This window comes from Protopterus annectens, chromosome 17.part0 (genome assembly GCF_019279795.1).
Source record: "Protopterus annectens isolate FY-2018-M chromosome 17.part0, PAN1.0, whole genome shotgun sequence".
Classification (NCBI taxonomy): domain Eukaryota; kingdom Metazoa; phylum Chordata; order Ceratodontiformes; family Protopteridae; genus Protopterus; species Protopterus annectens.
This window is the reverse complement of record NC_056751.1, coordinates 287,235,603-287,307,691: the sequence shown is the minus strand read 5'-3', so window position 1 is coordinate 287,307,691 and position 72,089 is coordinate 287,235,603.

Here is a 72,089-nt window from a genome sequence, read left to right as displayed (position 1 = left end):
CGCTACACTAGCATTGAGTTGTGTACTACACTGGATTCAGAACCACCTTATCAGCTTTACAGAATAACAGTAAAATAACTAAGAAATAATTTTCTATTAGAACATTAACATTTATTACAAATGTTATGATGTCATCTTTCTCCATGTTATAATGCATATGTTTTATGTGGACATTTTAAAATTTTTATGTTACCTTTCACATATTTATTCGTATGGACAGAAAATTCTTCATGCTACATTAACTTCTTATTTAGTTAATTTATTTATTTATTCATTCGGTCTTATAGTCTGATAAAGTGCTGGACAATTGGATGTCTTTAGAGAGTAAATTTACATCATTTAACACTGCAGCTGTTTTCGCTTTCACCTTTGCTGAATTTCTTTAGCTGTATGTCTTGCATTATCAATGTCTATGACCTAGCTCCCTTCCTTTTAAGGGCATTCTTCTGAGCTTTAAGGGTTCAAAGACGATTACTGTCTGTCTACCCCCTACTCCTCGTCAAATACTTCGTATCTATCAGCAAATATCTTCAGCAGACTTAGTCTAAAATATCTGTCATAGCTTGTGCCTGAAGTATTTTATCAACGGAATGGGATATCTTTGAAATATCTTGGTACAGTGAGCAAGCATCAGAAATACAACTGTAATGTTACCTGAAAATAAATGAACATGAAAATAACTTAAATCAGTTCAACAACTGCAACAGATAGGTTTATAAAAGGAGCATAACCTTATTTTTAAAACAGAAACAAGTATCCTCAAGAAAGGAGTTTGCATGGTGAGTGTGTGTGTGTGTGTGTGTGTGATGAAGATGGCAAAAAAAGAGAGGTGCAGTGGTGGAGAAAATAATCTGGAGAGCTGCGAATTCTGAAGTTGGAGAAGAAATTAACATGACAGAATTTTTAAAAGATAAATGGCTGATTCTTTAAATTGTTCCATGTCTTAGACTAGTCTAAATACATTTCTAAAGACTTTGACATAATTTCCCCATCACCTATTTCTCACAGGAAAATCCAACCTTGATCTAAGTTTAAATTCTCCAGTTATCGTCATAATAGATCTCACTATGTCTAATAGCAGGTCACTTATTACTAACGTATTTCTACTGACATCTTACAAAGGTCTATTCTTGGTCCTCTACTGTTCCACATATTCATTAACAAAATTCACAAAGTAGTAGTCAGAAGCATCAATAGTGCATTATGCAGATGTCTCAGTACCAGTATGATCAGCCAAAAATCTAATCCAGATCCAGTCACTCAACGGTACCTTCATAATATTGAAAATAGAATGCTCACTCAAAACTATAAAACTAAATGAAGCCACAAGCTAAAAATATTACTCAATTTCACATCAAATCTGTATTCAATATAAAAACAGACAAATCACTCATGCTAAACAGTTATGCATAATTATTGATCACCAAATAGAATTTGACCACCATATCAATTAAATCATGCCCAAAATTAAATTAAGAAAATCTGTTTGCTTTACAAATCCAAACCATTTTAACTGAAGAGTTTATACTAATGACAAGTAAAACACTCTTACTTCACACATAACTCTGTTACACCAACAAGCATCCAAAAATAATTCCATAAACATGAACAAATCTGCAGTCAAATAGTGCGTAATAGTTTACATAAACTTAAAAAATGTTTTGCATTCAGCAGCTTGCCTGATAGAAAAATATAATCCATTTAGGCCTTTATGATCGCTCAGTAAAAATTTAGTGACTTCCACTAATGCAAATAATTACTTTGGTTACTCTCAATACTCAGTGGCAGCGACTAAATTATGGAAAGTAACACACACACACACACACACACACACACACACACACACACACACACACACACACACACACACACACACACACACCTGTTTTTCATACTAACCAGTTTCACAAGCACCATATATTCAACACTTACCTGTCCTCCACCGTTAGATCCAAACCTCTTCCCGCGCAATACTCCAACGACTCGCGAGAGTAGATCGCATCCAAAACCCTTTCGACTGCAGCTCCCATTCCTGCTGCTCGTGTTGCAGTCGACGCTCTATAATCCCAGCGTGTCTGTGCACTTTAAAGTGCACACGCCTTTCCCTATCAGTCCTGCGGACTGCGTGAGCATCGCATACAGTAGACCAGTATTCTGGTCTAATGCGCTATCGGCGTAGTCAGAAATTTAAAACTTTTTTATTTTTTTATTTTTTTGAGTTCTTTTTGGTTTGAGGGGGCTGCAGTCCGGCAGTCCGATAGCACGGGCCGCCCCTGTAGAATAATAAATACACTACATTAACTGTTAACATTCCCCCTCAAAAGGTGGACTTGTACCACATACACATTGACTTGTAAGAACTAACAGGAAAAATTACCCAAACAGTATATCCTAACTTCCTGAAAAACAGCATTAAATTGCACACATTTCCACACAACAAAGTGCAAACTATGCTCGAACATTTTCTATCTGCAAACAGAAAATACCCAGAAAAAGCTACGACAATAGAAATACATCACACTAAATTTATATTTCACTGCCTCCCCACCAGAAATAAACAACTTCTGTACACACAGTTCAGCCTTTTAAAAGTAATGCTTCCAAATCATACCCCCAAGAACAATAGCACTTACATATACATACAGGTTTTATACCTTTAAAAACTACTACTCAAAATCTCAAAATAACCACTGCACAGATTTAAATAATGCGTACTGCACCCCCATCTACCTCTAAACATTAAAAAATGAAACCACAATATATTCCCATTTTAAACTACTACTCAAAAATCTCAGAATAACCACTGCATAGATTTAAATACTGCATACTACACCCCCATCTACCACTAAACATTAAAAACTTAAAGCACAATATTCCCATTTTAAATAACTAAAGCCACAAAATACTATGTTATGTACTTACCACTATCACAGTTTTTGCTGGGCTAGATTGCTTCCTTCCTGCTGGAATGGCTAGTTGGATGATTGGCTCTGTCTGCTCAAGTGGCTGGGCAGGCTGGCAGGCTCCCTTGCAGGCTGGCTTCTTTGCTGGCTGGCTGGCTTCATTGCTGGTGGGCTGGCTGGCTTCTTTGCTGGTGGGCTGGCTGGCTTCTTTGCTGGTGGGCTGGCTGGCTTCTTTGCTGGCTGGCTTCTTTGCTGGCTGGCTGGCTGGCTTATTTTGCTGGCTGGCTGGCTTCTGTGCTGGTTGGCTGGCTGGCTTCTTTGCTGGCTGGCTGGCTTCTTTTGCTGGCTGGCTGGCTGGCTGGCTTCTTTGCTGGCTGAATTTTCAGATCTTTTTCCCTTCGTAGCTGTAGAGCACGAAAACAAACTGTTCTACAGCTGCAACCTTTATTGAGCTCTTCTAAGAAAATCCCCGCACCCTCAAATCCCTGCAGCCAATTACTGTTTAAATTACACCACCCGAACCTAGCAGGGAATCCCTCTAACTGCAGGTCCAGGTTGGTGACGTAGCCGCATTGCCGTGGAAAAAACTGAAGTATTTTCAGCTTTTCCATGGCAACGGCAATTTGCGAGCACGAAAAGGGGAAAACGGGACTTTTAAAGTCCCACTGTTGGTGAATGCGGGAAGCGGGATGAGAAAGCTCAACCCGTGAGTGTCCCAGGTGGCAACCATAAGGTTAATCCTATGACCCACTGGTGGACACAGGTTGTGAGTGAAGCTAGTTAAAGAAGGAGGTCTTATGTGAGTGTTAGTAGAACGTTTCCATATTTGGTAATAGATATTAACAGTTCAGGAAAGCAGCAGCTACAGCAGTCACAAAACAGAGGCTGTATATATATTTATGTATGTGTGTGTGTGTGTGTGTGTGTGTGTGTGTGTGTGTGTGTGTGTGTGTGTGTGTGTGTGTGTGTTTGTGAGTTGGGGACAACTTTGGTGAAGATGTGAAGAATGACTTTCATTTTTTTTATTTATTTATTTGTTCACCATTTGTTAACTGGCTTGTTCAAGGACCCTTTTCCCTATTCAGGCATGACCCAGGCTATGAGGCACAAAATATGATAAACAAAGAAATAAAAGTTTATATGAATTACTTACACTGAAATACAATATAAATGTAATATTGGAATGTATAATACATTTCAATAAGGTGAAATCTAAAACAGTAATGCACTCAAGTTATAATATAATTATTTACAAGAGACAACCAGTTAAATGTTTGGTAAAGTAAGCTATTTAAAAACAAATATATATTTTATGAAATAAGAGCATTCAGGTTTGTACATGAGTAACCATTCATTATTTAGCTTTCAATATTTATTTATTTATTTATTTTACTTTTGGATGACAGCATCAGACAAGTACTGGAAAACCATCAAATAACTTGAGGAGATGGTGATGCCCATGCTGTTTTCAGCAAAGCTGGAGAAGTGCAGATATCAAATGCAGTCATTCTTGGATGGCTGAATGAATACACTGGGAATTATTGATTCTGGTGAATGTGTACACCTCTGAGGAGGTAGTGTCAAAAGGAGCAGATGGGATTTGGTCCATTTCTTCAGATGAGGTCAAGTAAAGATTAAATGATTAAATAAGGGTAAGGGTGCAGGAATGGATGACATCCAACTGGAAATGGTCCATTAAGGTAATGAACTTTGTTGTGGTTTCATGAACAGCATTCGTTTTCAGTGCTTTGTAGAAAGCGGGAACATTACCGTGAGTTGAAAAACTGGGGTGCCGGCATCAATACTCAAAAAAGAGGTCAGGAAACTATGCTTCATTTATAGAGTTATCATGTTTCTTATCTTTCCTGAGAATGTCTATACCAGGGTTCTGAAAAGCAGACTTCATGTAAAACTCAATTTAGGGAAAGTAGTGTGAATTCTGTTTTCACTAATGGATTAACTCGTTGTCCTTGAAGGACTATTGAAGAAGTTGTGAGAGTTAACCATTAATGTCTGTATATGTTTTATGGACTTGGAGGTAAGCCTCTATGAATGATGCTCTTTCCACATCTGGGGTGGGTTTTCATTCATTTAGCTTCTATCCCAGAGATGAATACTTCAATGAATTTTGTCCCTTTCCCCTTTCAGGTAGTGCCCAGAGACTCACCTCTCCAAGTGTGAGAGGTGATTGAAGTCTATCCTTTTAACCCACAACCCACATCTGATTACTGTCTTTTTACCTGGGGTCTCCATTATCCACTGCTCTTAATGGGATAGGAATGAAGGTGGGGTTGCAATCTGCTACAGCGTTATACATCATTGAATTCAGGTTTATCGCTAGGATGACCAAATCCTTCAAACATGTACTTTGTTACCACAGCAAACTGTATATTTCCCATCTCCTCATCTACCTATGAGCTAGTTGTCTAAAGATGTTCCTACTAGAGGTCCTGGACTTTCAGACTTACAGTGCGCTTTACAACTGAAATTCTGTAATTCTCAGTGACTTTAATATCTGTTTTGATCATGCATCAGTGGTTGCCACAAAGGACTCTTTCCCACATATATCCTCCAAAGCCTTAATAATTCAGGTCTTCTTCTACAAATCACTCAAACTAAACTGCATACTTCTGGCCATGCATTCTCTATACTTGGCCCCAATCTGTGTTAACCCATCCCTCCAGAAATTAAAAACATGTAATTTTCTCCCAAATTCTGTGCATTGCTAAAATTTCAGATAAAAAAAAACAAGTAAAATATACTTGTAACCTGCCAGGCCATATAACTTAATTCAGTCCTCTACTCTCCTGACATTCCATTTATTAGACTCTAATCTAACCTCTCAGTTTGTAATAACCCTTTACTGGCTATCCTTATATAAACCTGCCATACACTGAATTTTACTATAACCTTGTAGGATTATGAATCTTTGTATATAATATAATATGATTGTGGTGGGTTGCTTCCACTTCACTTTTATTGTATTTGTACTTTTTAATTGTTGTCGCTGCTATTATGGTTGTTCTACTTCACTTCTATTGTGACCAAACTTTTTGTTTGTAATCATTGTCACTGTTATTGTACATTGATTCTGGGATGAGACTGATATTGATTAGAATTGAATAGTACTGTACCCATGTAAACAAATTCTAAATCAAATTAAGGACCTGAGTCTCTGTCATGCAATGATTTAACTTTTATTTTATTATTGTTTTTCTACATTTGTTTACCACGGTGGAGCAATTTCAGTCTCAGCCCATAAATGCAAAGAAAGTCAGAATTACATTTATTGAAAGGCAGCAAGAATATGATGAAATTACACACAGGCAAAGTACCATTATCATCTAATAAAAGTGTAAAGAATATCTACACTAATAATATACATTATTTTCAGAAACTAAGACAAATTTTATGTAGAAAATGAGATATATGTGTGATAATTATAACTGTGTGCTGTCTAAGTGGGAATGATAGGATAGCTGAGTGGAGTGAAGGATGTTAGACAGAGGTTACAAGCAGCTGGAAGGAGCAGTTATATTAAACAAAAGATTATGCGAGTGATAAGTCAAGATTGGTGCAAGAAAACCTGCCATATGAAGGACAGTAAGAGTGTTACTAGTAAGAGAGAGAGAGTGATGTTGCTCAGGTTAGGAGATACGTACGGCTGGATGAGAGGCAATGATATTTGACTGATGAAAGGTGGTGAGCCTTTAATTGAACCCTCAATTTGGAATAATATGAGGTATCTTTAATTTGTGGGGGAGTACTGTCCTAGAGTTTTGGACCTAGTATAGAGAATCTTTGATTTCTACAGTGGATTTCAGTTGGTAGGGGTGGGTGTGCTACAGTACAGGAGCAGAGTGGTTGTGGTTCATGAGACTGTAAGAGGAAGGGTTTAGTTAGTTTAGCTGCTAGGGGAGAAGAGGTCTGGTTGACTAAGGAGTTTGAATAATTGGAATCTTAGGAGACATTCAAACTTTTCTGAACGGGTAGCCATTTTGCTTTTAAAATGCTTTACAATGGTGTTCATTTCAGCTGGACTGGTTGTTTAATTTACACATTTTATTGGTTATTGTTTGAATGCATGTGTAGTTTTTTTTTTTTTTTTAGAGAATGCCTTTGGCTAGGACTGTTTTGGAGGTTTCCTAAGAAAGGGAGATCGTATTAGCATAAAATATTACTTTTTCCTTTTGTAATCAAGATGGAGGGAAAGTTAAGGGAAGGGTCAAGTCAAATGCAAAGGTATTTAAAAGAGATAATGTTTCTATGGATGTGTTATTGTGGTCATAGATATATAGAGTTTTGTGTTTTTTTTTAAGTTTGTGTTTGATACCAACAATCATAGTTTTATTTTTTATTGGAGATCCAGTGGATTATTAGGAAGAAAATCTGCTTGCAGTTGTGTCTGGAGGCTGGGTATTGAGTTGTTTGTGCAAAATAGTACCATATCATCTAGACAGAAAAGGAGGCGAGATGAGGTAATTCAAGGGAAAGTTTATTTGCAAAGATGAAAAATAGTAGAGTAGCAAGGACAGAATCTTGTGGTGCTCCTTTTTTGAAGACTGATTGGGAAATCAAGGTATAAATATTGACAGAGAAATGGTGACTTGTGAGATCATTTTGAAACCACATTAGATAACTGGGACTTATGCTTATTTGTAGTAAGTGATGGGGAGGATACTGAGGTAACCACGACTGAAGGCTTTTGTAAGATCAATAAAGATGGTACCAGTCAGGTTATTACCTCTGAAATGCACAGATATGGTCATAATGTCATCTTGATTTTCCTAATGGATGTGATCTCATAATCTGATCACTTCCTTGACTGCTTTAGCCTACAGACATAGCATTATAGTCCCCCAATTTTACACTGAGGGGAATGTTTTGTTACTAATCACATTACTCCTGACCACTTTTCATCCACACTTCTTCATTTCCTTCCTGAGAATGGTGTTGATATGTTTAATGCACTGGTAGGAGACTATAACAAGTCCTTATCTTTGTCTCTCACTGAGATAGTCTTGGATCATGTGTGCTGTATCCTACTAGAAGAATAGGAGCCTTGGTTTCACCTACAGCACTACTCATGGAGACCAGAATGATAGAGGCTGAAGCATCATGGGAAATTAGCTGGTCTTTGGTATATATTGGTCATATTAAGAGAACCAGCACCATCTTGAGCTGGATGAGTTGCGAACAATAATTGTACCAGACTGAGATCTGTCATAAGAAGAAAGCTCATCTGTCCAGAGAAATCTCCACAGTGGTTAATTGACTGGCTATGATGTTTTGGGTTGTAGACAGGACACACAGCCTAACCTGCTTTACTACTCACTGAGCCATATAATCTTATCCATGTGAATTTGGTGTTCATGTATTTCTGTATTCATTTTGCCTCATGCTTGCTTACCAGAAAGCCTCCCTAATCAGGCTTAAGCTTATTTGTACTTCTGTATTGGGTGTCACCAACATGGGGACAAGTGTTGGCCAGACCAACCATTATCCAATCAGCCTTGGAGGTGGTTTGTACCCTCACTGATATCCCAACAACCAAGTGTATATTATAAACCCTAACTACTCCCTAAAGTTAGAGACATATGCCCTGAATCATTAAGGAGCCACTTTGTGTTTCTGTATGTGAGACCATGCCCCCACACACTCACGATAAAGGCTACCACATAGGCAACTTGGTCACCAAATTCCAGCCCAAGAATAGGCACACCCATTCTCTTCCTGATGGCTCAAACAGGTGCTTGACTTATTAACTGAACCCGAATCACCTGAGTTTTAACTGTGGCTTTATCCCTCCATATCACTGCAGTTGTAGGGCCTCTCATTTTTTTTATTTAAAAGAATGTTGCTGCTTTCACATCTGCCTTTCTTCTTCTAGACCTCAAGCACATTACTTCAGTCACTGACAGAGTCTGTTTTTCCTCTTGGACAGAATTTGCTGTTTCTGGTTATGATGAGTTCTTAATTATGTTCACAGGTTGGCACTTCATGATGAGTGATACTCCTGCGGGCAGTTGCAGGCCTGCCTGGATGTGCTGGGCCAAATCATCCATCAGAATGATTAGGTGTTGGCCTAACAGTTAAGGTGTTTACCTCAAAGACATAAGCTACAGGGTTTAATTGTCACCTTTGATGGACATTGGCTAGGCTTAAAATGGCCTACAAGGGCAGCTAGCCTAGTAGTTACTGTGAACTAATTTAGGGGTTGGGAGTTGGCATAATGGTTAAGGTGTTTATCTGACAGTCACAGGGCACAGGGTTTGATTCTCACTTTGTGGAAAGTGGCTAGGCTTAAAATAGCCTAAAAGAGCAGCTAGCCTAGTACTTATAAACCAAAGATATTAGTATCCTCACTGAGGACTATGGTCTGTTCAAATACTTTAAAGTATATTTTTGTTACCCCACTCCTTAGGAAACTTTCCTTAAACCCTAATTTTATTTTATTTTATTTTAAATTTGTTGACCGGGATAGTCCGACTGGATACATGTCCATTTTCAGTGGAGGCCCGGGGAGAAAAGCTCCAGCATAAACAGATACAGTAAAAAACATTACAAATTCATTACAAAATAAAGTCTCCAGGTAAATAGAATAGTGTAGAAACAATATAGAGATATATACAAAGTATACATAGACAATCACGAATAGACAAGTTTACAGGTTAAAGGTTACCCCTGTTTACAACATGGGGAACAAATAGGTTACTAGTTTATTCAACATTTCTTAATTAGTGCTAGCCAGGCTTATTACAGTGGCATAGCCAGTTTAGTGCCAGGTGTTGTTTAAGTTTGGTTTTAAACTGGTCTGTGGAGGAGAGCATTGTGATGTCAGCTGGAAGTAGGTTCCAGACTCTACTTGTAGAGTTTGCGAATAGGGCATCACCAGCTGCATTGTTAGTTTTGATGGTTTGAATTAATAGTTTATTTGAGGATTGAAGCAATCTTGGATTGTTATAGGGGGTGATTATGTTCCTAAGAGCTAGTGTATGATTTGGGTTATAGAGAAGTTTATTGGCCATAATCAGAAGGTTGTATTGGATTAGATTGGGTAGTTCAAGCCATCCAAGCTGCTTGAGGTCGATACAGTGGTGTGTCCTAAAAGGCAGGCCAGTGGCAAATCTGGCAATGTGATTATAACAGGTTGACAGTCTGTTGAGTACAGTGTTGTTTAGACTGGAGAGAAGGGGGGAAGCATATAGCAGGGTAGCAAGTAGATGAGAGCGAGCTATAGCAATCTTGGCTGGAGAGGTTAGGAAGGCTTTTATTCTATATGTTTTTTATTGATGGTCTTGATAGTTTGAGTTACTTGTAGGTCAAATTTTAGGTTGTTGTCAATGATGACACCTAGTAGTTTTGTAGAGGGGTCAGGGGAGATTATTGTGCCATCTTTTGCATTTATAGTGAAGTTAAAAGCAGTAGCCCTATGTGTTGGGGAGAATAGTAACATTTTCGTTTTTTTGGGGTTTGATAACAGTCTCCGATTGGAGAGCCAGTTTTCCACAGTACTGAATGTGGACTGGGTAGCAGACCTCAAGTCTGAGGGAGATGTAGCTGAGCAAACCAGGGTGGAGTCATCAGTGTATTGAATGCAGGTGATATTAGGGATGACAGTATGTAGGTCATTAATAAAGATGGAAAACAGTAGGGGCCCTAGTATGGAGCCTTGTGGTACTCTGAGGGTATTTGGTAACAGGTTGGAGAGCTTGTTCTACCAGAGAACAGCTTGCTGCCTCCCACTGAGGTAGGATGAAAACCACTGAAGGGCCTTATAGTCTAGGCCGAAAGTTTGCAGGGTGTCAATCAAAAGTTGGTGATCGACCATGTTGAATGCCTTGGATAGATCCAAGAAGAGAGTTGAGGATATGTAATTATTGTTCTGGTTATTATTTATGGTATTGGTGAAGGCCAGTAGGGCTGAGGTTGTACTGTGGTGAAGTCAGAAGCCATGTTGATTATCAGCCATAAGGTGATTTTGGATTAGATGATGCATGAATTGTTTATGTATACATTTTTCCATTATCTTTGCAAGTGGAAAAAGTATGTATTGTAATGTGTTCATCAAGTTCTGCTCACTTTCTAGCCATACTTATCTAGGCAAAGTTATTGAGAAAATCATATATGTGCACAACTTGAATTCTGTTTGACAGTTAGTGGGTTCAAAGATCCTCATCATTCCAGGTTTCTCTTTTTGCCATAGTACTGAGACTGATCTAATCTGAGTATAAAACTATTTTCTTATGACAAAACACCATTTTTGTAAACCAGCCTTTTTATTCTTTTTGGTCCTGCTGTATTTCTATGCAGTATTTGACATTACTGATAGCTGGGTTACAGTATTACTGTGGTGTCTCTTTTACAGTTCTGAAGTGGCCCAAATCTTACATTTCTGGCTGTACCTTGAAGGTATCTTTGGGCGTAAATACTCTGTCCCAGTTCTCCTGAGTTATGGAATACTACAGGGCTCAAGTCTTAGGTCCTTTATATTCTACGGTGATTATGCTTCCACTAGGGTTTCAGATTAGAAGGACAGGTGTAGCATACTAATGTTATGTTGATAGCATCACCTTTACCTTATCTTCCTTCAGGACATTATGATGAATGTGTACTCACTCGCTGATGATTTAGAGGACATTCTTCAATAGCAAATTCTTAATCATTTGAAGCTAAACGTGTCCAAATCTGAGGCCATAGCAGCTCATGGCGCTTTGACAACCTCTTCCACTTCCATCAGGTATCTTTACATTGGCAATAAGTTTGAATTTGCTAATAAGCTGTGTGACTTAGGTGTGGTCATTGATAAATGGCTGATATTCATGGACCAGGTGTCAGTTATCATGATGTCAATGTATTTCTATCTATGGAGCACCTTAGATCTAGGTTAGATTAAGCACCTTATATCTCAAGATACCTTCTCAGTAATTATTCTTGCAATGGTCTTGTCCCACCTTGACTGCTGTAATGTACTTTCCTTTTGACTTCCAATACTTACAAAACCCTGCTACCAATCAGTTTACTGGTACACTGCATTGTCATCAATTGCACCTGTTTTATGTAGTTTTTCTGGCTTCTAGTCAATTTTTGCATTTTCTTCACAAACCTATCTACCTGTTACTTGGTCCCACTTACCTGATGGAGTGTGCCATATTGCCTTCTGTGGGCTTTGTGTTCTGCCTCCCATGAGCTGTTGGTCATTCTTCAGGTGTGGTTTGAAATTTCTGTGTACCACTCTTATGAATATTATGTCCTGTACCTGTGCAATCTATTTAATGATGGGTGAAGGAGGGTTCTATTGTGAGTTACTTCTGCAAATCTTTGAAGGTATACTTATTTGAGCTGGCTTTTGATGACAGCAGGGGGAAATTAAAGGTGCTAAGTTCTTAAATTATACTGAATGATTACCACAACTCTCTTTATACTTAGCAGCCTGCTGGCTGCTCCAAGGTGACCTATGTCTTACATTTTGAGCTATGAAAGACCCAGTCTTGCTTATCCTCTTATTTTCTTCACATACCAAGTGGATCTACAAACACCTACCATAGGAACCTAAATCTACACCAACAAACAAGACTTACTGCAGCAATAGGTTCCTTACTGAATGTATTCTCAGCTTACGGAAAAAAAGTTAGCACTGCAGATCAAACAAAGTACTAATTTGGCTACCATTAAGGCTAGTCTTGATGACTGGATGGGTATACTTAAACTTACACCAGGGTTATCATGTATGACCCTGCTTGATTTGGGAGATGAGCACTATTACGTGTTTGTAAACTGAGGCAAGAACGTTCAAGTGGGTCTATTTAAAGATGTATTTAGTTAGGCATCTTATGGTCCACTTGACCATTTGCCTGATTTTGTTCCAATGTCCCTATTAGCCATATAATCCTAATTTGCAAAACATGATTCTTATTTCATAAGATTCAATATAAAAATATCTTACTGCTCTAAACCACCAACAGTGTGATTTTTTTCAAAGAGTGATCTTGTCTACTGAAGCTATAAACACAGCCATTGCAGTTCATACAGCCTGCATGCATCTGGTCAAAGCTTTTGATAAGCTTCCCTTTGCAGGAATTGTAAATAAGCTTAAAGGCTTAAATGTAGACCAATCCTTATGTTGTAAGATGGCTATCAAACTGGCTGACAGAGAAATTAAAAAAAATCTGCAGCCAGAATAATTCCACAGGAATTATCCAGATAAATATAAAAGACGTTATTGGAATGATAAACATTTAGACTACACTTGTTTAAAAAGCAATCACCTTATAAGTATGCCACAAGTAATGAAACAGTACAAATAAAAACAGTCAAGCATCTCAAACATATAAAAAAAAACATATATTTTCCATTTTAAACTGTCTTAAACTATAACCTACACAATAAGCAAATGGTAAATTGTTAATCATTTGGCCATTTATAATCTGTTTTCTCTCATCTTCAGTACATTAATGACAGAAATATATTCATTGAGTCCAGGAAAACAAATTGTCCTTTAACCTTAACTGTCAAATAGGCTCCTTAGACTGAGTCAGTTCCCTCCAATGACCATCTCTTAAGTACCTTTTAATATTCTCAAGCACAAGAACCTAAACATATTAAAATTATAATATTTTTGAGCAGATATTTTTCTTTGTTTTCTGTGCACATTTTTAAGTCAAAACGTAACTTTTATTCCAGTTTTTCTTACTGAAAAATTGTTTATATCTCGAAAATATATAGTGTCATTTTTCTTTAAATCATATTGATTTCCATAAATACGCTTACATAAACTCCTTTCAGTTATTCCGATATAGTATGCCTATGCTCATTGTGCCACAGTTAAATTATAATACCTCCTAATAATTCCAAATGTGGTCACCTTTGGTAAAAACATTTCATCAGCAGCTTACAGTATAGACAGTACCCCAATTCATAATTACACGGTTGTCAGAAATCTTGGCACCTTTGTAAACAATTCCCTGTCCTTTGACCACCATGTAGCAACAGTAGTAAGGAAATCCTTCTATAAAACCCAATTAATTACTGGGTTATTATCCAGGTCAAAAGAAGTTATCATTCCTCTGGTCTCTTTCCTGAACAGATCAATTGTAGTTTACAGTGCCCCCCTTTCAGTATGCATTTATCCAAATGCATCACACAGCCAGTATAAATACCAGAGGTTCCTAACTAAAAAGATCACTTGACTAAAGACTCTCAACTACCAAGACAGGCTTGAAGTTTTATCCCTATACTCTGTTTCTTATAGGCCCCTGTGTGGTGATTTATGCCTAGTATTCCATGTTGGTAAGGATCCAACCCTCTTTGATGTCTTACACCTCCACAAATTCTTAAACTGAAAATCTGAACATTTATCAGCAAGCAAATAAATAAGTCATGCTAGAGGGATATATTTATTAGTTACATTTTCTTCCATCTCTGAAATAATCTCCTGATACAAAAAAAAGTGATACCTTTATTTTTTTTTAAGGCAAACATTGATGATTGTATGGGAGCTCACAAACTCATCCAAGGCCTGACTTGTTTTGCCTTCCTTGAGGCAGTATGTGACGTATGAGAGTGGATACTGGCAAGGTGATTAAGGTCTATACACTAACTCTGCCTTGCAAATTTTGAATCTATATGTTTAACCAATTCTGGACTTTTCTTTTACTGCCTTGACCATGACCATATTTCATCCTAATCCAGTCTTCCTTATAATACACAGTTTTGCTAGAACTACTCTTTACACCTAGCAATGCTTCATCTTGGTTTTACAGCTACTTTTTTATTGGTTTGTTTTATTTGTCCTTTTTATTATGTGTATTTTACAATATTTTTATTATTGTTACACATGATTTATCAAAAACACCATAATAAATATGATGTTGAACTGATAGGATTGTGTACGCAGCTGTCTTGTTAGAGGTGCTTCAACACTGAAAACCCTAGCCCTACAGCTGCATGCCACTTGGACTCGCAGAGCTTTAGTTGTATTTTTATTCCCAGTGTTAACTATGCTCAAAGTGCGCATCATATAATTATTCTTCATGGACAAGATATCAATTTGCATTTGTGGACTGGCTAGCCAGTTTTAGGGGTATGAGCCTAGCATATTTGTTGATTCCAGGTGAAGTTATCTTCTTAGTATGAAATGACTGTATGTGATGTGAATGGAATGAAAATCAACAAATCTAAATCGGAGTTGATGAATGGCTGTCAGAAAAGAGTGGTGTGTGTGTGTGTGTGTGTGTGTGTGTGTGTGTGTGTGTGTGTGTGTGTGTGTGTGTGTGTGTGTGTGTGTGTGTGTCTATACTAGCTGCCGAAAGCAGACTGGAGTAGCAGTATGGCAGGTAGTTGCGTCAGTGATGGTGGAACTGCAAGCATTGTTGTGTCAGTGATGGTGGAACTGCAAGCATTAAATATATAATCTGATTTTGTAAATCTTTATTCATTCCTTACTGTTAGGACTTCATTTCCATCCTCGGAACTAACATGGCCATTACCAAGCCCGCACCAGCCAAAAACTCTCAGCTAAGACCTACCCACAATGTCCCTCTCATAATCTCTTCAGATCTCGTTTGCCGCATTCCTTGTCAGATATGCCAAGCCTTCTCTGAAGCTAAGTGTAGTGTTTTTGTGATATAGCTATATAATTACCTTCCTCTAGTCAGTTTTCCCTAAAGACTATCTTTTTGTCTTTAAATTTATATACTTTCATTCTAAAACCTACCCTCTACCTTCGGTAGCTCTTTTCATGCCATCGTTGGTACTGTCCCTCTCTCCTACCTTTGGTAGGCCATTTCCTACCACTTTGTGGTATTTCTTAGTACCATTGTTGGTACTCCTCTTTTTTCTATCAGTTTAAAAAAAAAAAAAAGCCCTTCTCTTCTATAACCTTGCTGCTGTTGTTTTTGGTGGTTAAATTGTAGTTTAGGACTATAGTGTAGTTTTCCATGATGTCTGATAAAGTAAAACTAGGATTTAAATGGGTCTATATTATAAGAATGAAAGTGCATAACAGTTGACAAATAATGCACGAAAATTAACAATAGCGAACGGCCATGTAAGCAAATTTTTCCCTAGGGAAAAAACTTACGCTTCCACTAAAAAAAATAATTTGACATCATAAACAGGTGGGGGGGTTTCTCCCCCCACACCCCACAATGTGGAGGGCTCCACCCCCCACCCGCTAACTAAATATACCAACTCCGAGATCACACTATAGGGAAAGAAAGGGCAACTCCGTGAAGTTGGCCAACCATCTCCTTGCCCTATGACTTATTCATCGAATCGCTTAAATGCGATTCAGTGAATATGTGTCACTCTTTCCATATTCACTTAGAAGCATTTTCATGCTTCTAATATAGACCCGATTTAAACAGTGTGATAAGTGCGGATGTAAGATGCCCAACTCAGACGGTCATGCCTGGTGTGTTTATTGTTTGGGCATTAACCACATCAGTGTATCTTGTGATATTTGTTCTAGCTTCAGCAACCGTACATTGGCTGAGCGTAAGAACAAGCTAATTCTGAAGGGTATGATGGAAACATCCTTCTCGGAGGCTCTTTCTGGGATGAGGTCTCACCACCTCCTAAGCATATGGATGTGAAGAAACATAAAGAGAAATGGAGTTACTCAGTTCCGACATCTCCGTCCTCCTCGGAACCGAGTTGACGCCAGGCTTCCCCTGCACCTTTGGTGCAGACTACTTTGGCACCAGGCTCCATGTCTTCTCCCTCAGTGCTGCCCTTAATTCTGACTCCAACCACTGTACCAGCTTCGGCACCATCCCCCTCAGTGCCAACCTTGGTTTTGACACAGGCTCAGACTACTGTGTACCTTCATCGCCACCATCCCGGGCCACGGTGCCAATGTCTTATACGGCTCCACTGACACTGTCAGTTCCAAAGGTCATACACCTTCCCAGAACCAGATATTCTCGCTCTTATGACCCCTTTTGGGACACCAGTTTATTCCATTTCTTGAGAGACCTGAATCTCCTTCGGCAGCTTCCTTCAGATCAATGGAGTCCTTCAGAACATGTAGTGAGGGTTGTGGACCAGCTTTTGGCAGCTACAGGATTACCCACCCCTGCTAGGTATTCCTTCCTTCTTGGAATGGAAGCTGTCACTGCATATTCACATGTATATTCTCCTCCAGCCTCCTCTTAGGTCCCGGAGACTATGGTACCGCTGGCCATTCTGGTGCATTCTGTCTTGGCTCTGGCTTATTTACAATTCCTGCAAAGGGAATATTATCTGAGGATTCCCTGTTGGCATTGATTACTCTTAGTGCAATGGCTCCATTGGAACTGGGGCACTCTCAGAGCAGTGATTGGGCCATTGGCACTGTGGCTCCTTGTTTGGTGCCTATTTTTTCGGTGGTGCCATCTACGGCCATGGCTCCCCCGGCAGCTACTGGTCCTCTCGGAGCTCCTCACCTGGAGGCAGGCTCTTCAGGGTGGGGTGTGACCCCAGTTCTGAGGTTGTCCTTCTCGGTTCCAGGCTCCCATCCCTCTTTGGGCGGGCCTGCTTTCCAGGTGATGGAGAGGGTCCTTGCCTCAACAGGCTTGCAGTTGGCACCATTGGCATTGACACCAGAACCCCCTCTAGCATGCAGCTGTCTCAACCCCCTACTCTGGGATCCCAAGCATGGGAGCCGCAAGACCTTCCCTTGAAGGGAACCCTTTCTCCGGAGTCCTCCTCAGAAGATCCCACTGGGGAGCCACCCAAGAAGAAACTTTGCAAGAGGAAGCATCTTGATTCCTTTGAGGAATCCATTACCAAAGACCGATTGCGATGAGGAAGAAGGGTCCCCACAGTCTCCCCTGGAAGACATCTCATTTGGAGACATTCTTGAGATCCTCAAGCAGAGGGGACACTGGAAGTCCTCCAACCCTTCTTCGGAGGAATCAGTCTTCTTGCAGGCCTTCCATGCTCAGCCATCTACTTCCTGGGTGACCCCACCTGTGGATGAGCTTATTAAACTTATTGTGCATAGAACCTTTGCCCCGGTGGCCAGATAAAATGTTATCCTCCCCTGAAAACCAGCCCAATTGGTCCAAGCAACTGGTAGTTGATTCCATGGTTGTGGTGGCGGCCACCAAGAGGGAACTGGCAGAATATAGTTCCACTGTTCACCCCCTGAACAGAGAGTCTTGGGCTATGGACAGACTGGGGAAGTGGGCCTATGCTTCAGCAACCTTTGCCATTTGGTCGCTGAATTATCTGGCACAGTTTACTCACCTCCAAAGAGACCTAATCTGAGAAATGTCTGCCTCTTTGGCGGGGGTACTGCCTGAGGAGGTGCGTGATACTGTTGCCTCTCAGCTAGCTACCCTGGAATTCATCTCGAACTCCTCAATGCACTTGATCTCTCACATTACGGAGGGGGCAGCTCAAGCAGCCGCATCAGGCATCGTCATGAGGTGGCATGCTTGGATGCATTTGTGTGACTTCGTGGACCCCTTTAAATCTTCCTTTGTCAATGCGCCTGTTGATGAATCTTCCCTTTTGATCCCAAAGTAAGAGACACACTATCACATAGTGCAAAGGATAGAAAGACCTTGCCTTCTGTGGGCATACATTTTTCCACCCCCCAGAGATCCTACTCCAGGAACTAGAGGAGAGGAAAATTGTGGTTCAAGAAGTCTCAAGGATCTTTTTGTGACACTCATGATGAGCAATCCCCCGGGGCAGAAGGGGCAACTCATCAGGAAGACACCCCTTTCAGGGCAGAGGGAGTCCACACAACCAGGGAGCTAGAGATTTCTTCTCTGGCCAACCCTTCCAGTGCTCCTGAACAGCGGCCCAATTGCTTTCCTCTGGAAGCAGTCGAGGGTCAATTTTCCCTGCACCTACAAGCCTGGCAACTCATAACAATGGATGCTTGGGTGCAGAGTATAATATCCAGAGGCTATCATATCTCATTCGATCTTATTCCCAGACCCGTAAAATGAAACCCCGATGTCCCACCCAGTCAAAGGGAGGCTGCAGCCATAGAAATCGAAAAGCTGCTAAGAAAAAGAGTCATCCATCCAGTCCCACCAGACCAGAAAGGATCCGGGTTTTTTTCAGTGCCAAAAAAGACAGGGGACTGGAGACCAATCCTGGATCTCAGCTTACTAAACAAATTCATAAAACCTCAAAAAGTCTGGATGGTCACTGTGCAGTCCATCCTCCCCTTTCTGGGGAAGGACAACTGGATGTGCTCTATAAACCTCCAGGATGCATATTACCACAACAAACAAATTCATAAAGAAGGACAAATGCTCCCGGAGATTTCTCCAGTCCTGGCTGGGAGCCAATCACTATCAGTTCAGGGTACTGCCCTTTGGTCTCTCCACAGCCCCCAGAGTGTTCACCAAATGTATGGCAGTCGTAGTAGCTCATCTCCGAGTATAAGGATTCCAGGTGTTTCCATATTTAAACCATTGGCTCCTTACCTCCACGACCAGGAATCTGCTCATTCTCAGTCTCTGTTACACCCAAGGCCTTGCTCTTTGCTTAGATATCATGATCAACATGGACAAATCACAAATGTCTCCAACAAAAGCACTGGAATTCATTGGAGCGATCTTTGACACAAGGTCCTGTCAAGCTTCCCTTCCTCCTCACAGGCTCTCAAAAATAAGAAGCCAGATTCAAGTCCTCCTTCCACAGACATTTGTACCAACATGCCTTGTACTACAGCAATTGAGATCCATGGCAGCAATCATTACGTTAGTTCCACTAGCGAGGTTGCACATGAGACTAGTACAGTGGCTCCTTTCATCACAATGGTCGATCTTGACCCACCCACTTGACCACATGATATGCCTTACAAACATTTGCAAGAAATTCTTTGGTGGATGAAGCCAGAATCAAATCTTTGGTGTTGACTGTTCTGCCTTCCCCAGCTCAGGGCCATGGTGACCACGGATGCTTCCCTGTTAGGGTGTGGTGGGGAACATTTCCAGGGAAAGACAGTCCAAGTCTCCCATGGAGGCCAATTTGCACATAAATGTCCTGGAATTGAAGGCAGTTCTCTTAGCTTTGCAAGTGTTCCACACATCCCTTCCTTCTGGGACCATTGCAATTCAGTCGGACAACAAGTCAGTCATCTGGTACATCAACAAACAAGGCTGAACCAAGTCTTACCCCTTGTGTTGGGAGGCGATGAGGATTTGGCACTGGGCGATGGGTTCTAACTGCTTTCTCATAGCAACGCACATTCCCAGGAGTTCCAATCTTATTGCGGACAATATGAGCAGGAACATTTTGATGCCTCACGAGTGGTCCCTCAGACCTATAATAGCGGATCAGATCTTCCTCCATTGGGGCAGGCCTTGCTGCGATCTGTTTGCTTCTCCATTAAACAACAAATGCAGAAGCTATTTTGCCCTGATCCCCCCTCAGGGGGGAGTCACCGAGGGATACTCTGACACACGATTGACCCCCGGGTCTGCTATATGCCTTTCCATTTCATCTCATCCCGAAATTCCTCCAAAAAACTCAAAGGTTGAGAAGCAGAGTGGTCCTCATTGCCGCTTATTGGTCCTGTGAAGTCTGGTTCCCTTTCCTATGGCCTCACTTGATTCACAGCCAGTGGATCCTAGACCAATCCCAAGGTCTGCTGTCTCATCCTCAGGGACTGATTCACGTCCATCTCTACAGCCTCAAGCTCACAGCTTGGTTTCTCCACTTCTGATGATTGCCAGGCTACCTGATATTTCATCCCCTGTTCGTGAGATTCTTCTGGCTTCACACAAACCTTCCACCAGGAAAATTTATTCTAGTGAGTGGACTAGGTTCTCTAGATGGGCCAAAGAACATAACATAGACCCCTTTTCCATGCCTATTCAGAAGATCCTACAATATCTCACTACTCTGTTGCACGCAGGAACTTTAGCATTGACGATAACAGTGCATTTAGCAGCTATTGAAAATTTTCACAATGGAATCGACAATTCATCTATGTCACACCGACTGTGCAAAACCTTCACGAAAGGAGTATTACATGTTAAACCTTCTGTCAAGCCTCCTATAGAGCCTTGGGACTTGACATTGGTGCTTCAGTCATTAACAAGTCCTCCTTTTGAGCCTTCTAACTCATGTAATATGACATTTTTGTCTTGGAAAACTCTATTTCTAGTAGCCCTTACCTCAGCGAAAAGAGTATCTGAGTTGCAGGCCTTGAGTGTCGAGACCTTACTTGATCTTTCATAGGGAAAGAGTGTCCCTACGTACTGACCCCTCCTTTTTGCCCAAGGTCATTTCTGGGTTTTCCATTAATCAATCTATCGACCTGCTGGTTTTCTTCCCTCATCATTCAAATAGAGGGGAATACCTTTTGCATACCCTCGATGTTCATAGGCAACTTCGTTTCTACTTGGACAAAACTAAATCTTTCAGAAAAATGGATCAGTTGTTTGTGGCCTTTGCATGACCCTGATTGGGTAGTCCTGTCTCCAAAATGACTTTATCTTCGTGGCTCAGAAACACCATTGCTTTCATCTGCCATCAGAACTAAGTGTCTTTACCTTCCAGAATAAAGGCTCACTCTCCTAGATCAATGGCTACTTCAGTGGCCTTTCATTCCAGAGCCTCTATGGATGATATCTGCACAGCAGCCACTTGGGCAAGACCTCATACCTTTATCACTCATTACAAATTGGATTTGGCCTCCAGGGATGAGCATCTTTTAGTTCTATGGTGCTCAGGAATGTCCTTCCTTAGGGCCACCCAGGACTCAAGTAGCTGGGGACTCGGTCCTAACAGTAAAGAATGAATAAAGATTTACAACATCAGATAAAGAAGTTATGTCTTACCATAATATTCCATCTGTGTTGTAGATCTTTATTCATTCATTACTTCCCGCCCTCCTTCCCCCTGCCTGGACTCTGAGACAGAGCCTCCTACTGTCTCTTTTATTACTTCTATACTATAATGGCGGGCACACTCGATCTGAAGAGACTATGAGAGGGGCATTGTGGGTAGGTCCTAGCTGAGAGTTTTTGGCTGGCGCAAGCTTGATAACTGCCATGTTGGTTCCGAGGATGGAACTGAAGTCCTAACAGTAATGAATGAATAAAGATCTACAACACAGATGGAATGTTATGGTAAGACATAACTTCTTTTTTTTTAGTCTGTAAAAATATTGATATGTATATATCATGTGCTTAACTGCAGAGGTGGTGCTGCGGTAGCATTGTCGCCTCACAGTAAGATGTTATCTTGTTCAATTCTTAGCTAAAGCGTCTACTGTGTGGAGACATGCGTGAATGGGCGTACCTTCATTGAAGGTTGTACGTCAGGGCTGGCAAATCGGTACGTAAAAATCTGCTGCCAATCATTAGCGGACCGGAGTTCCGCTGTGGCGACCCCTAACTGAGAAAAGCCGAAAGATACAACAACATATATCATGTGCTTGCATTTTTGCTTTGTCTCTCTAATGTTCTTGTATAACTGATTTTGACCATATTTTGACTCAAATGCTTGATTCTCTGTAAACTGTGATTTTTTTGGAGCTTTAGTCCTCGGGTCTCCATTGAAAATGGGTCACAAGCCCAGCTGGACCAACCTGGTTAACAAATGTCAATAAATAAAATAAATAAATAAATTGTACTGGATGTGATAGTCATGTGAGAGCTGAGTTTAACTTTTACCTGTGGACATTGAAAACAGTGACAAAAGCCCTCGAAAAGTGAGAACGTTCAGCTAAAACTCTGGTCTTCTAATTAGCATAACATTTCAATACCAAATGGTATGTAACTTTTCCCACTTCCTGTAGGAATATAGGATACTACTCAGAAACACGTGTAAAAACGGAGAGTGACAAAAATGATGGAAAATATAAATGCATTATCAGAGAGAGAGAGATTAAAATCTGTAGACTTTAATGAACTTTATTGCAAAACCCCGTCATGCAAGGTTATTAATTTTTTACTTAAGAAAAGGGTAGATGTTGCCACTAATATGTTGGTTGTGTAGTGTAGTTTTCTGTGTACTAGATAGCTTCAAAAATCTCATGTGATGATTGGAACTCAAAAAATTGTGTGAAGGGGTAAATCAGACCTGAAAACAGGGATATACCTCAAAAAAATACATCCTATGCAGGGGTAAATCAGGCCTGAAAATAGGAATGTTCCTCCAAAATAGGGACATTTGAGAGATCTGGAGACGAGTCATGGGGTGAAATTCTCAGTTTATTGGTCAGTTTATGTCTCCATTCTCAGCTAGGCTTACAGGTTTTGAGATGTCACAGAATGGATAATATCACAGATAAACAAGATTCCTTTTTTAGGGCTTCAGGGCTCCTCCACTGTAACAGTGTGGAGTTTGACAAACAAAGCTGATGTTGGAGTACAGCTGATTCTTCAGGTTGAGAAGAGCCAGTTGAGGTGGCTTGGGCCTCTTGTGACTGTGCCTTCCTATATGCTTCCTATGGATGATGTACCAGGTGTGCTGGATTGGTAGGTTGTTCTGAGGCAGACCCAGACATGATGAATTGAGTATATCTCCCTGCTTACCTGGGAATGCCTTAAAGTCCATCAGGATAAGTTAGTGACTGCTACTGGAGATAAAGAAGTCTGCTCTTCCTGGTTCAGATTACTACCAAAATGACCCACTCCAAGGCTACTGTCTGTCTGGTTAGCAGGCTGGTTGAATGGAGGGATTAGATGAATGGGTATGTGGGTGCATTATAGACAGGTAAATTAAAATTCTGAGCTCACTGATGACACCTCATTTTGTACCACATATTTAAATCAGAAAATACCTGTACATACAATCAACACACTGCATTGAATAATAGGACCAATGTTTTAATATATATATTTAACTCGGACAATTATGATTATTTTCCATTTATAATGGAATTATTATACCTTTGTGCAACTGCTTTGTGACAGTAATTGTCAAGAGATCATCATAGCTGTATAGCAACTGCATAAAGGTACAAATATGTGACTATGTACTAGAAACAATTTTTAGAATGTATTTAGCACGCACTTCTGATTAACCAAAGATGATAGGAAACTTTTTTGCCTTACTATTGCTGTTATAATTTCTAGTAATTTCTATTAACAATTTTGAAATGGAAAGGCAATATGGGGGGGGGGGTAGGTGGTTAAGTGAATTAAGAGAAGAAGATGATTAATGTCTATGTAAGGTCTCATTCTTGTTGTACTTAGCCTTTACTAATTCAGTCATATATGAGATAACATCCACATGTGCAACATGTGATTACCTCTCTACCCATGACTGAAAAACAATCGCATTCCTTGACTGAGTTAAGTTGGTACTGATGCCTTTATTGTTTCCTTTATATTCTCTGCTTGCCTTTAATGTATTTTGTAAATCACATAAGTAAGCTTATTTTCTAATTTCATTATGATCACTGCCAGGTTTCATCCCTTACAATTGTTTTACTGCAGTTTGTCTTCTTGCTTTTGGGATATACTTCTATCCCATGCATCCACACCTTCTTATGTTGTTATACTTATTAAACAGTTGTTTGAATCTGTGCCTTTGTTATATTTCAAATAATATAGCAATAACTGATGATGTCGATGTGGTATATTGAAGATTTACTCGTGGCTAGTGTGGTTTAATCATGAGGGGGAAACCCGAGTGGTTAAATAAAGCCAACTCTTGGATAAATTTCAATATGCCACAACCAAGGAGTCGGTTATTGGTATTATACAATGACATTATTTAAGAAAAAAAATACTTACTTTTCTTAAGTAATGTCTTTGTATAATGATGCATTACTGTTCTTCTGCGGCTGGTGGTATATTGCTGCCTTGTTTTGATGTACTGCGCATGCATATGGGACTTGTGCTCCAATGCTTATGCAGTACATCAGGGCTGTGAAGAGGTAGCAACGGAGAAAGGAAGATCTCCATTGCTGCTTCTTCTTTGTTATAATCAATAATAAAAAAAAAAAAAAAAGAACCCGGGAGAATTTTTATGTTAGGGAGAGATAGGACAGACAAAATAAAAGGATAATCAGGTAAGTTTTTTTAAGTTTTGTAGAACGTACCTGATTATCCTTTTATTTCTGTCTGTGCCATCTCCCGTACGTAAAATGTCTTCTGTTTTCTTTTTGTATTAAAAAAAAAAATACAAGATATACTAATGGGAAACAGTCTGGGCGACCGGACCTTTTCCCGTTGGTATATTCTCGGATTTACAATGGGCACACTGGTTGGGCTGGCCAATCAGCATGCTTGTTTTTGAAAGCTAATGGCCAGTCATTGTGTAATACAAATTTTAAAATTGCCTGTGTTAGATTACTCTTCTGCATGTTACCTAGCAGGCCATCTTTCATTACAAGTTTTTCCTATTTACAGATTAACTCAATGAACTTTAATACAGGTTGCTAGCTAATAACTGATGAATATATCATAGTATAATATTAGTTTACTAAACTAGAGATTAATGCCATTTCTTTAATATCATTATTTGGCATATTAATAGTCATAAGTATGTGAGTTTAAATTATTTGCACCATGCATTATATGTTTGTGGCTTGGACCATAGCTGAAATGCTGCCTTGGACTAGTGCACTTAGCTGTTTAAACAATAAGTAAATAAATCAAGAAAATCATAGTGGGGGAGTTAATCATAACATTGCAGCAACATTTGATATTTTGTTTAATTTCTTCATGAAAACTTGGTTTGAACCAGAAGCAGCTTGTACCAGGAGCTTAGTCAGTACAAACAGTACCCTGGAAGGAACCAGGAAACTGCAGGCTAGTGGATCAGACATTGGCCTTCGGGAAGACACTGAAGAATATTTTTCAAAGCAGAGGCAAATAGTTTTCTATGAGAGAAAAGTCTATGAACTCCATCCATAATGGCTTCATGGTAAAGAGGTTTTGTTAATCCAGCCTAATTCCATGCCATAACTGGGTCATTGTGGCAATAGACCAGGGGAGTCTAGCAGAAGAAGATTACAAAGGCTGCAGCAAGGCTTTGATTAATTGTCACATATGGGGCTAGTGAAGAAAATGGACTGTGTGTGGCGAGTATATTAATAAGGTAGACCACTGATAGCTATCTTATTTTTTATTTTATTTATTTTGCTTTTTTTACTTGGTTTGTCTTTCTGGATTTAGTCAAAAAACACTTTTCAGAGGAGGCTTAGGGAGAAAAGTTCCAAAATATTACAAACATTTTAAACAGACGTTCAATAATATACATGAACAAACATTATACATTAACAATTACATATACATTTGCTAATTAGATTACACTGATATGGAAGTGGAGGCAACTATTACAGTGTAAAAGATACATATGCATTGGTAGATGTTGAAGACTGAAAATTTAAAGAGGTGTATTAGTGGGTTTGTCAGACAGATAATCGATCATAGAAATTCAGAAAATAGAGATGAGGGCAAAAAAATGTTAATTTTGTAGTTAAAAGGGGTGGGACATAAGGCGAGTTCAGACACAATTATATATATATATATATGGCCATCATAAGGTTTACATTATTAGTATAGAGGAGGGGGGTGAGCAGTGTCACTAAATAATACATATAGCTGGGAGATGCTAGCAAAACTGTTCAGTTATTGGTGAAGACTGGTTGTGGGGCATAGGATTCTGAATGAAGAGAAATGGTTTGACAATATGGCAAGATGAAGATAACAGTGGCATTTAGCCTGGAGATGTACAGGAGCAGATCCACTGATTCGATAGTTGAAGCTTTAGTCATGTTTTAACTAATTACATCTGAGTGATGCCTCTAAGTGTCAAATATTGTTTGTTCATATTTGCATCAATAATTCGAAAAGCATGCTATGTAGAAGGTTTTAAAATATTTAATCTTAAAGCTTACACAATAGCAAACTCAACTGCTTTAATGTTTGACCTCTGTCTAGTGCAGGTAAATAGATATTAACTTTTGTTTTTTATTATATTAATTTATATAGCTATAATTTTCATATTTTTCTAAATATCTTAACAACCAAGTAACATTGACAGAACTCCTTAACCTCATATGAATGCTCTCAGTTAGATGAATAAAATGCTGCCGACAGTATGTGTGTAACTTGAGTGGTTGCTAAGATATTGTAAGTTGTTTACAAAATATTACAAATGTAATGGTGTTTATTGTGACTTATAAAATTCAGTTTAAGACCTAGAATCTAAAGAATACTACCACTATAAAAATAGTTTGTGCTGAAGAATTTGTCATTTATACTTCTTTAATAATCCCTATGGTTCCAGAGATATGAATATTTGTTTGAAATGTGAGGACATCATTTGATTTTGTTAAAAGGCTTAGGCTCTTCCCATTGTAAGTTACAGTGCAAACTTCCTGAGCTCCATTGGAGTGAATGAGGTAAGTAAGTTTGCATTCTAAATGGATTTAATTATTTTAAGAGGACAAAGATAAGTAATGGGTGCCATCTGAAAAATGGGTGATCCATGGCCTCAAACTGCCTCAGAGGTTGATTATGAGCCCTACATAAAATCTTCCTTGTATACATCACTCACCAGTATAAGCACAACACTGACATGTTAGTAGATGCAACAGTAAGCAGTAATTAAGGACAGGGCACCAGTGAGCAAGAATGTTGCATAGGCTTATGGCATGTATAGTAAATGCCTGCTGGATTTAAATGCAAAATGGCATACAAATTAACATTAATGTATCATATTTTGATTTACTCCTTTATATATCAAAAGCTGAGAGGAGTTGTGGGGTACATCTCTTGATAGATTACTGATTGATTAAAACAGGAACATTAGCATCATTTTTACAAACATTTCAGTAAATATTTAGTAGTCTCACTCAAAACGTTAACAAAATTCTGTCTTAAAGCTAATCCATTATTGTGAGTTTCCCTATGTTTCATTCAGGACAACAGTAGATATATTTAAGGTGTCAATTGGCATTTGATTATTGAAATTAAGCTTTTTTTGCATGGTGACAAGCCTCCATGCACCACCCAGTGTGGTTGACTGTACCTCCCACATCTCTGACTACTTATATGTACTAAATCCAAGAACACCATAACTTGGAGAAAAGGGAATACTCTAAGACATTATGACCCTGAACTTGGCAAATATAAGTTCCTGTAAGTCCCTATCTTTGCACATTCAGTCTCACTATTCTGACACTCTTATAAGTCTTTGAATTTTTAAATCTGTTACCTTTGTTCCTCTTCCTCCTTGATAACAACCGACTCGTTTGTTCTCCAGCCAGGGCAAGTAACCCTTGAGCAGTCTGCAATTTTAAGTTCCCTAATTACTGTCAGTATACTAAATTGTAAGTAACTGACAGCAATGTATAAATCAAGAGATTAAATTTCAATATAATATCTGTTTGAAACGTATAAACATAACTATACTCATAAGATGGGTCACTTTCCTGAGAATATGTTTTTTTCCTAAAAACTGTCACGTATTTCAGTAACCACACTACTGTATCAGATAAATTGTAATTAATCTGCATGTTCAAGTTTCCAAAGAGCACAAATAGAATTACCAGGTTAAGTAGTGTTTATCTGCACAATGTAATAATCCAAAGGACCAGGGCTGAATATATGAAATCAAACAGCGAACACACAACAAAAGCAACAAATCACCACACTGGATCTCAAACATTATATATTCAGCCCCGGTCCTTTGGATTATTATGTTGTGCTTCATTTTTTTTGGTTTGGGGCGGTGCGCCAATAAATAATGATGCAAGATTTTGTACCGGATACACAGCCATTCATGTATTTCACAGAGGTAGTAAGATTGAAGGTATATTGATGGGTGAATGAAAAGTTGAATATGTAGTTTAATCCACTCTTACAAGATGTAATTGATAAGTCATTGAAGCATAAGTCTTATGTGAATGAGCAAGATGAATATTCATACAATGATGCGCCTGCTAGAAAGAAAAGTACAGGCATTTAAACAGTGTCAATGGCAGCATCTTAGTTTTCAGGCTTATCTGCAGTTGGGTATTGCTCTGCGTGGCCTAAGAATACTTAAAATGCAGACTTATGGCAACCTGTATCGATTGTTGCTTAACAGATGACAAGAACTTAATCTCAAATTGAGTTTGGATTATATGGCTTTGATTGAATGAATTTTTTGCAGATATAGAGAAAGATCTGCAGAAAGTGATTGTTAGTTTGGAAGATAGCAGTCTATGCATGTCTACTTTTAAAGACAATTCAGTGATTTATACTGAGAAGTTAGAATGTTTGAATGTGTTTGAATTAAAGCTGGAAGCAGTCAAGAGAAGGAAGTTAATGAGAGATATGAATGATTTCAAAAAAGGGAATAATTTTTCTTGGCCAAAAGAACAAAAGAGCAGTAGTCAAAGGGTGATTAGAGGAGAGTCAATGTATGAACTTGATGTTATTAGCATGCCTAATGAGTCTGAAGTGACATCCAGTGGAACAAGCAATAAGCGTACAGACCAGCATTCATCTCTTCAAGCTATTAATATTGATGGTAATTGTTCTGGCAGTTCTGTCAACAAATGGGAGAGTAATATTATACCCCCACCCGACCATGAGGAGGATTTTCATCAGGCCCAGGCACCACTGAAGTTCAGTCTACCAGAAAAGTAGAAGTCAGGAAATGGCAAAAGTCAAGAGGAAGGGGAATAAGAAGAAAAAACAAAGAAGAAGGTATTAGATACAGGGGCCCAGAAACATGAGGTCACTCGGTAACCATGAGGTGAACAGTGAGTTTGTTATTGAAATTTATCTAATGTTTTGTTAAAGAAGAACCACAACCACAGACTCAAAAACATGTTTATTTCATAATGGTTTGGTGTTTCCTACATTTTAACACCACTCTGAGACTATTTAGAGCTTTTTAAATATTTTGATATGCAATTTCTGACTCTGACCACATGGGGTCTGGCATCTTGAAATAATTCTGATTGTTTAGTCTGCCTCTAAGTATCCCAGAATGCATTGTTTGTCTCCAAATAATTGCATCACGTCTGCCACTTTTTCCCTAAAGCTCCAGTCAGTACACTGATTTTACAGGCATTCACTGCTGTGTTATAGTCACCTACTTTTGGTAAAAGTTTTATCTGTTTTCAATGACTACTTCAAACACAAGCAGTGCAAATGCTACAGAACAGAATTGAAAAGTGCATTTTATTGCTCTTTCTTCTTAGAAATACTAACTTGATTTATTTTGTGAAGGCTGAAATCTAGTTCTTCAATGTATATCCCCTCCCCTTCACACCTACCTTCCCTAGCTGTCAAAGAGCTAAAGGTAATTTGACCCATTATCTGCATGTGATTGACAGCTCACAGCAGGTGACCAGACTATTGTACTGTTTTCTTGTCAGCCTTTCCTTCCTTACAGTGGGAGTCTCCTGTCAAATTTAGAACCAAGCTCCAAAGCACTGGGAATATTCACTGCTTTGCAAAGCATAAAACTCCCACTTATTTTCCTTCTTGTATGGTTAAATAGCTAACAAATGATACACTATAAACACACACACACTTGCCCCTAGCTTGCATTCACACACACACACACACACACACACACACACACACACACACACACACACACACACACACACACACACACACACACTTGCCCCTTGCTTGCATTCACACACAAACTTGCCTCTTGCTTGCACACACACACATACACACACACACACACACCCACACTTGCCCCTTGCTTGCATTCTCTCACACACACACACACACACACACACACACACACACACACACACACACACACACACACACACACACACACACACACACACACACACACACACACACACACACACACACAAACACACACACACACACACACACTCTTGCCTGCTTGCACACACACACACACAAACACTTGCCCCTTGCTTGCATTCACACACACACACACACACACACACACACACACACACACACACACACACACACACACACTTGCCCCTTGTTTGTATTCACACACACACACACACACACACACACACACACACACACACACACACACACACACACACACACACACACACACACACACACACACACATACACACACACACACACACACACACACACATTCACACACACAGACACACACACACACACACACACACACACACACACACACACACACACACACACACACACACACACACCTTGCTTGCATTCTCACACACACACACACACACACACACACACACACACACACACACACACACACACACACACACACACACACACATACACACACTTGCCCCTTTGCTCTACAAAGATGTAAACTTGGATTCAATCCCAGCTATTGCCATGCATGCATGCCTGCCCAGCAAGGATGGCTACTTAGCATTTGCCATTATAGTTTGATAGAGAGATTTATCATAAAATGATTACTGGCTTCAAAAATGCAGCCTCCCAAATCCCAGACCTGGCAACTCCTTCAAAATATTTCACATAAATCTGTTGTAGACAATAAACAGAAGTGTGACTTTTTTCACCCTTATAGGGTGTAGAGGGCTGGACAAGGCAGCTCTGACATCACAATGTGGGAGGTCCACTGGCTCTTCTACAGAGCATGCAAATCAGGCAGTGCTTACATCACTTTGGGGGAGAAAACATCCCTGTAACTATAGCAAGAGCTCTGGCAGATGTGACATCATCATTTAAAAGCCAGCTAGAGGATTTTCAACTTGGTTTTCAAAGTGAAAGTAAAACAGTACGGAAAGGTAGCAAGCCTAAGAGGTAAAACTGTTGAGTGGATTACTTTTTAAAGCTTTGGTTCTGATTTTTTGAGGCTTAATCAACTAACAGGGACTAAAAGAGACAGCAGGTTGAGCAATCTGCTTGAATATCCCGTTGTTGTCCTTTAATATAATTTGACTTGTTTCTTTTAGCTAAAGGACTTCAGTTAATTCCCTCAAGTGGTGCCCTGACAGAGCTAAAGACCTTTACAAGAAAACTGAACTTAAAACTTTTGTTTAAAGATGGGAGAAATGAAAATGTTACTTGTAAATGCTCTAGTACATTTATAACGGCTAGTGTACTGGTCATTAGTGTTTTTCAAAACATCTGTGATCAGCAAATCCATCAGTTGTTTATTCAATCCAACGCTGTTAAATATTACAATCTGACACTAGTTGAACATAGGACATAGATACAATTACAAAGTAATCCTGATATTATGGTCATGCAGGAGGACAAATGGGGTGCTATAGTGATAATGGATTCAATCCATTATTTACAGTCTATGAATGAATTCTTAGGTGATGCCTTTGTTTTTAAAGTAATTAACAGGAGTACAGTTAATGATAAAATACATTGTGTCACTAGTTTTGTATATGATTTGTAGTTACAAAGTGAGATTAATGTTGAAATGTATAATTATATGTATGTGGCACATCCAGTGATACCAATACTATATAGGTTGCCCAAAATCCATAAAGATTCACAAATCCTCCAATGAGACCAAGTGTCTCAGGTAAGGGTGGGTGACTGAACTGATTTCCCTTTATTTGGAAAGGGTGTTGAAACCTTTGTTAAAATACGTTCGTAGTTATATTTATTATATTAATGATTTTTTAAGAATGTTATATAGATGGTATGAAGTAAATGATACACACAATTTTATATTAGTTACACTGGATGTGAACTCATTATTTATTGTAATACCTAACCAATATGGTATAGATGCCATTAAGGAACATCTAGTTAAGAATACTGATTTTACGGGTAAGAAAATTGAAATTATATGTAGTATCATGGAATTAGTTTTAAGTAGTAATGTTTTCTTATTTAATAATACCCTGTATCATCAGTTGTTAGGTGCAACAATGAGGACATCAAGTCACTAATACATATGCAAATCTTCCCCTAGACTGTTGAGAAAGTTCCTAGTATATCTTTGAATCACCTTCTGTCTATGTAGAAAATGTTATGCTTTATAGACATTTTGTAAATTATATATTTATGATTTGGAAAAGTGATGAACAAAGTTTGAAAGAATATGTTGATTATTTGGACCACACTAAAAATGTTTGAAGTTTACATTACAGTATTCCTTGGTAGAAATATTTTTTTTGGAAATCCTGATTACTAAACAAGGGGAGGAATTGTCTACATGTATTTTTTAAAAAGATGTACTGGTTAATAGGCTTTTACATAGACACAGTATGCATCCTAAACATGTGTTTAGAGGGATAGTAAAAAGTCATTTTTTTAAGAATGAGTAAGCTGACTACTGATACAGACTTGTGTAATGAACAGAAAAATAAAATGAAAGATGAGTTTAAATAAGGCATTATGATGAATGTCTATTGAATGAGATGCATAACTATGTTATAAATGAACAAAATAGGCAGGCTATACCATATTAGTAATGTGTCAACAGGGCTCCATAGTCATTAGGAATAATAATACTAGAAGGGATGCAAATATTATACGTTATATAACTAAGTATAACTCTAGAACACAAGGGATAATAAAGATTATCCAGAATAATTGGGGAATATTACAAGCCTTGTCTGAGTTAAATAGATGTATAGATAAAAAAGCACACTTTGCCTATAAGAAATCATAGAATGATAAGCAGAATTTATGTTATAAAGAGATGTAGCAGGCAAGCAATCAGAGTATTAGTAAAAAGAGAGGGACAGTGCCCTGCTACAATTGCAGTTTCTGCAAGTATATTTTGAGTAATGTCAACTTTGTGCAGACTGTTACAAAGATAAGATATGAATTTGGATATTTTGTGACTTGTAATACTGAAAATGTAGTTTATCAAGCTGTCTGTATAATATGGCCCTCATTTTATATAGACAAGTATAACAGGAAATTGAAAAAAAGAATATCCGAACATTTTCAGAAATAGATAAGGGTGTTCTGACTAATTCACTAGCAAAGCATGTTAGAGAGAAAGGTTTAGACCATCAATTTAAATTTAGGGTGATTCCAAACATTTTATTTCATGGAAGGGGATGTGATATTACTAATAAAAAAAGAAGTTGCAGGGTATAAAATGGATAGAGAGGTTACAAGCTGATAAAACACCAGGACTTAATGCATTAGTGACCATTAAAACTATACTTAAGTCCAAGCAGATGAAATTGTAGAATTTATATATATATCTATTTATATATATATATATATATATATATATATATATATATATATATATATATATATATATATATATATATATATATATATATATATATATATATATATATATATATATATATATATATATATATATATATATATATATATATATATATATATATATATATATATATATATATATATATATATATATATATATATATATATATATATATATATATATATATATATATATATATATATATATATATTTTTTATATATTTGATATATCTTATATGTATGTTTTATGTATATTATTTAAGTTTAAATATGAATAGCACTTTAAAATTTTAAGCACATAGGAAATTTGAATTGATTAGATTTTTTAATCATGTAGTATCTGTAAATTGAATGCCTGCATATTAATTGTGTATACACTGAAGAAGGGTTAATCCTGAAAGCTTTGTGTTCTTATTGTGAATAAAGTATTTGGCATTTGAGATCCAGAATAGTGATTTGTTGCTTAAGTAGTGTTTATCTGAAGCCAGAGAACTATAAAATATAAAAAAAAGTGTCTTCTAAAATATCTCAAGTAGTTGGGTAGGAACTGTCAGTAGATGGTAACTTGTTCCAGGAGCTGTTTCTTTTTCTGCTTGCACTCTGAGTTGGTACTCAGTCCACATTGTGACAGAGAGTGACAGTTTAGAAAGACAGTCATGGGCTTTGTAGGGAGGTGTTAAAATACTGCCAAGAAATTTTGAGCCAAGAGTTCTTCCCTTAAAGGTTAGTACTCATGATCGATTATTTACTAGAAATACATCAATGAAGGCACTATCGTATGTTGTATCTTTACTAGAATAGTAATGCAAGTGTCAACTATTAAGGCTAGAACCAACAACCTGCTGGTGTTCCACCTTGAAAGTGTGTAACCCACTTGAATGAATGAAACCAGCAAATGATGTTCAATGAAAAAGCTGACTCTTTATACAAAAATCATTGTATTTTCTGATCTTTAGAATCTACATATTATAACATTACATTTTGTAAGCAGTTTGAGCACATTAAAGTTATAAAATCATCACATGGTCATGATGCGATTTAAGGTGATTATACTATGTCAAGCCGTGGTGGTGCAGCGGTAGTGTTGTCGCCTCACAGCAAGAGGTTCTCCTGTTCGATTCTCGGCTGGAGCGCCTTCTGTGTGGAGTCTGCATGTCCTCCCCGCGGTCGAGTGGCATTCGAAAGACATGCATGAATGGACGTGCCTTCGTTGAAGGTTGGCGTCGGGCTGGCACCTTGGCACTGTAAAAATATACTGCCAATCATTAGCGGACCGGAGTTCCGCTATGGCGACCCCTAACCGGAAAAGCCGAAAGAAGAAGATACTATGTCACATCCAAGTGTAGAGATTAGGATACAGTATTTGCTGTGAGTTTGCTTGCTCCATTGCACAAAGAAGTGAAATGCTGACTGTGTCTTATCAGACCAGGATTCAGTTAGTGACTCAAGTGCTGCAACAGCAAGTCAGGAAGGAATGAGAGTGAATGACTCATGCTGGCTCACTCATCCAAGGGAATGGAGTTGGTTTATTCTACTACAGGAGCACCCTCTGTGGAAATTACTGGAGGTGTACTCTGCACACACAAGGAATTGGAAGCATGACCGCAGCTGAAGAGTGCTTACACTTTAGCCAAGTATCACAGATATGGGAAGTAAGCACCGGCCCTGGGCTTTGCACTGCACTTGGTGCCAAAAGACAGAGGGATGTAAGGCACAGTAAAATCTCTTCTTCCTGGAAAGGCAATGGCTATATTCCCCTGTGTCTTACCAGTAAAAATCACTTAGTTCCAGTGGGAGGATGGCTGTAATCCTGGTGTACAATCTCCTAGTCCCACCAGGATGATTTCTGAAATCCTCGTATAAAATCTCTTAATTCCACCAGGATAATGTTTGCAGTCCCTGTGTCAACTCTAATAGTCTCAGTTGTACATTTGCCATAATCTTTGTGTAAACTCTCCTACTCCCACCAGAATGATGTCTGTAATCCCTGTATAAACTTTCTTTGTCCCATCAGGATGATGTCTGTAATCCCTGTGTAAAATGTATTTGTCTCAGTAGGATATTTACTGTAATCTCTGTGTAAAATCTCCTACTCCCACCAGGATGTTGTCTCTAATCCATGTGTAAAATATTCTAGTTCCACCAGGATGATGGCTCTAATCCATGTGTAAAAACGTCCTAATCCCAGCAGGATGATAATGTTTCTAATTCCTGGGTAAAATCTGTTAATCCCGATGGGATGATGGCCATATCCCCTGTCTCACGTGTAAAATCTTCTAGATTAAGCATTATTAAAGAATAGCTGTTGATCATAAATACTTTAATGTAAATATGAAAATTCTCCTACATATGACATTAGCAAGTGCTGAGCCAATGAACAAACAAGAAGCTCACAGGAAAGATCAAAAATAGAGTATTTATAACCTGATACATTTAGTAATGATATCCACTGATGGTTATAAGGAGTCTAATGCATGCATTTAAATTTAGGCATGCATAACCATAAAAAAATGTTTATATAATACCAACTCTTAAACTGCTCCAATTCATGACAGTTTGGAAGAATTTAAAGTCTATTAACATGAATAACACTATATCTATGGAATCTAAGCTTAATGTTTGGAGATATGCCAAGATGTGTTTCACCTAATATTGTCCTAATCAGAATATAGTTCAAAGAAAATGTCTAAAAAGATAAAGTAACAGGGAAGAAAGTAACTAAATGTAATGTAAATATATCTAAACCAAAAGACAATTAGAATTATACAATAAATGGACACTGACATTGAAAAGCATGGTAAACCCAGAGTTAATCACAGAAGAGAGTTTGGTAACATGCCTCAGAAATATTTACTTTTTCAGCACAGCTACTAAACTGCACATCATAACCTGTTCATTTTCCCTGTATAAAGCAATGAGTTAACTAAACTAGGCCGCTATGAGTGCAAACTGCCCAACATAAGTCCAGGCAGCAAAGCTCTCTGCAGGCATAGACACCTATTAATTAAACAGAAAAAAAGGACTGATGGTTTGGGATTCCAGGAGCAGAAGCAGCTCCAAGAATACAGCACCCTGACACCTGTTAAAAAAAGCAGCACAAGTCAGCTACGATACACATGTACTGTGTTAAGTGTTAGGGAATACATGCTGCATGCATGTGCAATATGCGCTTCACAAATCTACCAGAAGGAATAAACAGAAGCAAAGTAGGTTTAGGAAATGACATTATTTAAAAAAGATAATTTCTTTTTTTAAGTAATTTAATTGTATAATAGCTATAATCCATTATTGGGTGTTCGTATCACAGGATATACCTGCTGTTGACTTTGTTTAATCACTTGAGCTTTGTCTTTGTGATCAAACCACACCAACCATGGGTAACTCCTGTGATATTCACACCCTTTCATGGATTATTGCTATAATATAACATAGAAAGTGATAGAGAAATAGGAGTATGCAGCTGTGAAATATTTAAAATCAGGCTGGCAATTGTATGGAAAGTGTAGAATGGGTGACATTATTAAAATGGAAAAGCTAATTTCAAGTAGACTGGACACTTTGTAGAAGAAGCCTGTAGTTTGTAATTATGTTGCAGCCAAGACTACGTTTCTGTTTTAGAAGATTTCTATCCAGCATTAATGAATGGGAAAATGTATATAGGGACTGATGTATCTTTGAAAAAGAAAAGAATCTGTTTATGGCACACTTTAGTGGTATGTAAAATGTACTAATTTCAATAGTTAACGTAAGCTTATTATCGGGTGGGGTTTTTGAGACCATCATGATACACCTGCATGGATATTAGCTAAGGAACCTGCTGAGTATTGTGAATTAATATAAGAGGACCACAGAGTACTCTCCGGCATATTATTTTATTCACATTTCTGTGTTGGCTCAACAGTTTTATTTAACTGGTTCACTAAAGGATATTGGGATATTCATGTTTTATGCACAACTGCTAAAGTTATCACTAATCAAAACTGTAAACATTCTCCATCTATAAAGGTGGATCAGCTGTTAAATCCGATAGTTACATGTCAAATATTTTAGCACAGACCTTTTTTTTTTTTTTTTTTACAAAGGATATAGAGGCATTTGTATACCAAGTAGGATATTTCCAATGCTGACCACAAACTTAATAGTTTCTACTATGTCTTCAGATACATCACTCAATACTGCCTGTTCATAGTGTTAGGAACCACACTCCTTCCACTTTTATCTTACAGTAGTAGTATACTCCTGAGTCCCATGCAGGATACTGTAACAAATGTGAAAATTATTCCACAGAGCCCTCGCAAGTACGGCTGGTGCACAAGGCCAAAAAGCATCCACAAAAGTTCAGACAAAAAGGCCAGCACCTAAGGAGTATAAGATATGTAATTTTATTGTGGCTACACTGAAAAACACCATACTATCAGACCGGTTTCGGCAACCTGGTTTGTTGTTCATCAAATGTGAAAATGCCTGCCAGTGAGTAGCAAGACTTGAAGCAGGCAAACACAGACAGTCCCATCAGTGCTTACCTATTCAAAACTCACACTAACCAAATGGAAATGCAAGCTGCTATTCACATATCTGCCTACTGCTTAATGATTACTTCATTTCCCCATGGAAGTGCAGCTTACACTCTTAGGGCATAAGAGTGCTTTTTAGTCACAGTTGCCTAAGGCAGATATACTTTTACTAATTAAAGGAGACTTCGGAATGCTTGAAACCTTGTACAGCTGTGCAGGAAGATATGTGGCAGGCAAATACATCTTGTCCCTCACTATTTATTCCTTCAGACAATAACAAGGTGCTCACACAAACATATACTGTTATTGCTTCAACTGGCCATTGTTCGCAAATTGCTCCAGTTTACTCCATGCAAAGGCACGACACTTTTAACTGTTTATAGACTGCCAGAGTATGAAAACATCACTTTGTCATACTTTTCAAAACAAAACTGCATACATGCATCAGATCCATCAGTGTCTCTGCCCCCTAGTCATGTGACAGCTTACTTGAAAATATCCAGAGCTGCATTTTAGAGTACTTTAATGCAAAATAAAATGATATCCCCTAAATGTAACTAATGTATTTGTTTGAGCCACCTGAACTCTTTCATATATATATATATTTTTTTTTTCTTAAATTTTTGTGCTCCTTTTTTTAATCCATTACCCCCCACTTCACTTCTCCCATCATAATAACAGCCAACTTATATTCAGTACACATTGTAAATTACATATACTATCTTATGATGCTAAATATTTCATCCTTGAATTACTTGTGTATTGTGAATGGCAAGTCAGATAAAACAGTGCTCCAGCACACTTTCAGATTTTGACCATTATGCAAACCAGCAGTAATGCATCAACAATATGTAAAGCATTTGATGTTAATTAGAAGCAAACAAGCCATAAAACCTGAGTTCATTTCAGCTTTAGGTCAATTACATTTATAAGCAAGTAGGCCACGGCTCAGACAGAACTAAACCAGTGATTATTTTAATTTTAAGCACTAGTATCAGGGTGATTCTTAATATTAATACTAATGCTACTCATTTATAGACAATATTGTTAGATGCACTGTAAACTGAAATAATTAACTGTTCTATATTTTCTGTATGAACTATTGAAATATTTATCCCTTTGTCTTCCCTGGTTAAAGGTCCTGGCTGAGTGAATACTTTCTTTTTCATCAGAACCAACTTTTGCCAAATATAACAAACAAATGATCATGAGTCAGTGGTTATCAGAAATACATTCAAAGGATACGTTTACTGGTGATCAGCAGGCACTGGGATGAAAATAACAAAAAGGGTGCATTTATACTTGGCATAGATATGACTCAGAAACTCCAGGACTGCAAAGACTATATTGGTGCTAATGTCTTTTTTCATGTGCCTGTAAGAGGTTGCAAGAGTTCAAAGAGCATGGTTTTAAAGGGAGAGTTTGGCACAGTGAGTCTGAGAACATCAATTTGAGTGTGGTGGAATCAGGATGATCCCAACAAATCATGGTTTTATGTACATATAGACAAAGAAATATTACAGACTACATACAACAAGTAAGAGATCATAAATCACAACCATTTACTTATTTATATATTTATTTTGCATATGTTAACTTTTCAGTCATGGCCCAAGTATCTGAAGACACAGCAAAATACATAGATTTACAGTGGCAAAGCTGGTACTTGCAAGATACAAATACGTACATGAAAGATGCACATCATTGCAAACATATGGAAACATTTTACTGTTTACAGACAGTGATGTTCCACATAATGTTGTGCCTTGTGTGACTGGAGAGACAAACAGACTGACTTTTAAAGTTTGACCATTATACAAATCAGAGTAGTACATGGACAATGTACAGTGCATCTGAGGGTGACTTGAAATAAGCATGAGACTGTAGAAAGACAGAGCATATTGTATGTAAACAATGTATTTAATATAATGAGCAGACACAGCAGCTTCTCTCTTTTCATCTCCTACCGTGACTACAACTTCAGGAAAAGGGTTGACATATGACATGCCAAAATGCTAATCATGGCAAATTTTTATGCATTATAATTTCTCATTATGGGACTTTAAGGGTAAAAAAAATGTTCATTATATTGGAATCCAGAATCTTCTTTTTTAGGGTTTTGTTGTGATATGATTTGGGTTGACTATATTTGCCTTACTGCTGTTTATTTTTCCCATGTCTTTTGTCTTTTCTGTTAGACCTGGAAACATTAATTACAACAGAAACGGGAAAACATACTGACACCATTCTAAACATAAAACAGTTCTTTCTAAGCACCTAAACAATGTTATGGAATATGTCAAGGAATGAATATGCACAAATGTAGAATGACTGACTTTTTATTTAGGAAAAAGTACATTATCTGTGTTAGTCTAATGGTTCCTTCCCATCTGTAAACAGTTAATAAACACAGAACATGCAGCAGAATCCATTTTATATGAGTTATATGGAAATTAATTAGGTCTATAAAGCAGAACGCTATGCCAGTGGGTAGAATATTTGTTCTTAAAATACTGATTAAAACATAACAGTAGAGTATAGAAATGAATTGGTACACTTTAACTAACAAAGTAAGCTCCTTATGCAAGTTTAGTGTCAATGTCCATAAATTTAAAGCAGTGTTTCTTTGTCACACAAATAATGAAGATTGTTAATCTCATTAGTAAAACTGCCAGTAAACTGTCCTTAATCATTGTACTTTGATTTCTCATGACAGGCTAAGAAAATGGCTGTGTAGGTGTGAAAGATGGGTAGTTACTTGATGAAAACTGAATAGTGCTTGAACCATGCTACAGTCAAATGCTGTAACATTAAAGCAATTTAGTAGTACCACTGTAGAGAAGCATAATCTCTTATGGCCTTTTTGCTCAGGCATGAAACTAATATAATCAATCTTATCTGTAAAACTGCCACTAAAATGCAAATGTCACAGCTATAAAACAAATAGTTAGAGCTTATTGCCAGAGTTTGTGCAACAGCAGTTAATTAAACACCACTAAACAAGATATAAGTACAACATAATAGGATTATTTTGTGCTGTGTGAATGCCTGTTTTTACTTTAGTTTATTGCAAAACCATATTTAAATAGTTATTAAATGCCTTTGAAAATATGTGTATACATGCATGCATAAACACACACTCGTACGTATTGTTTATTAGCTATGTTTATTCATTTGTGGTGTCACACTCAACACACACACACACACACACACACACACACACACACACACACACACACACACACACACACACACACACACACACACACACACACATACACTGATGCATGCATTTTTTAGTTATACATAGTTGGTGATATTCATGTGTTGTATAATGTTTTGACACCGGAGTTCTAAAAAACAGACTTGGTACTGTAACACAGTGAATGCTCATATAAACAGAGCTGTAGTACTTATAGGTGAAATAAAAAATGTAATAAAACATGTTTCTCATAGTATGGTTAAAGGATCAGCTCCTGCATGGATTTCTGATTATATAGTGCATATAAACATACATTGCCACACCCCATGCTGGTCACATGTGGCTTTTGTTGTCATGGTTTAATGCAGGAAGGCTGGAGAAAATGTTTTTTATTGTATTTACCGTATTGCCTTATGTTTCAGTCATAGTTTTAAAAACAAAAGTGTACAAAACACAGATGAAATTGCATGTAAATACTTATTACTGCTGCAAATGTATACCCCAGCACTAGAACAAGTGTTTTCTCAGGGAGACAGTAGTTCCTTTAAAGAACTATCCCATACACAAATACAGTCACACATACAAAAACAATGTAATTATGTGTGTACATATACATACACATATCAAATACTTGTATTAGTGTAACATTTGCTAAGTTCATTAGGAATAAAATCCTTGCTCTTTATTTCCCTTTGTCACAGAATACCACTTTTCAAGGACTACAGTGTTATACAAGACTACTGACATCCAGTCTCACTTTGCCTATTGCAGGCAAACCTTTTGATTATATAGAATATGAAAAAATGTTAAAACTTACAGGAAAAGCAGCTTAGTTATAGTACTATACATGCATTAAATTTTCTCAAGAGCTGTTAATGATTTTTGTTCAAATTAAGCGTATCAGGTTAACCCTTTCTACTTGCTATATTAGTCCCTTTAAGGGCTCCATTGAATAATATAATATAAAATAAAACACTTATAAAAATTAGCATAACAATAAAATGCCCCTCAGTTGCACAATTATTACAAAGTGATGACATATGAAAATTCATGATGAACATTCCTTCATTTATTCACACATCCAGTCTTTTATTCTGTGATACTCTCCTAATCCTATTCAGGATCACTGATGAACTGAAACCTTTCTCAGCACTCAATGGGCATAATGCACAACTATTGCAAAGTGACTGAATATTAAAATTCACCATGAGCATTCATTAATTTATTCACACACATTCAGCCTTTCATTCAGTAATAATCATATTTAAGACCATCGATGAACTCTTACCTCTCTCTGCACTCAGTGAGCATCAGGCACAGAAGTACAACAAAATGGGGTACCAGTCCCTCACAGCCTTACAGACAATTTTCAGGAGTGCCAATTTTACTATATCATGCCTTTGGGTTGTGAGAAGAACCCTGAGCAATCAGTGACAGCCTACATGGACATGCTAACTCCATAAACTAGGAACTTGTGCCAGTAACAAAAGTAACCAAGAGTGGTGAAACAGCAATGCTAACTGCTAAGTACCACACATCTGTGTTGGCCTTACCAGTCAACACCAAAATGGCCTGAAATGCAAAAGGCAACACACTGAAAATGATAAAAAAATACCAGTACAAACAATTAATGTATGGTACTGCAGCCTTTAGTTCCTCATTATTTTTAGTCTACCTGCATAGTCACTAAGAAAACCATTTGGAAAAATAAAGAAATCCATCACTGCAAAGAAAACCATTTGGAAAAATAAAGAAATCCAGTGCATGTGATGGACACACCCACCAGACATTTATATAGGAAGGTAGTGGAGTAATAATTTTGTTAGAGGTTCCATGATAGACCAATGAAGGCTACATAATTAAAAACAATGCTATTATACACATAGCCAAAAGGCATAGCATTTACATAATCACAGACAAAATATCTAGGGAAGCACATAATCCTATCATCCTCAACACAAGGTATACATACTTTTTATATGTAGTACCCCCAAACTATTTATTTATTTTATTTTACATTTGTTAACCGGGAAAGTCCAACTGGATATAGGTCCATTTTCAGCAGAGGCCCGGGGAGAAAAGCTCCAGACATAAATTACATGTATACATACAGTGAAATATTACAAAATGGACATTTGTTCAACAATAGATGCACACATATTCAAGATTTTCTAGAATACATACAGGAAATATTTAGAAATTATTAACTGTTAAGGGAGAACACATACATTTTTAGTGGTTCTCATACATTTTAGAAGTACATGGTTGTGTCAAGTTATCATCCTTACTTTAATACTTTCAGTAGGTAAGAGACCATATAATCAGTTTTCTAAACAGTTAGTGAATCAGAGTAATACAATGACATTTTCTTCCTGTAATAAGGTTTTCCTTTATAGTTGGTATTTGAGTAGGGATTAGTCAGGGTTTGTACAGGGACAAAGCCAATGCATTTTTAGGTGTTTTTTAAGAGATATTTTGAATTGGGTTAAGGAGGGAACTGTAGTAAGTTCTGCAGGAAGTTCCAGGTTTTGCCAACAGAGTTGCTAAACAGTGATTCACTAGCTGAACTGTTGAATTTAGCAGTTTGTACTAGTGTTCTGTTGGAGGAGCACAGTGTTTTTAGGTTACTGTAGGGAGTGATAATATTTTTCAGTATGGGTGTGCTGTCTAGTTGGTAGAGAACTTTGTGAACAACTATTAATTGGTTATATTGAAGTTGGTAGGGTAGTTCTAGCCAGCCTAGTTATTTAAGGTTTAAACAGTGATGTGTTCTATATGCTGATCCTGTGGCAAATCTGGCAATATTATTGTAGCAGCTAGTAAGTTTATTGAGGTCAGATTTGCTTAGGTTTGCAAAGATGGGTGAGGCATAAAGAAGGGTTGATAGCAAATGTGCATGGGCAATCACAGTCCTAGCAGATCGGGTTAGGAATTGTTTGATCTTATATAAAAAGCCTAGTTTATTATAACTGTTTTAATAGTTTTGTCGATCTGAGCATCAAACTTAAGGTTGTTGCTGATAATTACTCCTAGTAGTTTAGTACTAGGTTCTGGGGAAATTATGGTACCAATGTTAGATGTTATGGTGAGAGATGGTAAAGGGACCTTTTATGTGTGGGTGAAGAGTAACAGCTTGTTTTTATCTGAGTTTAATAGTAGACGGCGACCAGTGAGCCAGTTCTCTACTTTGTTGAAGGTGTTTTGGGATAAAAATTGTAAGTCTGTGGGGGAGGTGGAAGCTCAGATTAGGGTTGAGTCGTCTGCATACTGAATACACGTTGCATCTGGGATGACTTTATGAAGATCATTAATGAAGATAGGGAACAGGAGGGAGCATAATATAGACCCCTGGGGGACTCCAAGGGTGATTGGTAATAGGTTATCTTTCCATAGTACAGCTTGTTGTCTGCCACTTAGATAGGAATGAAACCAGCTAATTGCTAGATTATCTATGGAGAGTGTTTTTAGTGTCCCTAAGAGTAGCTGGTGGTTTACCATGTCGAATGCATTGGAAAGGTCTAGGAAGAGGGCTGAAGAGAGCTTGTTATTACAGTTTTGATTTATTGTGTGAGAGAAGGAAAGAAGGGCTGAGGTTGTACTATGGCAAGGTCTAAATCCATGCTGGGAGGGGGCTAGGAGATTGTTCAGATTAAGATAGGCTAGGAATTGTTTATGGATACATTTTTCCTCAATCACTCTTCCCAGATACTTGAACCTGTTCTACTATTTTCACTTTGATCTCAATTCACAGCTTCTTCTGATTTCCGCTTTTTGCTGTTATTACAAATGTCTTAGCTGTACTCAGTTTCATCCCACATACCTTCAGTTTTGCAGTCCATTCCCCTATGCTTTGCTGAAGTTCCTGCTCATAGTCTGTATGTAATGTCATATTATCTGCATACAGCAACTTTGTTGATCTGTCCCCTCTGACCTGTTTACTAATGTAGTCCATCACCAGTATGAACATCAGTAGGCTCAGAGCTGAATCATGATTAATAACCACTCCCACTGGGAACCCCTCTGTGAGACAGAACACTGTTCGTACTTCAGTCATTGGGTCCTTATATACAGCATGCACTAATTCTGCCAATGTTTTTGGGACCCTGAACCAATGCCAGATGGCACAAATCAACTTTCTTGAGACCTTGGCATATGCTTTTTCCAAGTCTAGGAATGCCAAGTCTAGGAATTCTATCATTTTCTCAAGTATCTGTCTCACTGCAGACATTGGTTCAGTTGTGCTGCATCCTGATCTATATCTGAACTGCACATTTGCCAGCTTACTTTCTATCACTCTGCAAATTAATTTATCAGTCACTGTCTCCAGACCTTTCATACATTGTGACAGGAATTTGATACCGCTGTACTGCCCGCACTTGTGAATGTCCCCTTTGTTCTTCAGCATTGGCACTAGTATAGTTATTCTTTGGTCAGCTAGGATACGCCATCTTCTCCATCCTCTGTGAGTACCCTTAGGAGCCATTTTTTTCCCCATCTCACCTAACATTTTTATCATATCTGCTGTGATCTCATCTGAGCCTGCTGCTTTCCCTGACTTTATTTTCCTTAGTGCTGCTCTTACTTCTTCTATGGTGGGCTCCTTCTCTTCTTTCATTGTAGTCTGTGTCTGGGGCAGTATAGCTTAGGTAGGGTTTCCTTCATTCAGAAGCTACTGGAAGTACTCCTTCCATCTGCCTTTGATGTCCTGTGGACTGGTGAGCAGATTTTTTGCCAGCACCACTTATGAAGGGCATCTGACTATCTTCTTTATCTTTCTGTCATTGCCTTGCAACCTGATATTGTTTCTTAGTACCATCTACTGAGTCAGTTTTCAGAAGCTGACAGAGTGCCTCTGATGCCTTGTTCATTGCTATTGCAACTCTTATCTTAGCCTCTTTGTTAGCCAGTGTGTATTCCTTCTTAGCCTGGTCCATATTTTTTCTCTCACTTTTTTCCAGCACTCTTTCTTGCTTTTGATGACTTCCTGGAATTCTGCATTCCACCACCACCTTTCATTTTGTATTTTATGTCCACACCTGTCTTGGCCTCATATCTGTTCTGTAGTCTTCACACTAGCTGTTTTGAGGCACTGCCATTTTTCTTCAACTCCACCTATTTCTTCTTCTTTTTGAGGTACTACAGCCCCAAGTAATTCATTGAACTGTTGTGCTTTCTCTTCACTCAACTTCCGGGTCTTCATCCTGGTCTCTGTTGACCTTAGAGTCTTCTCTGACCACTACTTGTAGCTGATTGTGACAACCAGTGGTTTATGCTGTGGGCTGACTGTTTCACTGGGGATAACTTTGCAGTCAGTGATTCTACCCCATTGCCCTTTCCTTACAATGAGGAAGTTTACCCGAGTTGCATGTTGGCCACTCTTGTATGTGACCTTGTGACTGTCTTGGTTGCTGAGTCATGTATTGGCCACCATCAATCCATTTTCTGGACCGAAGTCTAGAATGGCCTCTCCTTCTTTATTCCTGTTGCCCCACCAATGTGAACCCAGGCAGTCCTCATATTCTGTTCCCTCTGTCCCAATATGTGCATTTAGGTCACCCATTATCATCACTAATTCATGTTGTCCTGCTTTATCTAGTAGGTCCTGCAACTGTTGTCTGAATGCACTCTTTTCCTCACTATTGCTACCCTCCTGTGGGGCATCGGCTGAGATTATGAATATTATCATTACACTTGAGTCTGATTGTCATGAGTCTGTCACTAATTCTGATGATATCTGTCACTAATTCTGATGATATCCCTCACTGCCTTCTGAAGCCTCTGCCTCACCATAATTCCCACTCCATTTGTAGCCTGTCCTCCTCCTGATTAGCAGACTCAGGATCCCAAGCCACTGTAACAGTGATCCACATAATATTATTGCCATATATGTTTTAAAATAAATATTTAAGGTTATATAACTGTCATTATACAACGACCCCCCATTAATATCCCAAAATGTGCATGCTGATTGGTCAGCGTGCACATTGTAAATCAGAGTTATAGTAATGGAAAAAGGTCCGGTTGCCCGGACTTTTTCCATTAGTATAACTCTTTTTTTTTTTTTTTTTTTTTTTTTTTTTACAGCAACAGAGAACGCAAGATTTCCGTTGCTTTTTACAACATGTCTTGCTATGTTAAATGAGTTTAACATAGCGAGACAGCTTTAAAAAAAAAGCAATGGAGCATCTCGCTGTCTCACTATGTTAAACCCATTTAACATAGCGAGACACTTTAAAAAGCAACGGAGATCTTGATTTCTCCATTGCTTTTTTCAAAACTGTCTCGCTATGTTAAATGGGTTTAACATAGCGAGACAGCTTTAAAAAAAAGCAACGGAGATGCTCCGTTGCTTTTTTTTAAAGCTGTCTCGCTATGTTAAACTCATTTAACATAACGAGACATGTTGTAAAAAGCAACGGAAATCTTGCATTCTCTGTTGCTGTAATCTTTGAAACCTTTATCATATGCATTGCAAAGATCTGTAAAACAAAAACCTCTGTTCTGTGCTGTAATGTTTATAAATGTCATGCGGTATGTTTAAAATACTTTTTGCTTATGCAGTACAATGAATTGTTTTGCAGATATTCATTGTCACCATATGAATAAGCATAGAATATTTGCATTTAACTTGTGAAGACATTGTAATTTCATCTAATAATCTTACAATGTGGTATTTTTCTTTGGCATGTCAAGCTAGTGTTCTAATTTTAATTATTACTGCATTAGTCTTCACTTTCTAAGAAATATTTCTCTGAAATGAATTTCAGACCCTTACAATGACTGTTTGCTGCCACTTAGCACTTTTGTTCATTTAACACACAAATTGTATCACTTCCTATATGATAGAGGGCACTGCAGAATGAATATGTTTTTTACATCCCTCGAAGAGAGGTATATAGCAAAATGAGGCATATTGATCTGACATATCCTGCTGTGCCATCAACAGATGTGTTGTAGGTTTCTGCAGTCTTCCCCTGGGGAAATCGTTAGGGAGTATACAGCCATGGACTTGCGTCTAGGGTAGCTGAGCAGGAACAACTCTTTTACTCTTCCTCCATCCCTGACATCTCTTGCATAGGCAAGGTTGTTATTCAAACTCTGGTCATCTGGCTCATAGTCAGGGCTCCATTTCTCTATGGCGTGGATTTATCATTTTAGTTTGTTTTTGTTGTGCAGTTTTCCACTGCAGTCAGTATTCTCCTCTCTGCTGGGCTGAGAGTGGGCTATAGTTGACCTCCTTCTCCATTATTTTTTTTTGTTTTTGTTATTCCACAGCCATTGCTCATGGAGTGTTCCTCTCACAAAGCGATGAATATATCTCATATTCTTTTCTATGCTGCAATGCATTTGTACTGGGAAAAAAATTGTAACCCCAGCCTTCTAAAACACATTACTTGATACTGCATAGGCAGCTGGCTATGTTAGCAGTGACCAGCAAATAACAGGGTATGTTTCACCAGCTGTGTTATAAATAAATGCCATTACTGCACTTAATGTCTGTACTCCATGTCTGGCAGTTGGATTAGATGATTCAAAGAGCTGTTAATGAGCTGTTTCCAGTGGCCCAGGGGTGCATGGTTTGCTTCTCTCGGCCTCCATTGTGTAACTCTAAATAAGTCACTTAAACAGACACCGCTCCCGGGCTGAGTCAGAAAAAGGTCCATGGAGATCAGTGCTCTACCCTGGAAAGCAAATACAAATAAAATAAGTGTACCTTGTCTTCAGTACTCTGTGTGTGTGTGTGTGTGTGTGTGTGTGTGTGTGTGTGTGTGTGTGTGTGTGTGTGTGTGTGTGTGTGTGTGTGTGTGTGTGTGTGTGTGTGTGTGTGTGTGTGTGTGTGTGTGTGTTTGAGTGAGACATAATATAGTGCAGTACGCATACACAAACTCCCATAACCACCTCCTTCATAACACTCATAAACTTGCTTCATTCACATTTAATGTTGCTTTAAGTCACTTTTATCCTTTTCCGCTTGTTGACCATGCTCCTATTTCATTTGTTGTAATTACTATATGTCATATTGCATCCTCATTTCACCCTTCATTGCTTTACCTTCATTTGATATGTTCACTGTATGCAGCCATTCGTATCTTGTATTTTTCAATATTCGACTTTCATAGTCCTAGGGTTTGCATATTCTGTTTACTCACACACCAGGTGTCTAGTTCCTATTCTTCGTGTATTTGATCAAAGTCAATACATAATGTGTGTTACTGGATTATAGATGTGTATTGTATACCTTTCTGAAGTGTATACACTTTTGAACATTTGCCGAAGATGGTGGTGATACATTTTGTCTGACTACATGGCATCTTGCAGCTGAGAGAATGGAGTCAGACTGTGTCTCCTACTTCATTTGGAGGAAGCAGTGTATATAATGTTGTACATGTGCCATCCAGGACACCAAATATGGATGACGTCTATGTAGCTTTATGTTGATGTTACATTATGTCTGTCCACTCTGCCACAGTTCACAATAAAAAGATGACTGCTATACAGCTGGCAGCAGTTAAGTAAACACTGTTGAAATGGTTCAGAACATGAGAACTATAAGATGAAGTAGTTTATCTTCCCATCCTTTAAACTGTCTGTGACTATAAAGCACGTGGGAGTATTAACCTAATCTCCATTACAATGCGGCAATGTGGACATTGTACACCTGTGTGTCTTCTTGGCTTATGCTTTTTTGGAAGTGCCTGTCAACATGATACTATATGGCTGTCTTTACATCTGTGTTCTGAACATAACCACTATGGTCTGAATAAAGCCTTGAAATTGACAATGTGTGGTCCTTGGAGACAATCTTTGGTCTTTTTCCCACCTTGTTATCCACATTAGTAGGCTGCCATTGCTCATTTTCAAGATTTCCTAGTTGGGGCATATATTATGGCCATAACTAGTGCTCTTGTCATTGTTGTCCTACTGCGTGCACACCCCGGATCTACTGCATCACTTGCCCCGTGGTTCAGCCAGGGGGTCCATGGGCTGGATAAACAGAGGAACAGTTAGAAAGCAGATTGCAAAGGACACTGCTAAATTATACGCTTAGCTATAATACCTATTATTTGGCATACCAAATGCAGAGTTCAGATAAGAAAGCATTATTTTTGTCCTGTGAGAAATTATACTTTAGTGGATGAAAGTCATCTTATATTTGACCCTGCTAAGAATGATATTATATTCAGTGGTCACTGTTCATCTGACTCATCTTCCTTTCCTTCCTATACAGTCTTCAAGGATGAAGAGCTTTTTGTTTAGTTCTCAAATAAGAGGGAATTTTTTTCCTCCTCCTCTTAAAGTTGATGGGGGAGCACCAGATCAGAGAATGGTAGAGGGACCCAGAATAGGTAGGTATGACTTTGATCAGAGGTACTACAGCCAACTGGCACAGATTATCAGGGGTAGTGAGTGACATTAGAATGCCAAAGAAGCTGAAGAGTAAGGTGTACAGAACAGTGGTGCAACCAGTACTACTGTATGGCATGAAAGCCTGGGCAGTGAAGGCAGAGCAGATGAAGAAGCTAGACGTGATGGAGATGATGTGCTTAAAAGAGGTAGTAGGATGTACTCTGTTGGACAGATAAAAAATGAGTACATTAGAGCAGAAACAAAAGCAGCCCCAATTGCAGAAAAGTTAAAAGAGAAAAGATATAGTGGTTCAGGCACATGTGCAAGAAAGCAGAAGATGATTTGGTAAAGAAGATATGTGAGAGACAGGAAGAAGGCAATAGTAAACAAGGACATCAAGCTAAGAGATGGATGAATTGTCTGAGACAACACCTGTCACACAGGGGCTTGACTGTCAAAGAGAGTAGGAGAGTGGCACTGAATCGAAAGAGGTGGCAGCAGTTGACATGATACCATGACTCCATGTAGAAAAAAATGGGGAAGGGGGTGGGGGGTTGCTGATGATGATGATTCTTCATTATGAATTTCACATGACCCTAGAAAATTGTAGTATTTGCTGACACAAAGAACACAGCATTTTGTCTCAGTGAGCACTATGATCTCATAAAGATGGAATATGAGCAAAATGTTTCTTATTATTACACACTTACATTTTAGCTGAAAATGACAACAAGTGGGGGTTGTGGCTATAAACTGCTTACATGGATCAGTCCACTTATCCATTATTAAACAAGTATAAACAAGCAAACATATAAAAAGACCACCAATATAAGTCTGCAGTGCTTTACAAAAATATAAATAAGTAAAACATTTATTTGCTGACAAGGTGAGTCAGTTGCCTTGCACTTCCTATGATCCAATGAAAGCCTGTACCAAAATGCATAGTTGTTGTTCAGGCTTTCATTACTATGTATACAGCTGTGTTTGTGAAAATATAAATGCACAGATTGTTAGATAAATTATGAAGACATTTAAATACAAATTGCTAGAATCAATTTTTGTGCAAAATGTTTATCTGGGTTAAAATATTTTGTTTAAAAAGTAATTCATAAATTTATAAAGACTTGCAGAAATGTGACCATTTATCTGATCATGGTAGCCCATACCTCTCAACCTCTCACTGCAAGAAATCTGGACAAAGCTTGACCAAATGAGGGGACAAAAGCCCAGAAATAGTGACACATTTTAAATAATGCTCTTATAAACTTACAAAGTTGCTAGAATAACAGGATTTGTGTTATCATGCATTTTCTGAAGGATATGAAGTCTGAAACTCAAATGATTGTCATTATTTATTGACTTTAATCCTTAAATCATCCCAGTGATTTGTCAAAAAAATTTAATTTTTATGAGGAACAGACCAAAAATATGAGGAAAAAATCTGGACATTCTGTGAAAATCTGTACAGTTGAAAGGTAAGTGATAGCCACATGTACCCCAGAACTGCAGTATTAAATCATCATATTGCTTGAAACAGATCTAGAAACATTCTGTATGTTCTCTTCTGTGCAACACAGTATACGTTTGCAGCAAAGATTAATTATTTTCTTGGATATGCCACTTCTTTATTATCCAGTGTTAAATACAAGAGACATTGATGAAGTAAAGAGAAAAACAGATGCTATAACCTCGTTAATCAAATTATGTCTAAATTACAGGAAACAACATAAAAGACACATTAACTTCATGCCTAATTTAGTGTGAAGAGCCTAATCTGTTTAAACTCCTTATGAAAGGCCTTATAAATGAGTATTACAAAATGTGACCTAAGTTTACATAGTCCATTTTTTCTTCCAGCTGGCTCTTTATGTAGTTTTTGAATGAGTTTACAAAGGCATAACAAAATACTGATTAACTAATGCAGAAGGAGAATAAAATTGCCACTTAGCTGGTTACTGACATAGGGAAGTATTCTGCAGTACATCTTCACAGTGTAGCTGTTAGCATAAAATGGTTTGATGATTCCAAAGAAGAATGACACCATTGCATTGGATGCAAAATGGCCTCATCAAGCATTTTTCTAACAGTGTATAAGACTGTATGTATAACACAACACCCTTTGAGTGATAGTAACAAAGGACAGACAAATTAACATGTTATTCATTCTTCTTTTTACAAGAGGACAGCAGGTGCCTTCACAGCTTATATTGGTCCTCATTCGACCTGTTACTTCTATATTGGTTATACTGCTACAGATATTTAGATAGCATTTTATTTATTTATTTATCTATCCTTTGTTGACTGGGTTAGCCCTAGTAGGCTAGTAGTCTCTTCCCAGGGGAGAGATGAGGTGGTATTTATACAACTAGTGGAAATTTGACCTTGGCATTGGGAAATTCCCCTAACCTTTTCAATAGGTGGTGTGGGATCTTTTACATTCACTTGAGAAACCATCACCTCAGCCAGATGGTTTGACATCTCATCTGAAGGATCACACACACACACACACACACACACACACACACACACACACACACACACACGTACAACATCCCCCTCATACCACACTGCAGTGCCAGAAATGAAAATAAATTAACTGTAGGACCCAGTTAGAATATATTATGGGTGTAAATGACTAAACCCCTTCATGTAAGTCAGTGAAGGAGCTATGAACTATCACAGAAGAGACCAATCAGTCCTACTTAGCAAATTAGGGTTGGAAGGAATCAAGTATGTCCACTTAGGTGGGCCTGACTTTAATCCAGAGTTTCTCTTTAGAAAGTTTTGGCCATGGAAAATATTCTGTCAGGTTCCATTACCAAAATCTGCTGGGGTTCATTTCTCAGTGTGTAATCTGAGGTGGCTGAGGAGGCTGAGTGATAAGATCTTAAAGCTTAAAGGCAGCACTGTGGTGCAGCGGTTATAGCTGTCACTTCACAGCAAGAGGTTCTCCAGTCCAATTCTCAACTGGGGTGCCTTCTGTGTAGATTCTGCATGTCCTCCCTGTGTTCTAGTGGGTTTCCTCCCACATTCCCAAGACATGCATCTTGAGCGTTTCTCCCAGGATCTCTGCTGAAAATGGGCTATGTTCCAGTAGGACTTTCCCAGTAAACAAATGTTAAATAAATAAAATAAATTTTCTAAAGAAAGAAGCTGGAGTTTGTAATCATAGAGTTAAGTTATTTTATTGATAAGACAGATCACTGGGGTTCATCCCTTGGTGTGTGATATGTGGTGGATGAGGAGGCTGAAAGAGAAGATCTTAAACCTTTTCTAAAGAATGATGCTGGAGTTTGTAATCATAAGTTCAGTTCTTTCATTGATAAAGTAGATATGATCTTCTCTTCCAGCGTCTTCATCCACCTCAGATCACACGCCGAGGGATGAGCCCAGCAGATTTTGGTGATGGGACCTAACAGGATATTTTCTGTGGCCAAAACCTCTTAAAGAGATCTGCTTTATCAATAAAAGAACTGAACTCTACAATTACAAACTCCAGTGTCTTTCTTTAGAAAACTTTTAACATCTTCTCTTTCAGCCTCCTCATCAACCTCAGATCACATGCTGAAGGATGAACCCAGCAGATTTTGGTTATGGGACTTGACAGAATATTTTCTATGGCCAAAACCTTCTAATGAGAAACTCTGGATTAAAGTCAGAACCATCAAAGTGGATGCACTTAACTCCTACCAGTTACTATTGTCAAAGTAGGACTGGTTGTTTTTTTTTTTTTTATAGCAATGCAGTGCCAGCAATTGACCTACCCATTGTGGGAAAAGAACCCACAGACTTTTGCACCAAAGGCAAGTGTGCTACCTGTTGTGCCATTGACACTGACTACACAGCAGAGAAAGTGACCAGTCCTTGAATCTGTCCTCTGTTGCTGAATTTAGAAGACACTTTTAGACTTAAACCAAGAGTGATGCTTATGGAAGTAAATGTATATGACTGTATTCCTTGCAGGATTTAAGAAACTGATTTAAGTCTTAGAATGTGTTCACTTTAATGCATTTAATTTAGAGCATTTCATATTTTCAGATCACTTTGCTATAGGTAGTAGTTTAACTCCATTACTTTTCAAGAGTGAAATACAAAGCATTTATCAAATACGTACCACAGTGTTGCAGCATGTTTACATTTATTTGTCAAGAAGGGCAACTATCGTCAGAATCTAAAAAAAAAAAAAAATAAAAAAGCATGCATTTGCCATATATTGATATTTTATGGAATACTAAAGTTCAAACTATTTTATTATTATCTTTTTAGTCTCTCATTAAATGGTTCCTGACTGATCTTGTCATGCAGACATAATTTTAATTTTCATCTAAAGGCTATTTTATCCATAGTTTGACCTCAAAATATAACATCTTAATGCCATTCATTTTGTGCTATGTTGTTCTGTTCATTCACCTTTAAATGAGATTATGGTGCATTTAAGATCAATTTTACATAAGATTTTCTAAGCAGAATTATTTATATATTGTTTAATCGGTAACTCCATGTGATTTATTTGAATTACTATCAAACCTGTATGGGTCCTGTTTGTTTCAGCTGAAGAGAGTAAATAAATACATTTCTTTAGCTGAAGTATCCTTTACTTACTGATTGGTGGTGTCATGTTTCCTAAACCTACTAACTTAGCTGTAATTTTTTTTGATGTGTCAAATATTTTGGTAAGCTTGTACTTCCAGAGCCTTAGTATGCTTATAGCTTAAGTGGGACAGAAATAAGGCAGAATTCCTATGTGGAATGCTTTTCCTGAGATAACAAAAATAAGTATTATGGCCAGTATAAGATGAAAAACTCACAGGAACATAACAGAACCATATCTAGGTCATCTGCCAGCCTATGCAGTTATATATCTGGAGCATCATGGGACAGTTGGGTAAAGTATGTGAAATGAGAAAAGTACAGGTAGTTCGAGGAGTAAAGACTGAAGCTAAAATTGTGTTGTCTGTGCACCTCAAAATTTTGCATATGCCTCTTGTAAGATCCTATCACTTTCACCAGATATAAATTATGACTTAGTCCTATGCATTTTGTAGAAGGAGAACAGTTTAAGGATTGATAGTCCTGCCCATTGTCTGGTTAGATCAGCCAATAATCCCATATTTAAACTGTTGTCTAAATGCCATGACAGACTGATAACTTTACATTTGAATATTAAAAGCTGGAAAACAAAGAATTATCTTCCTTGTTAAAAGAAAAACATGTCTTAAGTTAACTATTTCGTTACACAGAAATGAATGGAACTAGACTTATTTGGAGTCTTTGCACAGTAAACCAGCTCCACACGTATTCTAGTAGTTTTTTAAAAAAAATATGAACATGCTTAGCAAAATCACTGGTGATCTTCACCAAACACTGACTCAACAAATGGTTAAAAACCTTTAAACACCATATGTGTACATGTAACAAACACATCATTAAAGCTTATTTTGTATTGACGTGCACAATGATGTTTATTTTAAGGATTGGTATCCAGAAAGATTAAAGCACTTTATTAAGGACTTACCCTTTGAACACTTAAAATGAGTCAAGAATCTACACCTCTTTATGTTATTGTCTGACCTGTATGCCTTACCCCTTACATGCAGCTGGAAGAAAATTATTGCCAAACCATTATGGACCATATATGAAACTTTCTTCCATATGAATCAGTTAATATGTGCACTTTTCAGAAAATAAGAAATATTTGCCAAGTGTTGGTGGGTGATTATGATTTTTAGCTTATTAAGTTAAAGCAGCCATCAGACTGGCTTTTTCTTGGCACAAAATCGAAATCTTGATTTCTCAGTATACACCAGTGCCTTTAGTTAATAATAAATAAATAATAACCAACTTGTTTACTGAACTGAGTTCCAAGAATCATCCTATTTTCAGATGTATTTGAGTACTATATTTATCAGTCAGCAATTTTGTTGAATCATTAATAGAAATTAATTTAATATCACAATTTTTATTGTAAGTTGCAGACATTATTGACTAGTTTACTTTTAATGCTTCAGTATCTTTTTTTTTTTACTCAAAAGTTTTTATTATTTTTTTTCAAATGTAACAAATACATTAATGTAGATTCCAAGTAAATTTAAATAACAAGAGAAAAAGAAAGAAAGAAAAAAAAAAATATATATATACATTATTTACATTTGGCCTGAAATTACATTTATACAAAAACCTTTCTGACTTGACATATTTAAACATTAGTCATAATTTTTTTAGGAAGAGTCAGAGTTCATTTTTAAATTCATATTAGGGGATACAATTTTTCTCCATTGATTGTTGCTCCATAGTTTGGGGTAAATCCTCATTTCTTTGATTTTGATTTCCAGTATCGCTGTTTCATTTAATAGTGTTAAAAATTCTTCAAAGGTAGGAGCAGAGTTGGATTTCCATTTTCTGGAGATGCATTTCCTAGCAACAGCTAAGATTGTCCATAGTAAATACATATTTTCTTGTTTCATATCTAAGTTTTCATTTATATTCAGGATAATTAATATCATTAGTATCTTTCTTTTGAAGTATGAAGTTGTTCTTATTTTCCAACAACTCTTGGCACATCATTATCTTTTTAGTACAGCTGCATATATCATTATACATGCCCCCTATTACTCTTTCCTTTGTCTGTCTTTAGTTTATCACTTTATCAGTTGTATGCTGCAACAATGCATATTTCCTTTCCTGTACAACATTTAAACCAACATTTTACTTTTGTTTGCTTTAGTATTCTGTTACTCTAAATGACAAATATATAAACCAGGAATACTAGATAATTTTATGCTCAATTGTTCTTAAATTTCTTAAATTTCTGCATTTTCATATTGCTGTCCTCACAAAATCCACAACTTTTAGATAATTTAACCAATTTATTTTCGAGTAAAATTACTGAATTTTTTACATGTTCAAGTAAATTTAATGAAGGATGACAACAGTTTAACAGAATGTTGCAATATATGGTAAGGAAAGGTATAGTAAGAACAAAATGGTTTCATCATTTTTGGCAGCGTGTAAGAAATGCTGACCACATGATTCTTTTCAGTGACAGAGATTTAAACCATAGTGTGTGAAACAAAGCAGAAATGGCCCTTTTCACCTTGATGGTGCAGTGACCACTTTTTTCCTATATGGCTCAGACAGTTTCTCCTGCTATAAATCATTCATCCTACAATTTAATTAAAATCCATAAAAAAAATTAGCTGGCTAGTTTGTTTAAACAAAGGTGTTGAATTAAATGAATTTAATGATTCCAAGCAAATTTAAGTGACTTAACAACCTGGTCATAAAACATAAAAAACAACACATTAACACCTTTAGTACTAATCATTTTAATGAAGGTTGTACCTTTATCATGCTTTACTACTAAATTTATTACTCTGATGGCAGTTTAGTAACTGGCATATCAATTCATTTTTCTGCAAAATAGTTACAGTTAGGTTTTTGCTATGATTTAAGATGGAGTTTCAGAATGAATATTTAATATGTATGTATATGTTGCATTACTTGCAATGTTTAGACGCTTTCATCAAGTAGTTTGTAAAGGCTGTTCTGCACTGTATTTAAGACAAACTCAAACATTTACAAATGGCAACAAATCTGTCTAATAAACTACAATAAAAAGCAGCTGGACCCAGAAATGGGAACTATCCAACTTTATTCACTGAAACAACCACGATTAGGACTTTCGTCTGTAAATAAAGTTGGACTAGTTGCTGCTTCTGGGACCTGATGGTTTTTATTGTGGATTTTACAGTTTGTTGTTGGTGTTTGTGAATTTCATCTGTCTAAAAAACTATGTGATTAATTCAATGGCAACCTATAATATAAAAACAGATTTGAGGGTAGTGGGGTTATACACTGAACTTTTCAGTTTTCCTGCAATTTTTGCAAAATATTTCCACACTGTTTGATAAAATATCCCCCAATTTTCTGCAGACCTTGGCTATGATCCAGTTGGAATGAAAGAGAAAAAATTTACATCACTTGCATATGGCAATAGTAGTTATAGTACTTTAAACACAGAAAGATATAATATTTTACAGATACATGTAACAGCATACTAATGTCAGACGTATCTCATCTGATTATTTACCCTGCACATCCCTTTGGAAAGGGTTCAGTAGCTGAAAGCACTAGTGCAAATGTATTTTGAAGCTATGATTGTAATTTCTTGAATGAATCTAAAGGCAGCTCTCTAACAGAGGTTGAGAAAGAATTCTATAGTTTTAGGGCCCTGAATGAAAAAGCTTTGTATGTAAGATAAATAAAAATTGTAGATGTCTCTTGAGATTAGAGCAGTATTACCTCACAGTTCTTGTTGTTTTTATTTGCAGTGTTCTGTGGCAGAGGTTAATTACTCTGTAAATTAAGTAGGGGTTTGCCTATTATGTTATTTGGAATCAGACTATGTCAAGTAGCATGAGTCTGTGATACTTATTTCCATGAGCACTCACAATGACTCTTCATGCAATTGTTTTGTATTGTCTGTATTTTCTTATACATTAAGGCTGTGTAAGTTGTAGGTAGAACTGGTAGGTCATATTGTAATGTTGGACTTAATATTACCTACTACTTTTGTAGCTTCTTTACTTAAGTGATTTACCACCACAAGCACGGCATTAGTAATTATATGTGTAGCCATCATTGTGGATATGAGCTGAAAATGTATAGCCAGAATCCCAGGTAATTTACTTAAAATTATGTATCGGTATTTCCTTTGGATTAATGATCTAATAATTATATGGAGAGCTAAATAGCATAATTTTGTTTTTCCCACACTTAACCTATTGACCCATTTCTTGCAGTCCTTGGCATAACTGTGTGAAATTATTCATGAGCGTCTCAGTAATTATTGCAGTTGAGTAGTCAGAGGTCCAAATTATCATTTTTGGTGTTAGTTTGTTCACATGGCAAATATTCATTGGTAGTTTGTTTAAGAATAATAAATACGAGGTAGTACAGTGGTAGCATTGTTACCTACAGCAAGAGGTTCTCCTGATCGATTCTCAGCTGGAGTGCCTTCTGTGTGGAGTCTGCATGTCCTCCCCGTGGTCGAGTGGCCTCCGAAAGACATGCGTGAATGGGCGTGCCTTCGCTGAAGGTTGGGCATCGGGCTGGCAACTCGGCACCATAAAAATTGACTGCCAATCATTAGCGGACTGGAGTTCCACTGTGGCGACCCCTAACTGGGAAAAGCCGAAAAGACCAACAAGTTTGTTTAAGAATAATGCAAAAGGAAGTTGTACAAGGACTGAGCCTGTGGTACAACATTTATTACTGGGTATGAATGTTAACCATACTATAAACTGAGACTGAAACGTATGCTTTATACTGGCAAACCAATTCAGTGTTGCTGTGCTTAGTCCAAATAAAGAGAGCTCAGTAATCATATATAAAACAACTACCTCCTCTGTAAAAATATAAAAATACAAACCGCAAGCTCCAATAAGGCAAAGTAAGTACTTTTTTCCACCATTTTATTTGGTACCTCTGCCTTTCGCCTTCAAAGAATAATTACATTACAGTGCTCCTTTCCTTTATACCCCATTCAATAAAGTTAATTACAATACAATTAAGCTTAATAAGCCACAGTTTAAAGAAATAATACATCATATTTCAAAATAACTTTTTCCTTATAATAAATGCATGAATGTTTACAAAATCAGGTTGCTGTCAATGTTCATGCCCCAGGTTGTAAAGCTCTAAAGTTTATAATCATTCTACACTCTAGTTTATCTAATTCTTATTTAAAACTTCCCCCATCTCTCAAAAATGGGTGATTACAGACACTATAAAACAGACCTGCATTACTACCCCCATGTGTGGACAAAAAATGTTCAGCTACTGGACTAAAGACACTCTTATTTCTAATGTCCCTTAGATATTCCAGAATTCTTACTTTCACCTTCCTCTTAGTTTGACCAGTGTACCATTTTGCCCTGTCACATCCACAACCTATTATATAAACAATACCTTGAGAATTACATGTATATCTTTCCCTAGCCTTATGTTTCCTCCCATTAATCTCTCTCCCATCTAGATTTCTGACCTTACTACATACACTTCAGTTTCCACATGACCACATACCTTTTCTCTCGATGCTTTTTGTTGTTGGTTCCCCATCCCCACTTAATATTTCCTTTAAATTTGCATATCTGCCATACAAGAAAGTTATATGTTCAGGGAAAAGAGCCCCTATGTTACCATCTTCCGTTATCATACACCAGAAATTCCTTATTATTTTCTCCATTCTCTGGCTAAATGATGAGAATTTTGTAATAAAATACAGACTGTCCTGCTCTTGCCCTCCCTGAGCATTATCCCTATCAATGCTAAGGCAATCCTATTTTCTCTTTTTATTTCCTTTCTTTCACCTAAAACTATTTTCTTAGCATTAATTAAGATGTTTTTTGGGGGACCCCCTACATCTTAGTCTCTCCATTCTTCTTCTTCTTCTTCTTTCGGCTTTTCACGGTTAGGGGTCGCCACAGTGGATCATCTGTCCTCTCATGATTGGCAGTGGAGTTTTAGAGTGCCGAGTTGCCAGCCTGGTGCCCAACCTTCCACAGAAGACACACACACACACACACACACACACACACACACACACACACACACACACACACACACACACACACACACACACTCACACCTAGGGCCAATTTAGAGTGTCCAATCCACCTACTGCATGTCTTTTGGGATGTGGGAGGAAACTGGAGCACCTGGAGGAAACCCACACGACCACAGGGAGGACATGCAGACTCTGCACAGAAGGCACCCCAGCCGAGAATTGAACCGGAGAACCTCTTGCTGTGAGGCGGCAATGCTAACCGCTGCACCACCGTGGCTGCCCCATCTTAGTCTCTCCACTGTCTCCTTTAAAACTTCCTGTTTAAATTTCTCCTCTGAAGTGTTCCAAAACACCCGTTTCATCTCACTTAAAGGTGAGGCCTTAATTAAGTGTGGGGGATGCATACTTCTTGCATGCAAAAAATTGTTAACTGCAGTGACTTTTCTATATGGTCTAAATTGTATGTGGTAAAAATCTTCTACATATAATTCCACATCTAGATAGGTAATCTTTTTAGAGTTCATTTCATACACAAATCTTAAACCATTAGTTGTCTTATTCAAATCTGCCATAAATTCACCAAATTTCTCCTGTTCACCCTTGCAAATAAATATCAAATTGTCATTAAATCTACCAAAAAATATTACATTATCAATAAAATATTGATTCTGATATAGAAATTCTTTTTCAAATTCTCCCATGTATACTATGGCATATGAGTGTCTGAATGCCACCCCCATTGCTTTTCCCTTTTTCTGCAATGAAAACTTCTTTCCCCATTTAAAATTATTGTGTCAAGCAAAATTCCAGCAAAAGTAAAAGGAAAGAGTAACGAGGTCCTTCTCCCATAATGTTCCCCATGGCTTCCAGTCCTCTCCTTGTCTCAGGGTTTGTATATAAGGAGCTTGCATCCACTGTGGCCCAAAAATAATCTTTTTGCCGCTTGATCTTACTAACGTTTTCACATAACTCTCTATTGTTCTTTATATGTGATGGTACTCTCTTTAAATACTTTTTCAAATGGAAATCCAAAAACTTCCCCACATTTTCCATATATGAACCTATCATTGAGACAATGGACCTACCTGGTGGGGAACACAGGTTTTTATGAATTTTTGACAATGCATAGAATTTCGGGTCCCTAGGCTCCTTTTTAAACATGTTTTGAAGGTCCTTATTGGTAAAAAAACTAGCCTTTCACCCCTTTCCAATATTTCAAGCAGTTCCTCATTAAATCTAGACCTTGGATTTACATCTACTTACTCACTGTTTACCCCTATCAAATCCATCATAATTTTTTCATATTCTATTCTGTTCATTATCACCCAGTTTCCCCCTCTATCAGCCTGACGGAAAACCAGGTTATCTAATTTTGAACGCATTTTCTGCAATTCTTTCTATTCCCCTTTGGTAACGGAACTTAACAAACGTTCTAGCTGCTACAACCAAATTGCCAGGTTTGCCACAGGTAACCTTACATGACACACCACTGTCACAACCTAAACTTCTTAGGCTGGCAGGAACTTCTTAGTTTAATAAAATACAATCAACTTATTGTAGCTTTCAAAGTCATCAATCACCCAGAAAAAACACCCTCCCTCAGTAACATTATCTATCCCAACAAAAATGCCAGGCTACTTAGATCCTTTACTAAACGTCTGATTCAGATAGCCAAAGCCAACAACCAATCTGGATAATCCTTGTTTGCTAATTCAGTAGGCAGAATCTGGAACATGCTTCCTTCTGACCTAACCCTGAACCCCTCACTTAGTCAATTCAAAAAAAAATCCAACCAATTATTTTAAATCTCACTGGCTGTGTCCCTGTCCGAAACCTGACTAATGTCTACCCACAGTCTGCCTTCCCTAACTCCTATTTACAAGTCCCATCCTGCTACAAGTAATAGGAATTATAATAATATCTGAGAGAGATGAACTTTTATCCTGTCAGTTGTATATATTGTGTGATATGCAAAACTGTATAAGTTTAAGTATAGCTCTCTGAATTGTGTATCAGTTTTTGTCTGCTAAACTTTTTATACTTTAGTTTCTTGTGTATATAACTTTTTTATATTTTACTTGACTGTAAATAACTATTTCATAAGTTTTTGGAGCTTTTCTCCCTGGGCCTCCGCTGAAAATGGACATGAATCCAGTCGGACTATCCCGGTCAACAAATGTAAAATAAAATAAAATAAATAAATATTCCTTCCTTTTGCTAACAAATTGCTCAAATTCACGTTCAGTTTGCCCACACACTACATTTTCATACATCCTAATACACATGGGAAGTTTAGGTGTCTTGAATTTACTTTTATTTGAAGCCAAACTTGGTACTTCAAGGTGCCCATAACCAGTATCAAACTCATTACTCAGTACAATTTCTGACTCATTAACATCATCATTTTCCATACATGTTTCAAACCAATTGTACATTTCGATCATTATTTCAGTTTCATAAATACTAACATTCAACAGTTCATCATCAGTTCCACAAACTTCATTTACATTATTGCTATTTTCACACATCACTAAAAAATGCCCTTAAGTATAATTTCCTGCAGAACCTTTTAACATCAATAATAACATCAGCTAAGCTGGGTATTCTAGTTGGTACAAATTTTGGACCCAGTTCCAATACCCTGACCAGTTCTGCAGTTAAATTAAAGCCAGACAAATTCACAATTTTTAAATTATCACATACTAGGTTAAATGGATTCACATTTACAACATTCTCAACATTTTCAGCTCTTTACTCATGTCTTGTAATTCAACATTTAATAAATCCCCCTGTGCCCCTTAAATCATTTTCTTTAACCATTAAACCAGAATTGACATTCTTATTTCATGGTAGACCATCATTATTAACAATAAGATTTCTCATGCAAGGTACAGTCATTTCCACATTAACATCACTTTGTGCCATATAAACTATACTGGTTCCTTTATGAGCATTTTTTGTTTTCACATTCTCGTTTTGAACACACTCATTATTAAATGCATTATCATGGTTAATTTTATATTGTGAGAAGGAAATAACATTTGAGACTTGCTTAACAGTCTCATTGCTAGGAATTTTCTCTTTACAAGGCACATTACTATAACAGTCATAATCAATATTATATTGCGACAGGGAATGTATATTTAAAGTTAATTTTATACATTGCGCAGATGTTGAGGGTAAATTCTTACTTTTCACTGTTTCTTCTTGTAGTTGCTGCTGTCACCATTCACATCGAACCCCCCATTCCGTTTCCCTTTCCTTTTGAAACTCCTCATTTTTTGGGGGGGATAGTTTGCTGCGTTTTTTTTTGTAGCTTCACCTGTCTTCTCTGCATTCACTTCTTCAAAGGAAATGCTCTTCTTGCTTCCGAAGCTAACCTCTGCTGATGAAAAGGATTAGTCACAGGACTTCCTCGAATAAGAAGTTCCACTCCGTTTCTTTGATTTACCCAGTCGCTTATTAAAATGGCCCAGATAAGCAGTTTTAGTATTAAAATCATTGCTATCTTGCTCTAATTTTTTCTTTTTTTTTTGCATCCTGGATTCTCTGAAGGTGAAAGGCCGAGGTACCAAATAAAGTGGTGAAAAGAGTACTTGCTTTGTCTTATTGGAGCAGAGCTCAGTAATCAGCCTAACATGATTTGCAGAAGTAAAGTTTTGTTGGATGGTCTATATGTATTACTGCCATCAACACACCTTCTTCCATTGTGTAAAGATGGTGCTGGTGAATGATAGTTATTGATGTAATGATGTACACTCTTCAGAAATCATGCCAACAGTCACTAAGCAACCAGAAGCTTCACTGTGTGCTTCAATTTGCAATGCTAGAGCATTTTCCAAAGTTTCAGTTAGTGGAGGTAAAGAGACATGGGCATGCAAGACTCTAGTGAAGTCTAGAATTTCTGTTTGGCAAGGGCTATGACATTTTTAAAACCACTAAATATCAAGGAAGATCTAGGTGAGATGGAAGTATGTATAATGTTGTGTTTTTGCTTTGCACTTGACCAAGTTCCCCACCACAGTCACTACTTTGACCAGTTTATTTTCATTGTGGTGAGAGCCCTATGACCACTTGTTCCTCTAGGGATAGGAGCCAGTCACCAGAAGTATTGCTGCCATGTTGGGAGTCTTATAGTTTAATATTACACTTTCCGCATGCACGGTCTGTTGATGTTTCAGGGCTGGATGCACTACCAGCATTGCTTGGAACTGCCACTCATTTCTGTCAGTTCTCAGACACCCCATCCCCTATGAGGTAAACACCTCTATTAAGTGTGGTTTCCGCTGTGGAACTTGAATTGAGCATGCATTCCTATGCAGGTTCCTTCTCCCCTCACTCTGAGAGACATGGGAAACTCAATACTTTCATTTTTCTTCCACCCAAGTCACCATGTGTAGCACTGGATTCAGAGCTGGCTCATCTAGAGGACAGTGCTGGTACCTGCTTTGATACCCAAAGCTATGCTCCCTCAGCAACTAAAAAAAAAGCAAACAAAAAAAAAAAAAACAAAGACTTTGGCTTTTATTGTAGAAAGCCAATTGACACTTCTGTTTTCTACAGATACATACCCCCTCAGCTCTTGAAAAACAGAAGTGTCTTTCTGTACTGGTATTTTGATATGGAAAAACAGAATACAGGACTCAGTCATACTTCCTAACACTTTAATCTCAGGACAGCTGCTCCCTTTGCCCTACCCTTGCTATGCACCTCATTGGATTGGCTAATTGATCCAATGTCCCATGGATTGTAATCAGTCCCCCAGTGCACTAGCTCTCTATACCATATAGTACGTCATAGTGGTCGCCCAATACCCATGCATGTGTACATATATATATATGTGTGTGTGTGTGTGTGTGTGTGTGTGTGTGTGTGTGTGTGTGTATATATATATATATATATATATATATATATATACACACAACAGCCCAAGCTGGTATGACCTTGACCTTGAGTAGCATACTACCTTCACCTAGAATGATACCACAATACAAAGACAAAATGATCAATTTCAACAATTGGCTAAGCTTCTGGTGTCATTCTAAGGGGATCCAGTGTCTGTCTGCCTGGGATGACATGATAGACAAGCCTCACTGTTTTGCCAGAGATGGGTTGCACCTGTCACCCCTAGGTTTTCGAATACTGGCCAAGGCTCTTGCCGTCCCCATAGTGCCTTTTTTAGGCAAGGCTCAAAGGACAAACCAACCACCGTAACCAGCACAGGTAACCAAAAACTAAGGGTAATGCTACTCAACACCAGAAGTCTCAACCTCAAAATCCACACACTCAAGGCTCTCCCCAGCATGGAGAAAATTGATGTTTGTGCAGTGATGGAAACCTGGTTCAAGGCACAAGAGAGCACCCCAGCACTGCCAGGGTACAATTCATATCATACCTTCCGGCCTCAGTTACTGGATTGCAGTACAAAGGGTGGAGGTGTATCCATATTCATCAAGGATACCCATATCTCCAGGTTAGTAGTGCACCATGATGCCCCAGAGATCATCCATGCGCAACTATCAGCAGGCAAAACCACAATTCAAGTCGTAGCTGGTAATAGATCGCCCACCATGTCCCAAGATGCTCACTCTGCATTCCTTGAGACATTGGAAAATATAAAGGTCCTACCCAACACCATAATCTTGGGTGATTTCAACTACCCTGGTATAGACTGGGCGAACTACCAATGTTCCAACTCCTATGCTCAGCGATTCATAGAATTTATAAATTCAAATGCCCTTCAACAAACTAGTATGTTCTCCCCTAGAGGGGACAACATATTGGATTTAGTCATCACAAATATGGGCGCCCATTGTACCACACCCGTTATCACCCCCTCCTTGGTCAGATCCGACCACAAACTGATAACCATGGACATCCTCACTCCTCCACCTCCCCCAATCAAAGAAACCATAGTCAAAAACCTTTCCAAAGCAAACTTCAAACTACTTGCATCCAAAGTGGAAAGCTTCACTATTCCCTTGCAGAAGGATAATGATATCCAGGATGCAGAATCCTACACCAAGGCACTCTATATGCATCTTCAGGATTGCATGGACCGTGCTATCCCAAATAAAACCAAGACTCCTTCCTCAAGCAAGAAGAAACCAGTCTGGTGGACCCCGGCCATAAGCAAACTTTACAGTAAAAGGAGGAGACTTATACAAAAAAGGCCAAATCTCAAGTAGAAAAATCATCCCTGATCAGCATTAGTAAGAAATTGAGGATCCTCATCAAGTCAACTAAAGCTAATTTTGAAAAGAAAGTTGCCAAGGATGCCAAGGATAACCATAAGGCCTTCTATGGCTACGTCAAAAACCTAAATGGCAATGCTCAGGTCTGTTCTGAGCTAGTACAAAATGGAACAAAATACACTGACCCTTCTGACATTGCCAACATCTTGGCTGACAGGTTCAGTGCAAATCCCCCCCTCCTCACCACCTACAGGGCCTATTGCCATTCTAGGGGATTGTGTAAGTCCAATTATTACTGATATGTTGGTTAACAAGGCTCTATCTAAAGCTAAAAACACTGCCTCCATGGGACCAGATGGTGTCCCAGGCTGTGTCATACACGAGCTCCAAAAGGAATTATCCCCGCATCTTAATACCCTGTTCACTCTCAGCCTCTCCACAGGATATGTGCCCATAGAATGGCGCACGGCAATGGTGGTCCCGCTATACAAGGGTGGGGCCACAACTGACCCTGGGAACTACCGACCAATAAGCCTGACCAGTCTGATCTGTAAGGCTATGGAGCGAATCATTATGGAACTCATAAATGGAGAGATTGGGAACCTCCAGTTGCTGGATCCCACACAGTTCGGCTTCATCAAGGGCAGATCATGCCTCCTGAACCTAGTGGATTTCTTTGAGACAGTTACTCAGGCTATAGATAAGGGAAAGGAGGTACACACGGCTTACCTTGACCTTGCTAAAGCATTTGAAACCATTCCCCATTCAGGTATTATTGATAAGCTCACCAGCCTGGGCATAAACCCTTACATCACAAGATGGATCGCAAAATGGCTCTCAGACAGATCCCATAAAGTAAGAGTAGTGGGATCTATGTCCAAATCCAGACCAGTAACAAGTGGTGTGCCTCAGGGCTCTGTCCTGGGGCCCCTCCTGTTTGGCATATACTTCTCAGAAGTACAGGCAAGCACGGAAGGGCTGTGGCTGACTAAGTTTGTGGACGACTGCAAACTGGGTGCTATAATAGAGTCTCTGGCTGACATGGAGATCCTCCAGAAGGGCCTAAATGAGACTGATGCATGGTGTCAAAGCCATGGTCTCAAGTTAAATACAAAAAAATGCATAGTAATCCCCTTTGGAAAAAACAGAGTACCCACAAACTACAACATAGGAGGTAATCCCCTGAAATCTGAAGAAGACATAAGGGATCTAGGGACCCAAGTAGATAGTCAGCTTTCCTTTGATAGACCTAGATGATGAGATCAGTCAAATGAATCCACCACGGCTCGGACACCAGGAAAATATTTATTTTGTTTTATTTAAACATTAAATAAATACACCAACAGTGAAACGGACTTCACAGAGTAACTGTATCACAGCAACTGTAAATCTGGTTAAGCGCTTTCATCTGCAACGTAGCAGACTTCCTCAGAACCAGGTTTTCACATAAAATAATCCTTTTTAAATGCATTTTGGCACCAGAATTTGCTGATTACTTTAAAGGGCTATGCACTTACCCTGATCGGAATAATGACACAGGGCAAGTGTACTATTATAATATTATAGTATTATGATATATGACCTATATATCTGGTGATTACTAAAACATATGTTAATACATTAATACAATTTGTTAATGCAATAAGTTAATACAATATATTAAAATATGTTATTAAGGTGTTGCAAAAATAAATAAACCATATCTTAAAAATGAATTTAAACAATGCATATATACTATGACTGTACTTAGCTAACTAATATAAAAATTTAAAAAATTGATTTAAGAATGTATAATAAATATATATACACAATATAAATGCAATGTAATGCAATAATTAATAAATAATAATGATGAATATGAATGTAAAAACTGATAACTAAAAAACTGATAACTAAAAAACTTTTGTAACCAATAATAACTATTGACCTGTCAGACACAATTCATGATCTAATTCATATGTGAGTTGAAACAACGTATAGATGTAGAAATACCCATAATAATAATATAAATATAAATAGGTAACAAGAAAGTAGTAAATGTAAACTAATAAGTGATAGTAATGTGCAATACATAATAATAATGATATATAATATGCAAAATGTTTGATGAATAAATATTTATATATTTGTTAAAAAATATTTATAAAAAGTAAATGTTAAAAATGTATGTTAAAAATGTATGCATTAAAAAATGTACAAAATAAATGTAAATTTTATACTGAAAAAATGAGTTTGCACTAAAAACATCAAATATATAATATAATATAATATAATAAATAGTGGAAAACACACAATTAATAATGTACATTATACTATTAAACTGTACAAAAACTCTATTCTCTCTACTAAGGAAATTTAATATTTGTAACTAGTTTATAAATGTTTCATGAATCCAACTGCAGAAAGGGTTTAATGCTTATGAAATCATTTAACCCAGGACTTGTTGTGGCATCACATAAAATCTGCCATCTACTTTCTAATGCTGACAAACATGCTTTCCAATTCCCTCCACTAAAGCCTACTTCTACTTGATCTATAATTGCAAAAAGAAAACTATGAGTGGAACCTTTATCAGAGATATGTTTACTCAATGCATTGTTATTATCTTGCCTTTTTATTTTGTATAAATGTTCGTATATCCTGGTTTTTAGCTTTCTTTCGGTCTTACCAACGTAGTAAGCCGAACAGGATATACATGTTGCAAGGTAAACTACCCTCTGTGTGTTACAATTACCAGTTAAACTCTTTATACATGTCTGAGTGACATTGTTTAATCTAATAGTCCTGTTAGTATTAATGTTCTTACATTGATTACACGAGCCACATTTGGTGGTTCCTTTAGTAGGTATTTTGTGTTCAGTATGCTGTTCCAATAGGTGCTTCAAGTTGTGAGATGTCTTATACACAATTTGGGGATTGTTACCTACACAACTACCAACATTATCTGATAAAGTGAGAATGTCCCAATATCTATGTAGAACTTCCTTGACTATGTTAGAATAAGGATTAAATCTAATCACACACACGTTTGTCACAATGTCCTTCCGACCTATTTGTTTTTTTAAAAGGAACACCTAATAAGCGTTGAAATTTTTTACCCCACTCTTTTTTAACATAATCACTAATGTTACCCAGCATGAATTTCGGGTAGCCTCGATTTACAAACATTTCGTAAATCACTGCCAATTCCATTTCCATAACAGTCTTGCTAGAAGACATGCGGGTAGCCCGAACGCATTGCCCCTTAAACACATTACTGAAAATGTGTGGGGGATGGTTGCTTTCAAAATTCAAATAGTCATTAGAGAAGGTCTTTTTTCTATAAATTCTAGACTCAAAGTTTGTACCATTGTTTTTAATATATGTGTCTAAGTATGAAATCCCCTCTTGATCAACACAATGTGTGAATTTTAAAAATTCAGTAGTGTTATTTATGTAGTCCATGAATTTGTAAATCTCATCTATTGTTCCATTCCACAGTATAAATAGGTCATCTAAAAATCTAGTGTATAGTACAATCTTATTAAAAAATTCACTGTTAAATATAAACTCGGTTTCCCACTCTAACATGACCAAGTTGGCATAAATCGGGGCACAAGAAGCGCCCATGGTGACACCCCTGGTCTGCCTAAAGAGTTCACCTTGAAATTGGAGGTAATTGTGATCAAGAATCAGCCCCATCATATCAACAGTTAAATTTATCCTATCCCAACTTAATGTGGAAAATTTACACAAACTATTGTGGAAGTATTCAAGACCTACATCTTTAGGTATACATGAAAAAAGGTCGATTACGTCCACAGTAAGGAAAATTAAATCCTTCCTCCATAAATCTGGTGTGAGTTTCCCCAAAAAATCCCAAGAATCTTTTGTTAAATGTGTGACCTTCTGGTATACATGTTTTGTCCACTGGTCTATTGTGGCCCCTATATTAAAGGTCTTAGATTTAGAACCAGAAATGATTGGTCTAAAGGGTGGTTTTTCTAAGCATTTGTGGATTTTTGGTATACCTATAATGTTTGCCATTTTGGGAAATTCAACTCTAATAAATTGGTAGACATCATTGGAAATGCGATTGTCCAAAAGGTATTCCTCAATGGCCAGGTCAATCCTTTTGTAACCTATATTGACTTGGTTGACAGAAATTTCTTCGTAATTACCAGATGAATGTAGGATATTAAAGATTTCACTGTTATAGTCTAAGGTATTGTAAAGTACAATGCCTCCACCCTTATCCGGTTTCATAATTCTAATATTTTGGCTGGC